The sequence below is a fragment of the Saccostrea cucullata genome, unplaced genomic scaffold (assembly GCF_032062105.1).
Source record: "Saccostrea cucullata isolate Sc308-1 unplaced genomic scaffold, CSIRO_AGI_Scuc_v1 ctg1519, whole genome shotgun sequence".
Classification (NCBI taxonomy): domain Eukaryota; kingdom Metazoa; phylum Mollusca; class Bivalvia; order Ostreida; family Ostreidae; genus Saccostrea; species Saccostrea cuccullata.
This window is the reverse complement of record NW_026921153.1, coordinates 9434-81522: the sequence shown is the minus strand read 5'-3', so window position 1 is coordinate 81522 and position 72089 is coordinate 9434. Positions and strand designations below refer to the sequence as shown.

At 32.6% G+C, this 72089-nt stretch overlaps 1 protein-coding gene and 1 pseudogene across 1 annotated transcript; both read right to left on the bottom strand.

The window, feature by feature from the left end:
- Positions 1–32751: 32751 nt before the first annotated feature.
- On the bottom strand, positions 32752–46023 carry LOC134259298 (ras-related protein Rab-43-like). The gene is made up of 5 exons (XM_062741899.1): positions 45734–46023; positions 43731–43914; positions 40160–40305; positions 33539–33604; positions 32752–33476 (listed from the first exon to the last, which is right to left on the bottom strand). Exons 1-5 carry the CDS (start codon positions 45929–45931, stop codon positions 33432–33434), a joined length of 639 nt encoding a protein of 212 aa, XP_062597883.1. The 5' UTR covers positions 45932–46023; the 3' UTR covers positions 32752–33431.
- Positions 46024–65776: 19753 nt separating this feature from the next.
- On the bottom strand, positions 65777–69668 carry LOC134259289 (uncharacterized; annotated as a pseudogene).
- Between the last annotated feature and the right edge of the window lie 2421 nt (positions 69669–72089).

Below are 72089 nucleotides of genomic sequence, written 5' to 3'. Positions count from 1 at the left end.
ATTAAATACGGTATGTCTTAATCAAATTATCTTTATTGCTCTTTAGATAGTGGCATAAGACTTCACACTGGCTAGTTTTCCTTTTTAATATATCCCTGTCATCAACTAATTGATGAAAATAACTTTTAATCATTATGTAACATTTTCTTTAGTTTTACTTATTACATACCTGTATATCAATTTTTCAAACAGATTCATTGTTTCATATATTATGAGTGTACTTGGTTTATTTAATATTTTTTTTCTTTAACTCTGAACTGACCAATATAAGATCTGATTAACTAAAGCAATTACTAGGTTTTTTCCTTTAAATGATATTTAAGCTAATTTTCTAGACCATCTAGACAATAGATCGACCTTGAGATGATAAATTAGACTAGACTTGTAGTGTCTTCTGACCAGTGTAATTTTATTTTGCAAATAAGATATTATATAATATTTAAATATCAGGAGACAATTTACGATTATAAAAAATAGAAATAAACTATGTAAAAAAACTAAAAGAATTTGTCTTGATACGAATAGCACATAGCAATGTCTGCTTAAGTACATTTGAACACAGTACACGAACAAGCTTAACTTCTGGACATTAATTTAAGGTATATTATAATCCCCTATCTCCATTTCGATACCTAGATATCAATATAGAAATCCTCTCTTGACATCAATATGTAAAATGTCAAACTTTATTACTTTTTCACATGGAATCTATTATTTAAAAAAATTCAAATGACGAAGTGTAAATTTTCATTATTATCTTATTATCACATTTTAATTGTAAACAGTTTAATAAAATGTACTTTAGGGTATAATTAAATTACAAATAAGGGTTTGCATGAACAATAAAATGTTACCTTAGGAGCATTAACTATGAAGATAAAGAACAGAAATCAAGGGCAAAAAAATGGGAACAGAGTGTCATGGAGGAGCGAACATACCCCGTCGACCAGTCACGCCCGCCGTGTGTACTTGTCATGACCGTCCGTCAAACAAAAATACAAACTGCTAGTAATATTTAAGTGAGTTGTAAGGAAAGAGACTTGTTAGAGCATTTACTTGAACTACTATGCGTCTTTGTTTGCTTGAAAGGATTTTTATGTATTTGCATGAGGTATTTAATACATAGGAAATTCTAAATGAAGTACAATTTCATGGATGGAAATATTAAATATATTTTAAAATTCAACTGATATACTAGCTTGAAAAGTTCCCTGCTTAGAAAAGGTCTATGATTACATGTACTACCATTGCTACAATCATTGCAGCATAATAAAACTTTATATAGGATATAAATCACTTCAAATGAAAGACTTTCAACCATATTCATAAACAGACATAGATTATTTTTGCAACTTTCATATTATTGGTAAAAAGGTATTATGTTTACTAAACAATTACTTGTGTTTTTAGCTCCTGTATTATTTGTGCTTTTTTTCTCTCTCAAGTTCTAGGTTGTTACACTTATAATGACTTGATTAAAAAATAAAAATGCCATTTTATTTTTTTTTTGACACATTTCATTCAATTAGATAGTTAATTGTTTTCTATGTTAAATATACCGTCTACCTCCTCAATACACCCACTTATGGCGGGTGTATGGTTTTGTTTTATTTTGTATAACTTATACATTTGTACCAATCTAAAAATGACTTTCAATATGTACCTGCCTTTGACGTGTACCGATGATATGCAAACCTAAATTCAATGAAAGTGTTTACAATACAAGGCTTTAATCAGATGATCACAAAAGCAATAGAAGGTAATTCTTGCTCGTAGTACAAATTTCTGTTGTGTCACTTTGTAAATATTTGAACAACCACATGGATGATTTGCATTCGAAATATTGGTCAATAAGTACAACATCAATATCATTGATAATTAAGCATCGGTCACCAAAAGTTATTTTAGCCATTTATTCTATTTTTGAAATGTGGATGTAATTAAACTAAGTATTGGATAGTCAATATGGACCGTATTTTGTAGGTATAACAGTATTTCTATCAAATTTTATTACCTTAAATATTGTACAAAAAACAAGACGTATCCAGAGTTAATTTTATGACAAATATTATGATTTTTTTCGTCAGCTACCCTAAATTATGAAGTCATATTGAAAGATACGCAGCGAGCGCTCTACTCACTGAGCTGCCGTAAACTGCTATATATTTGTTAAGAGTTGTAATTCTGAAGATTAAATGTTTAACTCGTGCTTTGATATCAGAATTTTATGAAAAGATAGAACACAGTGACAAAGTGAAAGTTCATAAAGGATATCAGGACAATCAACAATAATTATAATGATGAGAATAAAATAAGAATAATTAAATCACAAAAAAGAGGTTTCAAACTTAGCCATGATAATAGATAATTTCTAACATTTGAGTTTTTTTCCATACATTTCAAGAGGAAATTGCATTGCGCAATTAGTCTGATATTTAGAAAAAAGAAATTCGACTTTTTTCCCTTAAAATTAATATATATGGTAATTTTGACTTGATTGGGGTGAGGTAACAAAAATATTGAGAAAATTATGGCGATTCTTCGAGGATATTAACTATAAAAATCATTATAAAGAATTACATTAGTTAATTTGCAGTCTGAAATAAATTGATTAATGACATACCCTTTGACCCTATCACGTGACCAATGAGACCTAGAAACATTTTTCTTTCCGCTATCTGCGGAAATAAAGTAAGGATGTGTGTTAAACATAAATTTTATCGAAAATTATTGTTCTAGATTTCTGGAAGTGTTAATTAATCAATGTGTTCTATTTTCAAAAACTCGTTAAGAAGCTAAGAGGCTTTGTGGAGCAGTATATTAAAGTTTATATAATGACATTAAAAGTAAAATATAATCTATCATTGGGTGATTATAGCTGACTTTTTTCTAACCTATTGTTGAGCTTTTAATTTCATAATGAATTTGACAACGGAACGCTCCATCGACCTGATTGATATACTGTAAACGTGGTTATATTGACGAGTTGAAAAATTGACGATTTAACTTTGTGAATTCAAAGATACATACCTCTTGATCCAATATTTCGTCAAAATTCACACTCGTCAATTTTCTTAAACAAAAAATCGTCAAAATTTCCACGTCCACAGTATATGACTCAGAATGGATCCAGAGGATACTTACTCCCCCTAGCCAGATGGGGATGCTTAAAATTCCAAAGAACCTTTGGACAATTTGAAATCACAAATTTAACTAAAATCAACAGTCGAGCAGTAGTATAAATCAGATGGGGATGATTAAAAAATCCAAAAAACCTTTGGACAATCTGAAATCACAATTTTACCAAAATCAACATTATAACTTTTCAACTTTATGTAAAACCATTCCCCACGATAAATTAAAGTCAAGGATTTTTGATACCATTGAAATCTGCTTTTGGAATGAAAAACGGAACTCGGAATTTTATTTAATTACCTTGTCATTGGTCATTTGCAAAATTATTTTGTTGGAAACATACTGATTCTACACACAAGTAATCTGAATTTGACATCAAAAAGATTTTAGTTTCTCATTGACAGTATGAATTCTCTTTATAGAGACCATGTCTTTTAACAATCCAATTTGAATTCCGACAGGTGCAAATTGCGCCATTGTATACACACTGAGTTGTGGATGGATTTTAAACATTATTTCCCGATCATGTTAAGGTTTACATGGCCAGCGTAACCGGTTGGCAGGGATAATCTTATTTCAATCAAAGTCAACAAATACAATTTATCATAGTGAATCAAATGACTAAGGTTTTTCATACTAATTGTTAGTTCATTGTTTACACTAAATTCACGACGGATTTTCCGTTCATTCCCAATCATGACAAGGAGCACACGGCGGGTGTTCCCGGTCGGAAGGGATTGCTCACTCCTCCGTGACACCTAATCCCACCTCCGACGTTTTAGAGGTCCGTGTTTGCTCTGCTTCTATTTTGTATTGATTTATGGACTTTGAGATTGAATACTGTTTGTTGTTTGTTATCTCCATAGGTTTCATGTATACCCCGTGTGCAAGTGATGAAGGCATATTGCTGCACGAGTAAAGGAAGTTGACGATTGAAAAAAATAAAGTCATCAGGTTTTTCATTAGTCTTGGCTTTAAGATTACCATTAATGTCTTTTTCAAGTAAAATACTACTAGTATCCAAATATGAAACCGATGTGTCAGAAGCGGTAATATCTTTTATCTCAATCTCAACAGGATATATCGTATCGACATAAGAATGGAAATAACCATTGTCCCCCTCCTTTAAAAAACAAATTTTGATGGGGAAAAATCTGCAATTTATGCTAAGTAATTTTTGCATATTTTGCTCCGAATGCTGCAAGAATTTTTTCATTTACAATCTGCTCTAACACCCTGGTAAAGTATTTTTTTTTTGTCTAAGAGCATACAAAAGTAATATAATTTTGAATTTAAATTATCTTGAAAAATTCATCAGTAGGTAAGGTGTGTTGTGTATATCCTTAATTGTCAATAATAATTGTCTTAATATTTTTATCCTTAATATCAATTATTATATCTAAAAGTCAAAGGTCACAGCAATGGTTTCTTTTCACGTACAAGAGTTTGGACAAATTTTGCCTTATATGGAAAAAACGTATGGAGATAACGAACAGAATTCAAGATCAAAAGTCCATAAAATAATACAAAATAGGAGCAGACCAAACAAGGACCTTCCGAACATCAGAGGTGGGATCAGGTAACATGGAGGAGTGAACATTCCCTGCCGATCGGCCAGACCGTGTGCTCCATGTAATGATTGGGAAATAGGTCTGCTAATGTCTGGGCACAATTGGTAATGTCTTTTTTTTAATCATAAAAAGCATATGCATGTATATCGATCTTGATACATATGTCTGACAAAAAAGTAGGGGATTTCAACATTGAAAAAATGATTGGAAAATGTTTCTTTTGCTAAATACCAAATATGCCACCAAAAATAATTTGCTATGTCTCAATTTTTATGTTTCAATGAACATTTGATCTTCTTGATTGTTTGTTTATTCATTGTTTTCATTATCATTTAATTTTGTATAAAGCTTTTTTAAAAAACAGAAAGAAAGAGATGATCAATAAGTAAGAATTAACATTTGATGTTAATTTTCTTAAGCTTTACATAGAAATTTGAAGAATATGGTTACTCCCATAAAATATGAATGATAGACGAATGTTATATAAATATATACGTATTTATAGCTTTATATAACGGCACATATTGCATAAATAAATAAAAAAAAAAATACATTTAAAGAGTTTTTGAAGACATGAATCTAGTATATTTGAAAGGGAAAAAATCGAATGTGAGAAATACACTTTAAATTTCCTGTCAATTTAAATGAAGCTTAAATAAAATAACATAATATACAATCGTAAGGTGTTTTACAATATGCGTTTTATAAGTTTTTATATTTCAATATACTATTGTAGGTTTACAAAAAAGAACACAAATATTATTTTTACTTACACTTACTTTGTACATAATTCTGTTTTACCATATTTTACAAATTTGTTTTAATGTTGGAACGGCCTTCTAAAAGTTTCTTAATACCAGAAGGACTTTACCTCTTTGCACTTTTATGTATACTTTTATATAAGTAGCCAATATATCGGATGTGAGGTTTTTATCTACATGGCATGTACAGAGCCCTGTCAACACGACATGTGTTATCAAGCATTCATTTTGACGTTTCCGTAACGCACCTTCATCTCTCTTAATTATGAATTCTGACACTTTATTAATTAAAATACTACTATAAATCAGATTACATGTTTTTAGCTGGGTTTCAACTTATACACATTACAAATACTTAAATAAGGATAAACTTCATTTCACCTTTTTTTGCAAAAAAATAATATTTAAATCTTTTAATTTCTTAAAACATAAGACCGTTATCAAAGAAAATTAACTTATAAACTATATAAACCCCCTGGTGTGTAGATTGAATGTAAGTCGCTGAAATGGTATTTACTCTTTCCTGAGTGCTAATAAAAATAATTAATTAAATGCCTCGCTAAAATAGGTGTTTACAAGAATCTTGTAAAGGTTTAGAGCTTAGATCAAAAAGGGCAGAATCTCTGTACAAATTAAGTCATTTAATTTCTTAATAATATGTGTAAATGGACAGTCTGTTGTTTTATTCATGATACGTACCACGTATTATTGGACAAATATAGGATTCTATCATTTTTTATAAAGAATTTAATGTTACGTGTGTGCACCTGTAAAACAAAAGAAATTATAAGGCAATCTAAAAAATGTTCTTAAACATTTTACATATTTAAAAAAATCACATTGTCAAATGATAAACTAGATTTAAGAAATTCTAAGACAAATAAATTTGAGATTTTGCTACGTATATAATTTTGACTTTTTTACATAAATAAATTCCTAAAATGAATAAATCGTAGGCTTCCTAAGGTGCTTAAATATACGACTTTGGTTTTTTTTTCTGTATACAGTTTCAAACACATGTTTTGCCCTTATTAATAAATATTATAAATTTTCCATTTAAAATCATATTTGAATATAAATCTATTAGAAACATGACCGATTTCTTAAAAAGTGTATTATGTGTTTAAAATTCCTTTTGTCCATTTCCAGTGATTTTCATTCTTTTTTATCTTTCATATTCCTTTTCATTCATTTTGGTCTTTTTAAACTATTTAATTTTCTTTTTGAACATACACGTTAGAAATGTTTAAATTCTTAAGTTCCATTATAAAATGATCACAAAAAATGAGTTTCTAAAAATATCTCTATTTGATTAATTCGGATGTAGTACTCAAGGCACAGGGCATATCAACTTTAGAACTTTTTTTCCACTATGAATTGTTCTGAATGTTTTTTTTTCCGTAAACAAGAGGAAAAAGATATTTTTCTAAATGTAAATTAGCGAAGTTTTCTTTAGATTTACTTTGCATGGTTGCTTGACTGTTTTTCATTCTTGGGATTTCCAAGCACGTGAAAAAAAAATTGTGAAATGATTCATATTATCATGTGTTTTGTATCATATTTTTCCAATAAAATAATTCGCTCGTTGTGGTTTCCTAAGAAGAGCAAGTGTCAACAATATTAAACCTGTTGCACTAAAATTGAAATGGAAACAAGTATTAAAAAGTCTTTTTTTATTTTCATAGTAATTATTTATATGAAATAAGTAAAGTGAACAATGTAAAACGAAAAAAAGACAAATCTGTCATCAGGGCCTAAAATAGGGAAGCCCGGGTATTCCAGGGTTGGGATTAGGTGTCTTATCGACATGTCACCCCCAACATGATCCGTATGTATTGATTGGATAAACAGAGTACACCATCTTATTTATAGTCAATGTCATTTAAGTCATTTGAATTGCTTCTGCAGATTACAAAAATATTTTATGTCCGTTTATACAGGATTTTACCACCAAGCTCGATTTAAATTAACAAGTTGTGTTTTCACATTTGACATACTTTGAGCTTTTATTAAGCTCGGAGCATCCATATACTTTTTTCTCTGCTTGAATATTTATATAAGGTAAAACTTTTATCGTTGAATAATATGTTTATGTCAAATTTGAATTAACAGATTTACTTTTTGTTAATCATATGGCAATGAGAGTTTAACACAAAATAAATTAGTTTTGTTTGTATTCTAGCCCCTGATTGGTTAATATCCTAAAGTAACATAAAACTATTTCTGTATAACCTGATTTGGTATTTGGACACACCTCCTGACAACCAGTTGAATCATCTGTATCCATGCCATCCTCTCATTTCCAGTCCTTGGGATTCGTGGAAGATTCAAGATTTAATTAATGTACCTTTAACTCCAAACAGAACTCGATCTTACCACATGTAAGCAAACATCATGGCTGCTAGCTCTATATGTTTCAGTGATTACCTCCCCTTTCCTCCCGACACTCCCGTTACTACAGTTGTTTTTAAATGAGCGGCACATTTGAACTAATGAATAACAACGAAATTTTACCCCAAAGTTGTTGAATGATTTTAAAATTAAATTAAAAGAAATAAATCTAATTCTTGCCCAAACCATTCGAGTATTACATGGTTTCGGTCAGTTAACGCTTTACGAGGAGTGATCAAAAAGTTCGCGAACAAATAATTTCCATAAAACAAATAAAATTAGGTTTAAGTGTTCATTACTTTTCAAAGTAGCACTCTCTGGTTTTAATGCATATCTGCTGCCGTTCTGCCCATGCGCTAATCACGTGATCCAGGCGGTCACGTGACATGCTCTGAAGTATTCTGTTCATGGATGCTAAAATATTTTTCCGAGTCTTATATACTGACACACAAAAGAAACGCAACAAGCCGTAATCTACAAATTTTGAATTTTTTGTCGTATGATTTTCAAAAATGAATACAGTAAGGCTAAACTCACCTTTCAAAACATCGGAGATTTGATAAAAAAAAAAAGTTAAATGATTATCTTTTAACTTTAGAAAGTAACATATGACTGTTATAACACCCCCTTCCCAGTCATTCAATTAAAACGTGCAATACTGCCCTACACAACAATCGCAGCTTAATTTCTACGATACAGTAGGTTCATCAATATCGAGATCTGATTGAAGGAATAATTCTTTGCCATTTTTAAATGCCTGTTTTTCAGATGATTAGGTCGAATTTTCTCTAACCTAGCGCAGTGTAGTAACCTTGGACTTCTAGTCCAAGTACTGTCATTAATGCTCATGAACAGTTACCAACCCTTAAAACTCCAAAATATTGTCAATTGTTTTGTTAATTAAACATGCAATTTTTTATTTCTGTTAAGCAGACTCAAACTTGACTTCCGGTAATGATATGAAAGTCGTTCAACCGTTAAATTACCGATATTAACAAAATTGAAGATATCCATACTTTTTAGAAATGAAATTCGTTACTATATATAATTATTTCCCCCTAAAGTAAGGTGTTGCGTTTCTTTTGCGTGTCAGTATATTTCATACCATGCAAGTTGATTTTTATAACAAGAACAGTCCATTTGTAAGAAATAACCAAATTTCGGAAATAGGATGGTTGAATAAGGATATCCTTTTCTAGAAAGAACACGGTGACCATCGCAACCCGAGTCCTCTGTCTTAGGAACGTCGTTTGTCCAATATGGTTATAGTTGTAGGGCCCTTCTTTTTATGATGTTCGATTTGTTAAAAGTCTAAATTCAAAGATATTTTAGGGATTTAATAATAATATTACTGTAAAAATATTCAACCATTTTTCTAGCTGTAACTTCGCAATATTTTATAACAAATTACCTGACATAATACACATCTATTCCCAAGCATACTTTCGCTGGACAACAAAACAAACCCAATTTTTAAAAATGCCCCCCCCCCCCCCCTTCACATAAACAATCAATCCAATTTATGATTGAACGTCTGGAAAGTCTTTTGTCTTCATAAACCTTGTACAAATTAATTTAAGATATTTCAAAGGATTTTCTAAGTTATACGTTATACGTTACAGCCGTCCGTTGCTCGAGTAAGACAACTTAGTTTACGACCGTTAAATCAGCATTAACGGTCGCAAATACCAAATTAGAAGATAGTTATTTTCTAAGTTTAAATAAATATAATTATACGAAAACTATTCCTAATCTCACGGATAGGTGCCAAACTAACCCATATCGCTCGAAAAGTGTGTAACGAATATAACCTAGCTAGATATCTTGGGTTGGTGCAAGACTAACCCTAATCACTCGGATTGTGTATGAGGATCGACGTACCCTTAATCTCTCGAGTTGGTGCGAAGCAAGGACTAAACCCTATCAGTCGAGTGGTATGCGAGAACTAATCCTAATATCTTTGGAAGATGCAAGCAATAAGCATAAGCAATAAAATTGATTGCGAGGACGAATTCAGAAATGATGGATTTTGAATGCAGGACAGCGGCGTCAATGATTGACGTTTAAATATTGTGACGTCATAAACGTTACTTGTTTCGCGCAGACCATCGGGGTTTGGTGTTACACTCGGACTTTGGAGTCTTACATACCGGGGGTATATCAACGCCGAGTCGGCAATATTTCAGCCATATTTCGGCGATATCGAAATAGAGAAATAAATATTATAAGAAGGAAAAACATATATATTTAATGTTGGTGATAAAGGTGATTGCTCGGAAAGCGTATTAGTGCTACATGTAAGTAATTTGTTTTAAATTTGGAATTTTGAGCTTTAAAGTTGGTTTTTCCAACTGTAATCCGATTTTTATATCAATGAAACATACGGAGATAACGAACAGGCAAGTCCATAAAACAATACAAAGTGGAGCAGAGTATATAAACATAGACCTCGAAAACATCAGAGATGGGATCAGGTGCCATGGAGGAAATGAACAAGGCCAACTTTTATCTTAGTTGTTTTTACACATTGAAAAGTCGTAATTCTAACTTTAATCTTTGTTTTTTCAAGTTTGAAATTGATAATTCTATATTAAATATTTATGAGATTGGGGCCCCATCAATATTTTAATTGTTTCAGTTGTCTGAAACGTTCTTCAAATATAAATATTCCCGTCAGTATGTAGTTATAAAACTTTTTATTGCATAACATGATTATAAAATTCTAACATATATGTATCTTTTTTATTGAAGTATAGTTTGAATACCATGCATGATTGAAGTTTAAACTTATACATAAGCAAGGAAATAAGCATGTTGGATCATGAACACATTACTAATTCTGATAACATGACATTTTAAGTCACGTCCTAGTGACATTTGACCTTGTTATAAAAAAATAGTATTAAAATAATTATGTCGCACCGAAACAAAATTCGATATTTACATATTTCATTAATATGGCTTCCAATGTCAGGGAAACAAACGAAAGCTCATTAAAAAATATCACACATTCAAATCTTTAAAACAACAAATATTCAATGGAATATCCACTGCATTCTACTAATTAAGCAAATGAATATCCAATGGAATAATCACTGTGTTCTACCAATCAGTCTAAAAAATGAATCTCCATTAGAAAAATAACAATTTACCAGTTAAACAATGAATATCCAATGGAGTAACAACTGCATTCTACCAACAATGAATATCCAATGGAGTAACAGCTGCATTCTACCAACAATGAATATCCAATGGAGTAACAACTGCATTCTACCAACAATGAATATCCAATGGAGTAACAACTGCATTCTACCAACAATGAATATCCAATGGAGTAACAACTGCATTCTACCAACAATGAATATCCAATGGAGTAACAGCTGCATTCTACCAACAATGAATATCCAGTGGAGTAACAACTGCATTCTACCAACAATGAATATCCAGTGGAGTAACAACTGCATTCTACCAACAATGAATATCCAGTGGAGTAACAACTGCATTCTACCAACAATGAATATCCAGTGGAGTAACAACTGCATTCTACCAACAATGAATATCCAATGGAGTAACAACTGCATTCTACCAACAATGAATATCCAATAGAGTAACAACTGCATTCTACCAACAGTGAATATCCAATGGAGTAACAACTGCATTCTACCAACAATGAATATCCAATGGAGTAACAACTGCATTCTACCAACAATGAATATCCAATGGAGTAACAGCTGCATTCTACCAACAATGAATATCCAATGGAGTAACAACGGCATTCTACCAACAATGAATATCCAATGGAGTAACAACGGCATTCTACCAACGTGTTTTCTACCGAGAAAATGGAATCTGTTGCAGAGACTCTGATGGAGAGATTGAACCAATTTCTTTGTAACAGTTTTTCTTGGATGTGAATTAATTCTCTAGTGGCAGTCTGAAACGTACGTTGGTGCTAATGGAGTAAGAATAACCATATTTCAGAACTTATACTGTGTTATTTGAATTCGATCCGTTTTAAATTCGCTCACTTATGAATAGGGCGACAGGGACGAAAATAGGGAGATTTCCTTGTAAACAGTATTATTTAGGTTCAGTAATAAAATGTTTGTTCTGTTCATTTTGTGTCATATATTTGGAAGAAGGATATGGAGATAACGAACAGTATTCAATATCAAAGTCCATAAACGATACAAAATAGGAACAAAGCAAACACGGACCTCCGAAACATCAGAGGTGGGATCAGGTGCCATGGAGGAGTGAGCATCCCCCGCCGTGTGCTACATGTCATGATCGGGAAATAACGGAAAAAATCCGTCGTCAATTCAGTGTATAAATAATGAACTAACAATTTGTATGAAAAACGTCAATTGACTCAATGATAAATTGTATTTGCTGACAAGGTCATTGTATCGACCATAGAACTTACGAAATGATGATTTTCAACGATACTGCTGATATCCTAGTTTCATCAACATGTCTTCAATAATTAACCTCGTTTTAGAAATTGTTCATACTTAGAGCATGCTGTTGCGTATCGAATCAACTGAGATATATATACTCCGTATGCAGTCATCATGTTTATCATATAGATTGGTTGATAGATTATCAATAACATCTTTTTCAAGTAAAATATTCAAGTATGAAACAGATGTATCAGACTCCGTGATATCTTTTATCTCAAGCTCGCCAGGATATATCGTATCGACGTAGGAATGGAAATTACCATTGTTAATTGACAATACGTCGTCGATATATGTAAGTGTCGAGTTGAAGGCCACAACAAGTTTTTTCTTCTTTTCACACATAAGATTTTGCACAAATTCTGCTTCATATGAATATAAAAATAGGTCTGCTTCTAACGGAGCGCAATTGGTACCCATGGGAATTCCAACAGATTGTTAAAATACCTGGTCTCCAAAAACCACATAGATATTGTCATTCAGATACTCAAGCATCTCTTTGATGTCAACTTCAGAGTACTTGTGTGTGCAATCAGAATGTGTTTTAACAAAATAATTTTGCAAATGAACAATGACCAAGAAAGTAAATTTACAAGTTCCATTTTTATTGAAAGCAGCTGTCAATAATATCAAAAAGCCTGGACTTTAATTTGTCGTGGTTAATGGTTGTGTATATTGTTCAAAAGTCGTATTTTTTTAAGCTGTTGGTTTTGGTAAAAATCTTGTGATTTCAAGTTGTCCAAAATTTCTTTGGAATTTTTGAGTATCCATTGATTCACACCACTTCTTGAATATATTTTTGCACAGTACTATTGAAGTTTTTCCTTCACTACTGTCAACATCTTAGTGAGGCTTGGTTGTACATTTACTGGAACCCGCAATGTATCTTTTCACGGATTTTTATGAAGTTTCGGAATCCAATATATATATAGGGTAGTTCAAATTCATTTTGGCTCTGTGGAATATTAAAGATATTCAAAACTGACATATGATTTTGAAGAATTTCTTCCATAGAAAGGGAAGTATGAGTATAAGTAGGATTACCACTTGTAGAATTAAATCCAAGTTCTTCTAAAATACAATTCATATAATGAGCCTTACAAATGAAGATAATGTTGTTACCTACTTCGTCGGCAGGGACCAGTGCGTACTGATCATGTAATCTAATTCTGTTTTCACTTCTGGATTACTGAACACAGAAGGATAGATGGTTTTCATATTGCCCCCAAATCTTTTAATACGCGACTTTAACATGGATCTGATACATTTAATCCATTCTGACAAGGTGTCAACGTTTTCTTTTCATATCTGGCTTATCGTCTTGCGAAATTGTCAACAGAATGCATAATATTTATGAAATTCCGACACTATTTGAAGGATTGGGGTTCCTTATATTTAGGACCTTTTAAAATAAGTGATCTAAGGTCCTCATTATTAACTATATTTACTTCCCCTATAATAACGTGTCCTGCAGGACTATATTCCTGCAGGACTATAGTTAAAGGGCGAAGAAGAACATGAACACGATGGAGGATTATGTTTCAGATACTCGGTATCCAGGCCATATAAATTTTTTTTTGTAATTGAAAAGTTTGGAAGCAATTGTCGATGTATATTTGTAGGAAATACAAGGTGTAGTCTTTAACTTGAAATATGGTGGAATACAAGACTGAACCCTTTTGTGATTAAGAATATTACTTATATTAACCGCGTCAATTCCTTTATTGGCCTATTGAAGTTTAAGGAAAAAACGGATAGTTTTAGTTGCATTTTCTTTTGTAAAACTTGCGGATTTAAAAAGCCTATGATTTGCAATATCCATAATCTCAGAACCGAGCCTATATGCTGGCATGGTGGCCATAAAACTTAGACGAGCTCCCTTTTGATCTCAGTCTCACTTTTTCCAAAGGAATATAAGGTGGAAAAGTGAGACTGAGATCAAAAAGTGAGCTCGTCTAAGTTTTATGGCCACCAGGCCTGGTGTTGAGGAATCAAACATTGGACTCGTCTTGGCCTTTTCAAGAAGACTAAGTTTCAAAGGGACAGAGTAAAGTTTGGTGCGAACATGATGTAGACCTAACTGTTGATTTACATTAGGTAGTAATGAATCAAAAGAGACGTCGTGTATTGCAGGTTTATTGTACGACGATGCCCATGACTACGCTTACGTCTCTGTGTATGGTTAAAAGTCCCATCACATTTACATTATAATGATTAACTGCGGAATGGAAAGATTTCCAACACTATCGACATTGTCATTACATCCATAGGAAAGGCTGTCTCCAGTTTTCTAATCCAAAATTCTTCTTGTTGTCTACGGAAAGGTGTACCCAGCGACTGACTACCCGGTATTTGTGCGGTAATAATTCTTTTCGAGAATAATGAACTGTCTCAGCTCAACAATTAATTCAAAGAATAGAAACCACCGGTAGGACAAACACATACATCTGAAGCATCAGAGGTTGGATCAGATGCCTTGGATAATTAAGCATCTGCTCAGATTTGTCGCACCTTCCGTGTGTCTTTGTCGTGATTGGAAAATAACGGGAAAATCTGTAGATAATTCAGTTTGTATATATTTTTTTCTAATAACAATGCATATGAAAAGGTCTATCATGCAGCGTTTGACTTTAACATGAACTGTGTTTGACATCTTAATATTTCATTATCTTGACCACTTTTTTATAAGGAACAAGTTCAATTTTTTCTTCTGTATATAATCATGTCACTCAAAAAATCAACGGATAAACATTCTCGTGTTGTTCTAAACAATTTCTTCCGCAGATATATCATATGATTTAATGAATATTAGCCAAAAATACCAAACTTCCACAGGATGGTTATGCTTGCGAACTGACGTACAATGTATGTAGTTGTAAAGCATGTTTAAACCGAATCAGATTTTGACTTGTTACGCAGAAACGTAGGGATATTTAAAAAACAAATACATGTATTAGTAGACGTTAACATTGTATTGAAATATCTTTAAGGGTTAATGAAAAACTCTTAAATTTTATTTTCTCAGCATGTATGAGGTATAAGATACAAACAAGTACTTTCATTGACATTATAGTTATCATTATCAAAATTAATTTTTAGAAACTTTGAAATATATCGAAAATATGATTTATTGAATGTTCTAATGTTAATGTTTACATGTGTTTTATAAGAAAGTAAAATGCTGTTTATGTTAACATTTAATTTATAGAAATATTCTTGAATTTATGTTACAATTGTTTAATTATGGTAATAATATAAATATGTATGGCGAATAATTGCCGATAAATATATTATCATAGAATGCTTGCACATATATAGAAAGAAATAACTGAAATCTTGATTTTCAATTGCAGCCTGTAGATTGTTTTCGCTGCAATAATCTAGATAAGAATAATTTTTAGACAGTCAGATCGCCACAAAATTTGCAACAGTAAATATGAAATGTAAGAAGAAGGTATGCTTTCCATACAAATTTTGCCCTGTGATTTTCTAAAAAATGAAACTGGTGTAAAAGTTGAAAACTTTAAATAATTGAAATTTAATGCAAAAAACAAAAAATCACACAAGTCATTTTTCTCACATGTGTTTTTAAATGCTAATTATGACGTCATAAACATGTGCACTTTCCCGTATTTTCTTAAAAAGTTGCAGAAGACACCAATTTTCATCTTTCAGATAGATCTTGAGAAATGTGATTTGTTATTGAATTTTGCACAAAATATCAAAAAATTAACGTGGGCGACGGCTCTGAACACTGTTTTCTAAAGGAAAATCACCCATGAAATGAGCCATTTTGAGGCTTCTTCTGTTGAAAATAGAGAAATGCTTCACACTAATGACGTCATATTTGCAGAATGGTAAACCTTCATGCCATATACTTTCCTGATTTATCAGAGTCATTTATTTAACTAATATTTAACCTAGTTTCAAAACTTTTTGATGGCATTACATTTTTAGGGCACAATAAAGCTAAAACCAAACCTTCTTTTTTTATTTTTTTTATTCCTTTTCATGTATTCTCGTATATCTAATGATGTTTTTGCTAAATATTACATGTATCTTCTTTATTTCTTAAAAATCACGAACCCTTTTTTTAAATCAATAAACCCTGCTCAGAACGCAGTCCAACATACTATTTCATAACCAATTGATGACAATAACGCGAGTCAAATCCCCACATTGTCCCACTAAACGTGGAGGATATAAATACGAGTCTTTCTGTCCGTCTGTAGTTCTATCTTTCTGTATTGTTTTCGTTTCCATGCGATATCTTAAAAAGCCTTTGTGCGTTTGTAATGAAATATCTCCCTATGGTCTAAGAAAGATCTCTCTTGATTTTGGGGTCAAAGGGTCAATGGCGTAAATTCGTACATTCTGTGAGTGTGTAAATAAAACTTTAATTTCAGGGCGATATCCTTAAATGCTTTTGAGTTTTTTTTTAGTTGAATTTTATACAATAAATCTCCACGGGATTAGGTGTCAAGGATTAGGAAACATCCCTTGTTTAATTAAACTTGACTTAAATGTCTATAACTTGAAAAGAAGTTGAAGACATGTGTATTCATGAATGAATCCGCATATCATACACTCAGATTATCTGATATCAAATTTATATATTTTGAAAAATGTTTCAAATCGAACTGATTGTCATGGTAACTCAATCGACGGAACGTTCCCTCTGTGACAGGAAAGCTGTGAGTTCGAACCTCGATAAATGTGGATAATAACTGTATACCAAAACGCCTGATGCTTTAAACAGAAAGTTGTGATTTTATCCGATGAAATCCCCAAAACCGAAACTTCATTCTTTCAATAGGTTCGAGCACAATAAAAAAAAAACCTCAATGCTCAATGGTTCTGAGTGTCAACATTCATAATATTTTTAGAGAAACCAACATCTAAAGAATTTTAAAATTGCATTTATGAGTATTATTATAGAGAGAAATTTATTTAATTTCCTTTAAGGGAAATGATTTGAAAATGACATTGAGAAACTGGCAGAGTACATATTTATAAAAATTAAAAAGGAGACAAATGCCTTTAAATCGTTAGGCTGACAACTCGAAATATTTCCATAAAAATTAGTAAAAAATTCAAAATAATTGAATAAAACTATATGGAGACATCTTCATGATCTTTTTAAGGATAAAATCCAGTGAAAAAGTTAAACTAAATTTAGGGATATTATTTATTATTATCCTTGAACCAATTGACAATGCTGAGTCTAGATGATCAATTCTTATTACTCAGCAAAATTTATGTTCATTTAAAGAGTTATTCTTAGATAATCTATACTTCATGAAAAGCTTAATAAGGAAAATAATATAAATAAATTTTCTTTGTGTATTTCATATGATTAAAAAACAGCACCAATCATTTTACACATTTTATTTATCCCTTATTTTAATCATTTTTGTAATTGTTTATATATAAGCTTGAACGTTCCTATTGACATGTATATACGTAGGCAAACTAAATATCTCATAAATATTCCATAATCCTTTACAGTACTCATGTTGAATTGTATCTGGAAGTCTAGAATATAAATTTCATAACTTGATGTTAATTAAATAATTATCATTTTGAACTACATATTATGTAATTGAAATTTCAATTAAGAGCAAAAGTTGAACAAACAAAATTAAAATTATAAAATAAAAAAATTATTCAATCTGCATTGTGAAGAAAAAAAGGAAAATTGAGTTCGTTGCATTATTTGTGGACCTTTTTGATATTCACCGTATAATTTTTAATTAAGTTATATGAGTGAGATAAATAACGTATTTGTATATTTAAAATGTAATATTTATTAACATATGCAGGGAAATGGACATTTGACAGTATTAATATATGTAATTTATTGACTAGAGTTTTCTTCTTGTTTATTAAAAAATATCGAAGATAATTTCTCTACTCAATGTTGCAATGTTTTGATAATGAATTTAAAATATTGTTTAGGGGATTTTGATCTTGGAAATTGTTCCATCTATGAGAAACACACTTTTTAAAAATATCTAAATGTCTCTAATCTAAATAGTTTTTAAGGGGGCCGACTTGGTTTTTCTTGAGTTAAAAACTACAATAGAGAAGCTCTTTGATTTATACCATATATAACTTACATCGACTTCAGTGCACTTGCGAAGTTTGGGGAAACTCAACCGCCAAGGTAATTTTATTGAGGGACCATCTCAAAATGCAGGTACAGATATATTTACTATAGGATTATATGGGACCAGTTTTTCTCACTTTAAAGCAAATCATACAAATACTACTCAAGACGTTTTGCTCAAACTATAATATATTCGTAGAATGAGTAATACTATAATGTAAAGTATATGTAAGAACCGAACCACACAATTCTACTGCCTTGTTTTTATAGAGTACTACGAAATATGACGCATACAAAGAATTTATATAAAAATTAAAAAAAAATATGACGAAAAGATTATCAAATTTCTATGTTTTAAATTTCAAGAGCATATACAGGGTGTTTCATAATATATGTTACATTTTGAGACCTAATTATTTTTCTTACCTGTCATACTTCTATTACAAACTTTATATCATTTTAAACATTGAATCCTGCATTTTTGTTCCATGTGAAAAAGTCAAGGAAATCGTGGTCTTGAAATGATTAAATGTGCTATAAACGTTGATGTCATAATTTGGATATTTCTCGAGATTGACTTGACTAATCCACTCAGTGCTGAATTGTAAGAATTGTAAAGCTGTTTTTATTTTCAGATTATGTCGCTAATATTCATTCTATTCATTTACTAGTTCATGAAATAAAATTTCCAAAATAAAATAGAAGCTTTCTAGGATGCTTATCAGAAGGGTAGTAACAAGGGTAAAGGACAGGGACAGACAGTATGCGATAAATGACACAGTATTTCAGAAAGCCAGAAGTCATTAAGAAGCGGAGATGTTATTGGTGAAGTCGAGGCTCTTAGTGTAGCAAACTTCTGAGAAAAGTGTCTGATAGATATTTTCAGAAATTTATTCTGGCAATATCAGCATTTTCAGCATATAATGAACTTTAAAATATGATTTGAATTAATCAGTATACAAATTATCAATAATTAATGCAAGGAAAGAGTTTGACCTCTTCATTTGACAATCTCAATTTTGGGGCTCTTTTCTGAGGGGTTCTTAAGGAAAGGGTCTTCAATCCTAGACCACAGATATTGAATGAGCTTAGAAAGAACATGAACCTTAATTCAAATGAGGAGTGTCTAAGCAAAAATGTGACAAGGTTTTATACAAATTTCAAGAAACAACATCATTTGTTGTTGAATAAATGGAGATCATTTATAACATGTAATGCGAACTTTTGACATTGTGAAATTCAACGTAGCAAAAATGGCGCAACTTGGAAATTTCGCTAATTTTCATTAATGTTTAAGATTATGTTCAGTGTTTAATATTTTAGTTGGTAATTGTACATTATGAATCTCATGGATAATGTGCATCAATGTGATAAAAAGACTTATCTGAATCTTTTTCTTTTGTCTGTCAAATTGGAGATTCAAAATGTAATATATATTATGAAACAACCTGTATTTATTACTTTTTCTTTTTTAACATTTTAAATTACTGTTTCTTTCAGAGAGGCACAATATTTAACGTCAAAAACACACGATAACGACGACAATCTACCTATCACTTAAAAACTGTTTTAAAAATCAGTTATTTAAAATTGTTATTAATTTTTCAACCCGTAATTTCTTAATTTTGTTTAGTTTTATTCATAAAGAGAAAAAAAAAAAGTGTCTTTAAAACAATTTATACGCTTCATTTTACTTAGATGAGCGAAATATTGCGCAATGTAAACCACAGTCGGCCTCCTTAAATTGCTTTTTTCTGATTGCATACACCATTTGCGAAATGTATGTTTAGTGTCTTCCTAATAATACAATTTATCAGTAAAACACTATAGCGTGTAGACAATTTATTCATATTTAGAAGATCAACAATCTTTCGGATTAATATTTCTAAATTTATTTTCGAAGAACTTGCTATCGCTACTTTTCATACTAATAGTTAGTCCATTATTTACACACTGAATTAACGACGGATTTTTTTCGATATATTTCCCGATCATGAAAAGGTGCACACGGCGAGTCTAATGCTCACTTCTCCATGGCACCTGATCCCACCTCTGATGTTTCGGAGATCCTTGTTTGCTATTATCCTATTTGTATTTTTTTATTGACGTTTGGGATTGAATACTGTTTCGTTATCTCCATTTTTTCACTGAGTAATGACTATCGATAATTATACTTCAATTTCAAAGTTAAGATAGTAAGCGAAGTCATTTTCTAGCACCAGTTTTAGTTTGTTTATAAATATACATACGCGCTGTAGTTCACATTTTTAACCACATCTCATTTTAGGGAGAAGGTAATTTGAAATTTATTATCAAAACAAAATTTACCCGTTAGTCTATATAAAAGGTAGATTTCAATAATTAAAAAATAAACGAGAATGATTTCTCGTGTCGCCAACATGATTTTTTCGCTTAGAAGTAATTATCTCTTTTTGCTCAAAGTACATATCACGCCGTCAAAAACATACAATATATATGTTAATTACCCAGGCAAGCATTTACCTTTCGCAATTCTGAAGATGTTTTAAATTAATTAATGATTTGAGGCATTCTAGAAAAGTAGGTGAAAGGTAAAACAGCCTTTAATTTAAAGTATTTTTTTCTTAGAACGCGATTGTTAGATTACCATGCTACTTAAAACTACAAATCAGTTTTCTAAGACTACACAATCAACTTTTGATATTTTGAGATGCCATCTTTGACAACCAAGCGGTAGACCTATGTGTTTCTTGCATAACATGTACAATGTAGCATTGCTAATCACATATATTATAATTTGAAAAATACCCAGACGAAATATTTTCCCTAAACTTGGCATACATACTGAAGTCATTGCAATTACATAAATTATAAAATTAAAGTTTCTCTATTGAAGCTTTCACACAATAAAACTTCCGATCGGCTCCCTAAACATTTGACTTGTTTTAAACTTGTTACAAACTGTTTATATTTATTATTTCATATTCATTGTAAGGCAATCATTAACACTCTGAATTTTTCCGTAATTTCCCAATCATCACAAAGAGCATACGGTAGGTGTGACCGATCGGTAACGTACGGCAACTTTTATGGCACCTAATCCCACCTCTGATGTTTTGGAAGTCCGTGTTTGGTCTGCTTCAAAATTTGTACTGTTAAATGGACGTTTTAGCTTGAATACTGTTCGTTATCACAATGCATTTCATAAGTATAGTGTACATATATAATAAAAAGAGTATGGAAATGCAATAGTTTGTAAGTTTCTTATATCGCTTTTGCAATGAAAAAATTTAAAGCGGCAATACGGCTGCAAATCGTGTGCTTTTTCATTCACATTTACCCAATATATCATTAAGGAATAAAGTAAAAAGTTGAAGTAAGCAGTTTGAGAAAAATAAATATTCTCTCCTCATACAAAATTAACGTAATTAGAACCTGCCGGAAAATCAAGGGTCGTACAACTTAGCTCTGTTTACTAGTACCACGTGAATTCTAAAATGGCACGTGCATACAATGTAGGGTTTACAGTTATAATGAAATATTAGGTAAAAGCAATTCTCAGAATCAAATTATCATAACTATCCGGTAAATTAATAATAGTTAACGTTTTAGTCTGCATTCAGATGAATTTAACATGATTAAGTACAAATGTTGACGTTTTGTGTATTGGGGTGCAGGAAAGGAAAATCCACCAAATCATACGTCATCGCGGCAAAATGTCAAACATAATACCTTTCTGTAGTTCCAATAAAATTTGCACTTCAAATGGCAATAATTTTTATAAGTCATAAGTGCATTTGTATGTTGAGTTTACACTGATTTTTTTTCTTTAAAAGCCATGGAGATACGAGAACTGATAGCATGTATCAACAAACCTGTAGGGTAGAACCTTCGCGAGCCCCACATGAGTGTCGCCGAGATCCCGTTTCTTCTTCATCCAATGATTATATTCATTTCCCAACTAAATTTTTGTCAGGAAAGTTGCTTTTAAATTTCAAGCCCTATTTTTGGTTTTGTTTTTCGTTTTGGTCGACTTTGTCAATGTAGCAGGCCTACCGGGCTTCCGCATGCTGTTTTTTTTTTTTTTTTGAAAACTACGCATGCGTGTATAGCATGGAATTTGGAACCTCGAACACGTTGCGATGTATCTATTTATGTACCATAAATAATTATTAATTTTAATGAAATGGGTACCCTAATGAAATAATTAGAATTATTTACTTATGAAACTTGTAATTTTCTGAAAGTGTATACATTTATGATTATGAAAAAAATTCCAAATCCTGTACGAAAATTTTAACAAGTCTGTTTTTGAAGAGATGCGTCGCACTGTCACTTTGAAGATAAATAACAGTGATCGATTTTTAAATATCCACAAATAATACCAATTCAAATCCAAAGTCGTGTTTATGTTTGTTTTCAATTCTCTATATCCGTATTGGGGTATGTCTTTTAACCACAAGGAACCACAAGGAACCACAAGGAACCCCAAGGAACCACAAGGACACCACAAGGAACCCCAAGGACACCACAGGAACCACAAGGACATCTTATTTAATTATTATGAGTCTAATTGTGGTTTATATGTGCATTTTTTAGTCATATGAGTCACACAGGTGACCTATTTCAATATGTTATTGTCCGACGTTGTGCTTCCTGCCCATCTGTTTCCTAATCTTTTGAACCATTTCAGCTTCTTTTTAGCTCTACTGGTCAGAGACCAGAAGAGCTTATGCGATAATAAGGTATCCATCGTCCGTCCATCCGTCTGTCTAGCTGTCTGTCTGTCTAGCTGTCCGTCTGTTTGTCTGTCTGTAAACAATTTTTCAAAACGCTACTCCTCCTACAGTTTTGGTCTGATTTCAATATAACTTGGCTCACAAGTAGACTACATTAAGATACTTAAAATAGTATATCGGTTTTTGATTTCGATGAACGGTGTTGCCATGGTTACTAAAAATTGAATTTTCTGTGAAATTCTTTTAAAACTCTACTCCTCCTACAGTTTTGATCTGATTTCAATATAACTTGGCACACAAGTAGACTACACTATGATACATAAAACGGTGCATCGGTTTTTGATTTCGATGAATGGTGTTGCCATGGTTACTAAAAATAGAATTTTCTGTAAAATTTGTTTAAAACGCTACTCCTACAGTTTTGGTCTTTTGAACCATATTTCAGCTTCTTTTTTTGAACAGCTTATCCAATTTCAACCAATTTTGGCACAAAGCATCTACAAGTAAAGGGGAGCAAAATTTTCAGATTTCGAAATCTCTTACCCCTAGGGCCTTAGGTGTGGGACCAAAACCATCAACATTAATGGAATTATTAGAATATTCATGGTTTCGCCATGAAAGCGGTCGTTGTTAAAGTACGCCGATAACGATATTATTTTGATGATCTCTGCTTTAAACAGTGCAAAGTTTGCTGAAAAAAATAATTATACGGTATAAATTGTGAACGTTCCATCAACAATAATACCATAAACAATGAACATATTCAAGAATTCATTTTACTTATTATCGGCAATATATCACGACGATCGACCCAGTATGTTTTTTTTTTCAATATCGAACGTGCAGATTTACATTCATATACAAATATTTGTCTTTATTTCATAACTGCACATTTTGTTTTAGCGAAATTGTACATTAAAAAAAATTACTTGAATTACTTGAAGTATTTTCAATCAGAAATATGTTTTTATATACATGTACATGTAATAATAAGAATAGAAACGCTAAACGGTATTTCTAAGAACGGTAACTCTACTTCTTGTTTTCTAAAAGATGAGAAATTCAATTCATCGCCAAATTCGTTATACCGCCATGATTTCTAAATTACAAAAGGTGGCGGTTTATCGAGAATTAACTGCATAGGTAAGGGTGTGTGTAATTGAGCATCATTGAGCTTTGAAATAATTAATACAATTTGAAATTTGACAAGGGCATTTGTTTGATAATATTATTTCCTGTGGAAAATAGGGAAGATACCATAAATAATGCAGAAAAGAAAAAACTTTTTCATTAGTACACCTTCACAATGTTATACCTGAGAAGGGGGAATGGTCCTAGTAGTACTAATGTTATTTACCTGGAGACCCCTAATACTCAAGATGTCAAAAATCCGTATACACGTTGCATTATACAGGAAGTCTAACTTTGGCATTTATTGTCTTGTTGGCTAGCCTTACTTTTCAAATGAATTGGGTTAAAACAAATTATAAATAACTCCATACTGTATAATTGATTAATTTTATATTGTATTTAATTCATTGAAACTTATAATTATACTTAGGAGGGAAGGTAGGTCAGCATGTTGGTTTGTCAGTTATTTAAAGAACAATGGCTAAAACTAGTCTGACATTAAATATAAGTTTTATGGTAGATAATCCCTAGAAATATTAGAGTCATGAAGTAACCTTAATATTAGAAATTATACATCAAGATTAGATTGCACAAGTTAATATTCTTTGCAACAATTAAGGTACAATATCCCTCTGATGAGAGAGATAACAGTCTGCATGTATGAAGACATTTTTCCATGAGATTCAATGGATTTTCTTGTCAGAATGTCAGAGTTTTAAAATGAGGGCCATTTTTATAGTTAACACAAATGAATCTTTTTTTTTTACTTTCTATATATATATTGCCAATATTTTTATTAATTATAGATCCACAGTATAATAATAGTTTACCTAAAACATTTATTCTAGGGATGTCGATTTTACTCGGACAGCTAGGTCAAATAGTCAGATGCTTTAGTCGAACAATAGGTGAATATTCATTTAATCATTAATTTTTTTTTATATCATTTTCAGTGTTTCTCTTTCACTGACTAGTTTACAATATTTAATCTAGTACGTTATCACCATTAATATACAATGAATTTCTGAGTTGTTAACATGTATGTAGTACAATAAAACTGTACATCAATATGTACCCAGTGTATCTAATTTCAAAATTAATATACACATGTATTAGCTGCACATTTTATCTAAATGCAGGATATCAAACGCACGTATTTGTACTTTCTTTACATAACGGTAGAACATGACACTACCCCATAATTGAAGCCAATTTCTACGTGTCTACGGATAAGTTCCTTTAAACTGCGAAAATTGAGACATTTCTATCTCTTAATGATACAATTAAGGCAATGTAACAAAATTTCATTCTAATTTTTCTTAGCATAATACATACAAATATATTTCCAAGAATTCAAATTTTTTATCATTTGATCCGTTTTCGAAATTTCCAACTAGATTGGGCCTCGTTAATTAAGTAATTAATTGTTTCAGAAATTTCAGATGCAGAATTGTTTATTAAACATTTTATTAATATTTTTTTCACTTAAAATATTTTCAAGGGCAATAATGGAAAAATAGCTCTTCTTGATAGATGCATATATTATATACAAGCACAAAGAAATGTTTCATTATGTTTTCTTATCAGATTTAGATAGGTATAACATGAAACATTATTTTCATACACACATCATACTTTAAATCTCATTGTGAGATTTCTAATTTAAGGAATAACAGTCTAGTTATGCATAAATTATCCCATGTTTCCCACTACCTTTGATTATATTGTGAAATAGAATTGCAGATTTACTTGTGTGCCAAGTTATATTGTAATCAGATCAAAACTGTAGGAGGAGTAGAGTTTTAAAGGAATGTCGTAGAAACTTCTATTTTTAGTAACAATGGCAACACCGTTCATCGAAATCAAAAACCGATATACTATTTTAAGTATCTTAATGTAGTCTACTTGTGTGCCAAGTTATATTGAAATCAGACCAAAACTGTAGGAGGAGTAGCGTTTTGAAAAATTGTTTACAGACAGACAGACAGACGGACAGCTAGACAGACATACAGCTAGACAGACGGACGGACGGACGATGGATACCTTATTATCGCATAAGCTCTTCTGGTCTCTGACCAGTAGAGCTAAAAAGAAGCTGAAATGGTTCAAAAGATTAGGAAACAGATGGGCAGGAAGCACAACGTCGGACAATAACATATTGAAATAGGTCACCTGTGTGACTCGTATGACTAAAAAATGCACATATAAACCACAATTAGACTCATAATAATTAAATAAGATGTCCTTGTGGTTCCTGTGGTGTCCTTGGGGTTCCTTGTGGTTCCTTGTGGTTAAAAGACATACCCTCCGTATTGTATTGCAAGTTACATCAACACTTCAGTTCAGCGATACATAACATTCTTATAACTGTAACAAGAGGTCCATGGGCTAAATCACTCACTGTGCACATTGGCTAGGAAATAAAAGCAGAAATCACTTCAGTATTAAGAAGTGTAAATGGAGGGGGGAATTTTAAACTACCAACTACCTGATGATCCTTCCATACAATAAATGCCTTTGCTGTTTTTGAGCAGATGATTTTTTTCCTATTTATTCATTTGACCACCCCCCCCCCTATTGTGGCTCAGTCCTACCCTTGGGAGCCCACATTTGAACCAGTATGACTTTGTACAACCTGATGATGACTCCATATCAATGTGATTAAACATGGCTTTTCTGTTCTTGGGAAAATATTTCCTTGATATTTTAGGCAAAACTTTGAACCCCAATTGTGGCCCACCCTACCCTACCCCAACTTCTCATTCATGAGTCCAACAAACTTGAATCAACACTTCTTGAGGATATTTACATAAAGGTATGACCAATCATGGCTTTGTGATTCTTAAAACATAGGTAATCAAAGATTATGAAGTTCACCTCGACGAATGTTATCAGTTTAAGTAATGCAAATCTCATGTCATATTTTTTCCTCAACGGTTTGTATTTATTCTGACAACATTATTCAAGCAATTTCTGTTTAAACAGATCTTAAAGTTCTTTGGAGATTGACCTGTTCCAAAAACTTTAAAATGGTCACTCGTTTGGAAAATGTAGGTCAGATCAAGCATCCGAAGCAAGTTTCGATTTTCCATCCTTAGATGCATCATCGATCCAAGTTTGGCCCAGTTAGGGCTTATAGTTTATTAGGAATAACCTGGTCACTCATCTGGAAAATGTAGGTCAGATCCAGCATAATCTGTACAAAATTGAATCTACACTACCTGATGATGCTTCTACATGAGTTTCATCTTTCCTGGCCCAATGGTTCTGTAAAAGATTGTAAAAGATTTTCCCTAAATATTCCTATGTAAACCTGTGATTGGCCATTGTGGCCCCATCCTACCCCCGAGGGTCATGATTTGAACAAAATTGAATTTACACTACGTGAGGATGCTTCCACATGAGTTCCATCTTTCCTGGCCCAATGGTTCTACAGAAGATTTTTAAAAGATGTCATTAATTTTTCATTTATTCATAATTATCTCCCCTTGGAAAAGGGCTTGGACCTTCATTTGAACAAATTTGAATTCCATTAACCCAAGGGTACTTTGTTGCAAGTTTGATTGAAATTGGCCCAATGGTTCTTGAGAAGAATATGAAAATGTGAAATGTTTACGACGACGACGACAACGACAGACAACGGACAAAACCTTTGTCAGTTTTTTTTTTTTTTTTTTTTTTGGTTTCAAACATATCATCTATCAAGGTGAAAACCCTCAATATAACAGTTGCAAGAAAACTATAAACGAATTTTCCAAGGACAATATCAAATAAAAAAAGCAAAGAAAAAAATAATCAAATGATATATATAAAAATTAAAGTATGACAATATCTGAAATGAAACATATGGACATACGAACAGTATTCGAGATCAAAAGTCCATAAAACAATACAAAAAAGGAGCAGAGCAAACACAGACCTCCAAAACATCAGAGGTGTGATCAGGTGCCATGGAGGAGTGAGCATCCCCTGCTAATAAGTCACATCCGCTGTGTGCTCATTGTCATGATCGGGAAATAACGGTAAAATCCGTCGTCAATTCAGTGTAAAAATAATGGATTAATAATTAGTATGAAAAATGTCAGTCAGCATTTGACTCAATGATAAATTGTATTTTCGCTGACAAGGTCATTGTGTCGACCATAGAATTTTCGAAATGATGACTTGATAAGACAGCTGAAATTCTTGTTTTCATCAACTTGTTTGTCAATAATATACCTAGCTTTAGAAATTGTTCATACGTAGAGCATCTCTTGCGTATTGAATCAACTGAGATATATAATCTCCGTATGCAGGTGGTGAAGGTATATTGCTGCATAAATAAGGGAAGTTGACGATAGAAAAGTTAAAGTACGAGGGTCGTTAGAAAAGTTCGCGGACACATTGAATTACGGAAAATCTATTGTGTACTGTGAAGTATGACCTATATCTGAAGAAATTCCTACATTTTGTTTATTGGTATGTAAAAAATCAGGTCCATATGATAAAATCTTGAAAATTTACAATGATTTTTACTCTGAGCTTATGGGATTCACGGAGCAATCACTTGACGTAAGGCGACGTAACAACCAGATTTCAACCCGTTAAGCTTTGTCGCAGTTCTATAAATCTTTAGATTTTTCTGATCTTTTTTCTACTTTAAAACTGAATATCTATATCAAGACATGTTACTTTTCTTCTACAATGTCTTTTGTACTGATTCGGATATTATTGAGATCTTAAAAAAAAGTTTATGCAGTTAATCAGTTAATCGATCAGGTATGGAAACTATGCAAAACCATATAAGCGCAACGCAACGTCCATGCGATACGGGGGTATTGAAGTATCGCTGGAGTTAATCTTTCAAAATGTCAATCCTTCCATTTTTTTTAAGCTACAACCATATGAATACTTGTTCTTTGCAGGAGTAGGAAATTTCCGACAGCATCTTGAACATTTTAATCTCTTTTTAGACATTTTCAAGTCTGCATACATAATTTTTACGTAGTGCAGTGCTCCATGACGCTCAATGACGTTCCGATTTTTGGCTGTGTTTTTACGCAATGATCATATACAAACGGCTATAAAACAGTCATATACCCTCCAATTTAGTTCAAAATTTCTCCCAGTGACGTTTCATGAATACTGTAGCGGCAGGTAAAATATCATAAATCTCTTTGCGCTTCAATTGTGCAATTTTTAATTTTAATAAAGAGTCTTTGTGATGTAAACGTGCCAAAATGTAGCATGCTCCGTGAAGCAAGTTTTATCAAACTAAAAAAGCTGTATATTTTTTAATAATCACCGGAGAGCAACAATTTCTTGTATATTTATTGGAAAAAATGTAAAGATTCTATCTGGAAAGTTTGACCGGTTTCGTGGAAATAGCGCGCTCACAATTGAACTTGTCCGCGAACTTTTCTAACACCCCTCGTAATCATGTTCATCATATAGATCGGTTGTTAAATTACCATTTACGTTTTTTCAAGTTATCCAAATATGAAACAGATGTGTCAGATTCTGAAAAGAATGAAAAAAAAACATATAAATTAGTGTATCGTTCAATATTTATTATGAAAAAAAACTTTATAATTTACAAATACTTTAAACTAATTAATGAACTAAACACTTACAACGCAACCTTTATTTGGTTACTTGATTTAGCCATTCATTTATAACGAACAATAGAGAAAGCGCAAAAACTGCATCATAACAAATGAATTTTGCCAATTGATAACACTGTTATACTGAAATTTTCATCATTTTATATACATAATATTATATACATAATAAATCAAATCTGATTTTAAGAACACAGACATAAAACAAAACATCTTTATGAAAGTTATTTAAAGGTCCTACAGAAAATTTGAATTTCCATCTTATTTTTCCCCATTTTAATGTATCAAAATTGTATTCTTGTGAATAACAATTTAAAAAACCGAAATATACAAAACAACACAATATCGTTAAAATGTTGTTAAGTTTTACAGAAAACACTCATAAATGTCAAGTAAAAATGATGGACAATTTTGTATGTAAATCACTTCTACTTAAAATGTTAAACATTTAATATGGAATATAGTTACATTATGCTCAACAGCAGATAAACTAATTAAAAAATGATAAAAAGGCAATAATTCACTCAAATAACTGGCGTTACTTAATAGCTTTAAGCTTTGATGTGTATAGCTTATAAATCAAGTTAACATGAATGAACCTACGAATTTCTAATGTATACAATAAATCTATGTCCTTTCCTTCCTTAGTCCATCCAAAAATACATAATGTCTGAATAAAGAAAAATATATTAATTATGCTAAATAATACTCTGTATTACTCCTAAGCACTATGATTGAGTCTATTTTAACTATATTTGTCAAATAAATCCTTATAAAGAATCACAGGTAGATCTCTTAAGGTCAAACGAAACGTTCCTTAATAACAAATAAATTTCCCAAGAATTTGTCATTTAAGAATTCTAGCTTTAATTAACAGGTTTCCTGACATGTACCCACACACACAAAAAAAAAAAAATCAAAAGAACTTACCAAAAAATATTATTGAAAAGCATTATATGGTCAACATTTTGGTGCTTGTAAAAGACATTTTGAACAGTATTCAAATAAGAACATAAAAGATAATGATAATAATATTAATTTATTAAAATGATATATATATGAAATATAAAAACATATTTGAGGGAGATATCCCCAGACCTTAAGAGCAAAACCATATTACAGCCAATTTAAAAAAATGCCTCTAGACAGACTGGTAAAAACTAACCCGACTCCAAAATTTATTAATTCTCCAAGATAATTTTTAAAATCCATTCCAGATTTTTTTTCTCCCTTTCGTAACTATTTTTTAAAAGTAATGATATCTTTATTTTATAAGATTATAAAAAAGTAGCATGGATGTTGAAAATTTGTGGTAAATTTTTTCATCTCCTACCTACCACCCTAATCATTTTATCTTGAGCCATGAAATGGGGTACAAAACAAATTGTAAAAAGTGGTCTAAAGAGGAGGTAACCGGTAAAAGGTAAACAGAAAAATCAACAATACCATAAATACAAAGTACATATACAAAAGGAAGAATTTCTGTTTTAACAAAACTGTTATTTATTTTTTTTTTTTTACAAAACACATATAAAGACTCACCCTAATCATTATATAATTATTTTAATCATTTCACACTTGAGAATTTTTATTTTTTGAAAATCCATTGCCTGTCCACATATGACATACACCAGGATTCATATTTTTAGTTTGTGATATTTCCTTCTATTAGTTAAAAGAAAATATTTGTATGATTCTTCACAATTTTCAGAAATCTTGGATTTAGAAACATTGAAAATGTGTTAACATATGACACATCATAAACATAAATGTTTAAAAAAAAAAAGGACTAGAGTGCAAGGACATTATTTAAAGAAATTAACATTCTAGAAAATACATTTCAATGCAAGGAAAAATTACTTTAAAAGCATTTTATTTTCAATGTTCTTAAAATCAGCAGCAAACAATGGGGAAAAAAGCTAGCAATAGAATGCGGTATTATATGATTTTAAATTTACCAGGTAAAGCAACTTTTAATTCACAATTTCAGGTATATAATTAACAAGTCTAAAATAAATTTTGAAATGCAAAATTAATTTTCATGACAATGACATATGCATTCAAAGTATATTTTATTTAAACCCCTGAGTTGTAAAGGCAACTTTAGAGATCAATTCCAAATTTTGAGTACTGTTTTGATTTTTTGATACATAATGTAGTTAACATATTTACAAAATACTTTTTCTGTTTTTAAACTTCAAATCATGGCTAAGGTCTTAAAAAATGTAACAGATGTTTTTTTCTTTGACAAAATACCTTTTTTTCTCCTAAGAATTGGAAAATGTAATAGACTTTTTAGTAATATTTCAATAAAAAAACAAATATACAACACATTCAAATGAGAAATTTCAGACTACCTTGGTGCTAAAAGTGTAGTATAAATATACCAAGCCATGTGAATTTTAATAGGAGGAACAAAATGACAAAAAATTAGTAATATCACTAATATTTTTACCATAGTAAAAATGTTATTTAACATAGCCTTTATTTATTGTTATTGGTGATTTTTATAAAAAAAAATCAAACAAAAAAAAACCAAACAAATAATGATATCTAATCATTTTCAAAGAAAAAATTGGTTTGTATCATCTGTCCTTAATTCAGTCTGCAGCTGTAGCTTTCTGTTTTTCATTATGGTTATTTAGTGATTTTTGTTAAGAGCAAAATGTTTGTAGCGTTGTTAATCTCAAATAATTAGTTTCATCAGTTCATTTTTACACATTGCTTGACATTTAAAATTAACTTATTATATAAACAGTATAGTTTAGTAAAATGAATACAATGAACATGGTCAATCAAGGTCAATTTGTTACTTTGTCTTCCAGAAATTTTTTTATCACACATCAACATTATAAATGAAATTTAGCATAAATTTTATAAGAGAAAATATTGCACATTTTAAACAGTTTTCCTATTAACTACAACCAGTTTTACAAAAAAAATAGGTGATGTACCCTTCTAAATTTTAAAAAGAAATAACTTTTATGTACAATAAGGGTGAAAAAAAACAGAGCAAAATCCAAAAACACAATGACTGACAACAAATTACAATTAACACAACAAAAGATATGATAAAATTATTATATGTACATGTATTAATATTATTAATTTCTTAAATAGAATAAGAATAACTTATCCAGCTGTATTCCTGATAAATACAATAATTCTTATCTACATTCCATAGACCAGATACATAGCACTGGGTAAAGCACCTATTTTATATAGTACAACATTCTCAAAATGTTAACAATTCAAATGTTAACATCTTGTTTATTACTTTACCAGAAATTGTAGATTTTTATAAATCAGATATAGACTTTCTAAGAAGAAGAAATTCAATTGTTTTCAATGGAATCAAAGGAATGGAATGCATTACCAGTATATCCAAATTGACAGCAATGTTCACAAAAATTACAGACTGATTTTGCCTTAAAGGATCCTGGTTTTCTTTGACACAATCTTGACTATTTTATATTAACATGTAAACAGCCTGCAGGAGCCTGTCCCACTAATCAGCAACCAGACAGACAGACAGACAGACAGACAGACAGACATTTAACTGCCACAGCAGCTGAAACCCCCACCCACTGTCCTAGAGTTAACAGTCAGACAGACATCTAACTGCCACAGCAGCTAAACCCCCCACCCACTGTCCGAGAGTTCAGCTGAATCTTAGTTGAGGAGGAGTTCTCTATAGAAGAATCTCCACCATACTTCTTCTTTAGTTCCTGAAAATACAATCAAACATTTATCGAAACTGTCAAAATTCATTAAGGCAGTACTTACAAAACCATTAACCCTTTATCTATTTACTAAGTAATCTGTTTTTAATGCGATGAATAAAAACAATGTTGAGGCATCTCAAATAATTATTATCTTGGATAAAATTTAATACAAGTACACGGTTGAAATTATGCAAATTTTCAATTTTAATGCTTTTACAATATTTTTATTAGGAATGTCAAAATCGTCAGTAATTGATATTCGAACATTCGATAGGAGTATTCAAATATATTCGAATATTCAATAAAATAAATACATCTAGATTTTTAAAAATAATTATATATTTTCATTCTCCTGTCAAGCAGTATAGGTTTTATGCCATTATTTTGGAATAAGAACTCATGTAGAGTTTTATAAATGCACCGCAAATATTTTTTTTCTAATTACCAATTATATGAAGAGTATATACATCCAAAATGTAAGGATTTTTAGGGGAAAATTCAAGAGATTTTTTAGTATGTTCCAGATTAATTGATTGTCTTACTAAAGTATACAATGATAACTCCTACAAATATACCAAGCAAAACAAATATCTTACAGAGAAATATTAAAAGCATTTAATTTTGGCTAATCAATTTCCTGATAATGATTTTTAATGATATTTGTATCATGGCTGAGGTGTTTCTTCTTTGAAGTAAAGTGTTCAACTAGAATAAAGTGCAGCTGTACTTCATCCACAGATGAAGAGTTTTTGACCCTGACACAGCATTTTCGTGAATGCGACAGCTCTCGAATATGTCAAATGATCATAGGGTATAATTTTTTTTGTTATTTTCGAATAACACCTGAATTTTCCTTCTTCAACTTTGATTTTTTCTTTTTTGATATCCAAAGGTTTTCTTGTGAATTTCATCAACAATCCGTATTTACATTAAGCTGGGATGCTGCAATCCGACGTCCTTTCTTATGAACACACACACGTAAAATGTATATATTAAAAATACTGGCCGGAAGGAGAGATTATCCATGCAGTCACCTGACACAAAATCATGCATGAAAATTTGTGACATGATGTTTGATTGGCCATGATACAAGAAAGTTATTGAATATTTTTTATGGTGTATCCTGATTTATTTGGATGAAGGGTGGAGACTCATGCTTCGCACCCATCACTGCCCTTCGTCCAAATAAATCAGGATACACCATAATAAATATACAATAACTATTACTTATATAAACAAGGGATCCATGTGTTTACTGTAAAACTGTGTCCTTACAACAATACAAGCTAATTGTAAGTACTGTGTCTTTTAATTTTGTACAAACTTGATTCAGTTTCTAATAAAACATGCCAAGTTTTTCTCTCTTTTAAATGCTTATACACTTTGAAACAAATATTCGAATCTTAAATTTATATTCAAATATCAACTCATCGAATGAATATTCGAATATTTGTTGACGTCCATAATTTTTATACATTGTGAAATGGATAGTTTTACATGTACTGATGTACAGTGGTTAGTTTTATGATTTTTATTCATTTGGCAAAATAGTAATTTTTACATATCACACATCTCAAACAATTCTCTTATTTTTGCTTCATCTCAATTGTTTATTGGTGAAACAAGTAAAAATAAAGCTAATTTTAAGAGCATGTTGTTTTCTGTAAATGCAAGATCAAACCAATTTGTTTTCTTTATTTTAACATGCTCAAAATACTGGAAAACTCCAGTAGAATGTACATAATTTATATGAAATAGCATTTTTACTTATCTCTATGTTATTTCTGCCGCATAATACTTATTTTTTGTGTAAAGTATTTCTTTAAATATTACCATCATAATGGTTACAAGGAAGATTTATCAAAAAAACAGCTACGTTTTTTTTATGTTCGTATGAATATAATTATAATTGTTATATAAAGGTTCAATAAGTAATATCCATTGGCACTTTTCCAAGAAAACAATTATCTACGCAAGTTTTGTTATGGAATTAATATTTAATTATTACAAAATTAGTAAACATTGAATTTTAGAAAAGCACATTTAAATCCTTATTTCTTAAAAAAAAAATTTACATGTTTGATAGAAATTTTATTTGTTTTATATGAATGTTTAAATTAATCACTGAAATAAATTTCTTGTGCAATTGAGATTTTAATTCTCAATAAAAATTTCAATATTTATAAAAAAATGAATCAAATAAAAAAATCATTATATCAAGTTCCAAAACAGCAAATACACATAAAATATTGCATGCAAGACATACTAACAAGTTAAAGAGAGTTGACAATAGTGTGAAATTATGACAGCTGAGCATCCATGCATGAGAGAGCGATTCTTTTATGTCTAAAATGAATGAATGTCTAAAATTCAAATTGCAGATAGCAAAATTAACCTAAACTTATTTCCTTTTGTATAAAGAAGTTTTATTTCCATTAAAAGTGAATTATGATGGGAAAGTTTCCTCTTGATAAAGTGGAATGTTCCATCAAATCAGGAAACTAAAGTTGATATCACAACAGACTGCAGAATGTCTGTCCTAAATCAGTGTCATTGGTGTAAGAAAAATCAGGTGAGCAGTGTTCACTCAGTCATGGACATCTGTCAGACTGATGATCCAGGCAGCGCAGGCAGATCAAGGTCTGTTTTACACAGGACTAAGGAAATAATACCTAAAACTTTAACTGATTGTCAACATTTTCAAAATTAGTGATTCTGTTTAAAATTGCTGGACCAGGTGTAAAATACCTTACTACATTCCTTAACAAAAAGATTAAAATCATTTTCAATATTATGTTAATAAGAAAGTTATATATACAGAATTTATTTTTGGTACTAGCTGTAAGTTCTTTTGTAAAACCGGCCCTGGAATTACAATTTTCTGACTTGATTATTGCAGGAACTGGATGTTTATGAAATCAACAACTGATTCAGCTTTTATCTTCTTATGTAAAATTTTTCTTCACAACTTTGTTATCTAAGGTTCTACCTTGTCCTGTTAAATCACATACTTTCGTTGGGTCAAATTTTTGTGGTTTGAGTAAAAACCTCTTGGTTCATGGGGATTTGAATTCGTGGATTTGAATTCGTGGATGAAGAATTGTTGAGTAGTTATGTATGTAACATTTTACATTCCGTGATGGACATGAATTCCTGGGTCTCTTCACACCTCGAAAACAATGAAAATTAAACCCCCATAAAAATTTGTGTGATTTCACGGTATAATTATATAAATTTTTGCATAATTTTTTCTGATCTTTTCCTCTTTTAGTTCAAATCATACCTATTATTTTGTGAATTTATTTTCCTATTAATTAAAATTTTTCCTCAAAAGTATAATTTTTTGTAATTGTTTCCTATTCCAGTTCAAATCTTACATCTAACCTTTAGAGGTTTGTAGGCAATTAATTACTATTTCTTACTCTTGTCAATGCAATATGCCAAGATTTTGATGTAAGGTCAAAAAATAATATGATTCTACAACATTTTGATTTTTCAAGAATCTTTTTTTTTGGATAAAGGAGATGATATGCATGTAAGACTGCCCTCTTAAAGAAAATACACCTGATCCCGAAAAAAATCATCATAATTCTCCTTAAACCCAAATTCTGTAAAATTTTGCAAGCTGAACGCTAAAAGTATTGGCATTCCAATTAAGCATTGAATTCATATTTTTGGCTGTCTTCAGTCCTATAACACACCTGGCCGTTCCGACAAATTGAATACCGCGCGTTAGCGCGGTATGATAAATTTGTCGGCACGGCCAGGTGTGTTATAGGACCGAAGACAGCCAAAAATATGAATTCAATGCTTATATTTACATTCTCTAATTTTCCTGCTTCAAAATTACTGATTTTGTTAATCTTGAATGTGAATTTAGCGCCTTTCAAAACTGACGTGGTTAATAGATGTAAGAGCCGTTTGTGACGTCAAATGACGTTAAATGACGTTGCAAATTTAAATTACGCAAACAAACATTGCGAGAAAAAAAAATGACAAATTAATTCATAACGCATGTTACATTATTTTTTAAGTTAATTTTTCAGGATTATAGTTTTTCATTAAATTGAAATAAGACATTTTACATTTTGGTGTTCCCAGAGTATTGAAAATGCATATAGTTCCTACTGTGTATTCTAATGCGCGGTGACAAGGTTTTGCGCGTGTTATAGAAATTTGAATGTTGTAGATTTCTAATGGATTTCATAAGGATCATTACACTGAATGTAAATATTTTAAATTTGAATTGTTTAAGAATCATAATCACTGCAGAAAAATGTGACAAGTTAACCAAGAGATGCTGAGTTGTAAACCAAGAGTTAACATCAGAGAAATTTTACCCATTTTTTTTCCTATTGTAATGGGGATTGGGTATGTAGGTACGGTAGCTCAGTGGTAAAGAACTCTTGCCTTTAGTGAAAAGTTGCATGTTTGAGTCCTAGTCTAGCCAACATTTTCACCCGCTTATTATATTTGACACCCATGATTTCAAATATACAGCCACCATCCCCCAAAATTACTGTTAATTTGATGTTTTTGCCTTTCAATGTGTTCCCTAGCTAACAAAAAAAAATGAAAAAAGAATTGTGATACTGTCATTGGAAGAATTTTTTTAACATTGTAATAATTCATTTGTAATATGTGCAATGTCATAATTTTTCAACCAAAAAAAAATCATCCTTTCATACTCAAATTACATTAAAGGCATAAATAGGCAATCTATTAAAAAAAAACTAGAGGTACTGTGAGCAATGAGCTCACTAAATGATACCCCCGCCTCCCATAATGTCCATGTGTTGCTATATATTGTTTTACAGTAATGTGTAAAGAGGAATAACTTGTCCTATCAAATGTTATCCAGAAGCTTCTATATGTGACGTCATAGGTAAACATATAATGGCAATGTCCATGTTTTGCTATGGGAAACCTAAAATACGTGTCGAATAAAAAAGTAAAATAGGAGGTGCACAATGGCAATATGTAATAAAGATTCTGTGAAAGTTTCATTAAATTTCATTCAATAGTATAAGAGGAGTTGCGGATAAGAGATAAAGCGTAACAGACGGATGGACGTACAGACGGACATACGGAAATCCCGATTACTATATACACTCCCACTTTTCAAGCGGGGGGCATAAAAATCTGCTTCTTTTTCTAACAATGGATTGAACTAAAATTGTAATTCCATGAAATGATGACTTGTTGCTGTACAGTGTACACTGCTGTAAGTACGTTTACATAATTTAAAAGATTAGGGAAAATTATAATTTTCACCCATGTTAGTTTATACTCCAAATCTTCAAGAACTAAAACCAAAATTTTTTTTTCACAATGCAGTTGGACTATCTGGATTGTCCTTAAAGGATAAATTATAAAGTGCTCTATACTTTTGTAAATCGGGACTATAAGTACATGATATGTGAGGTATATTCTTAACCAATCAATTAGAGGCTTTCAAAATTACTCTCAAATAATAAATTGTATTATAACAAGAGGCCCATGGGCCACGTCGCTCACCTGAGCACATGGGCTAGCTAAAAAACACAAATCGACTCAGTTTTGAAAAGTTTACTTGTTGGGGGAGGCAGGATTTGAATTTTTCTATTACTTTAGAATGTAACTATATCAATAAAGCAAACAAGTATAACTTTGCCATACTGGAAAAGATTTTTAAGGATTTTTCCAACCTATCACTTGATCTCCCATTGTGACCCCTCACTAACACCCTCCCCCTCACCAGGATATCTGATTCTGGAGAGAAGATTTTCAAAGATTTTACCTACATATTCCTATGTAAAACTTTGATCAACCATTGTGGCCCCACCCTATCCTCTGGGTCATGATTTGAACAAACTTGATTTTACACTACCTGAGGATGCTTCCACGTAAGTTTCATCTTTCCTGGTCCAGTGTTTCTGGAAAAGATTTTTTTCCTACATATTCCTAGGTAAAACTTTGTTCAGCCATTATGGCCCTGTCCTATCCCCGGGGGTCATGATTTGGACAAACTTGAATCTACACTACCTGAGGATGATTCCACATGTGTTTCATCTTTTCTAGTCCAGTGGTTCTGGAGAAGAAGATTTTTAAAGATTTTTCCTATATATTCCTAAATAAAAATTTGATCAGCCATTATCGCCCCGCCCAATCCCCTGGGGTATTGATTTGATCACCTGAGGATTCTTCTACATGAGTTTCATTTTTCCTGGCCCAGTGGTTCTGGAGAAGAAGATTTAATAAGAAGCCCTTAATTTTTCATTAATTCATAATTATCTCCCCTTGGAAGAGGGCTTGGCCCTTCATTTGAACAAACTTTACCCAAGGATACTTTGTGGCAAGTTTGGTTGAAATTGGCTAGTGGTTCTTGAGAAGAAGATGAAAATGTGAAAAGTTTACGACAACAACAACAACAACAACAACAACAACGTACAAATTTTGATCAGAAAAGCTGAGGTGAGCCAATAATACCTACATTACCTATTCAGCATATCAGCTATTCAGCACATCAGCTAACGTCAACTTTGCCATTTCTTTGGCATTTGTGTCTGTAAAGTTTACCTTTGCCATTTCTGTAAACAGTTCTTCTATATTAGTGTTCTCTTTGGCACTTGTTTCTATGGCGTCGATCATGCCGTGATGTTGAGCAAAGGCCTTCGCTTCCGACAAATTCACTTCTCGCAGATGTTCCATGTCTTTTTTGTTTCCTGTTAAAAAGAAAAAAAATCGTCATTTGGAATGAAATAGGTGACGATGATTAACAGTGGACGATCTCAAATCTATAAACAATTTATACAAAACTGTAAATGTAAATCTGTAAAAGGTTAATAATTCCAATCTTAATTTTATTTATTGATTCCCTGTGTTTTGATTGGACGAAAACAAATTCAAGAAAAAGTTTACACATCGATGAATTCTTCAATTAGAACTACTTTAAGTAGTCCGTTTTAGCTAAATTATGATTACAAGAAACTTGAAATAAAAATGAATGAAAGAATGAATGAATGATCGAATGAATGAATGAAAAGGAGATAAACAGGACTGACAGACGGGAATATTATGTTTATGTCGCTGTCGGATCACGAGTGTGAATTTTAAAAAATCCCTGATCATGCTGTCATTTTCTCGACGTTCCATATCAGCTCAGCTGGTAGGCCTATCGTTGTGATAGGGAAAAGAAACGTACCTTCTTGCCTTTTTAGCATTTCATATGTTTACATCCTACAATCCCATATTCTCCCCAAATCTTTGACCGAACCAGAGCAAATCGAGGACGTCGTCGGTCTGCATCTTTCGTTATGACGTTGTTGTTTTAAAAATGTCAACATGGCCATGGTCAAGGACGAATTATTCTGGAGAATACGCGTATTTACGATATTTGTTGACTTAAACAACATTCAATGAGTTTTTTTAAGCTTATTTATTGATTGTTTTGACAATTTAAGATGGATTTTATCGATATTCATCTTGTATACGTTTCTTTGCGACATAAAGTATTCCTACGCCGTACAAAATAACGGATTGTATGGCGGCCTCAAAGGGAAATAATTTTAATGATTTAAAAAATTCGTAATTGGAATTATAAGAATTAAACGTTTTTTTCCTTTATCCATGTGTAAACTCTGCCTTTTTATCACAAACTTTACATAAAAGTGCTTCGCACTTTTATTCAGTTTGTGAGTAAAAAGGCAGAGTTTAAAAAAATTAAAAAAAAAATTTATAATAAATGTCTAGAGTCATTGTAAATTAAGGTGTAATATTCCTCTGATAAGAGAGATAACTTTCTGCAATTTTGTCAAAATTCATTGAATTTCATGTAAAAATGTCTGCAGAAAATTCTGTCCAGGCTTAAAATCCAAGCAATTTCAGGAAGAATTTCAAAGATATGTCATTATTTAAAAGGCTTTTCCTCCATATTATGTCTCTCATTGCAATAATTAAAAAAAAATTTCAACATTAATTTTTATGATTTTAAAGTGATTATATAAAATTCCTTTCTTTACTTGGAGTCATGCCTTGAACTAATTTCACTTTAAGAAATTGAATTATATAAGTTATAAAAATGAATTGTTTTACATAAGTATGTTCCATAAAAGAAAACTTTCTCTGCCTTCAAGTTCAAAGGTTCAATTCATTCTTCTTCAGAAGAGAAAATTTTATGCTATCAGCACCCACTCTCATACTAATAAATGTCAAACCAAAAGATTACAAGATTATTTTGGTAGAATAATGATATAACAGTGTGATACGAAGTCCTACATTTATTTCAAAATATCGAGACTACATCAGCCAGTACATATAGGGTATAAAACTGATGCGGTACTTAATTAACACCTCCGGTTCTCCCGAGATTTAATGACCACTGGTAACATTTTTTGACATTAAAGAATTTTATTAATATGAGCCTGACCTGACAGTTTCTGTGTAAATCCATACAGTACATAAAAACATGGCATTTTAATATCAGAACAATATTAATATTAAGATATGATATGAAACCAATTATACATGTCTTTAGAATAAAAATTTTCAGTTTCGTGTTTTAAGGTGGAATTTAATTCTTAAATGTCAAGGAATAGCAGGTGCTGAAATATCAGTTATGAAATTGACATCCAAATTTTTCATAACAAAGTACATTATATAAATACTGCACGCAGCTGAGTGTAACGTTGATAATTTTTAAAAACCCTTGTCCATGACTGTGTGGAAGATATGTACACAAGGTTCACTATAAATATATCTATCTAAGGAATGATGCTTATTTCAACTTATGTTATCCGATATAACATAACTTGGGGCAGTTTACGCTTTATAAACCGTGAAGCGGTTTATAAGAAAGCGTAAACTGCCCCAAGTTTTGTTATATCGGATAACATAAGTTGAAATAAGCTTCATTTCTTATAATTTAATTTCAGTGTAGACAATGAGACAACATTTCCTCCGGAAAAGGGCTTCAAATTGAGCATTATTTTAAAATAATGTCAAGCGGAGTAATATGTTTTTGACGTAACTCATTGTGACGTAGGCAAGTTATGTTATACGAAATGGATAAAACCGTTTAACCAATCAAATGACGTGTTACAACTTAACTTAAATTATATATAAATATATCTATTTGCATAAAACATTCAGTATAATATAATAAATATTGACTGTGGTTGAGTGAAATTTTCACCCCAAGGTGCAGCAGAGGTTGAAATTTTTTTTTGTTTTTGAAATTATCTCCTAAAGATTGAAAAGATATGAATATAATAAATATGAAAAAATAACATTGTGGTAATTTATATATTTTTCAAAAGAAAAAAGTAACTTGAGAACAAAGATCATTAACTCTTACAACTGATATAACTCCCTCATTACTTGGAAAGTTATGTCCCCCTTAGTAAAACATGTTATACTAGTGTATGAATTTAAAGGATAAATGATAGATTTGAGATTCTTTTTCAGACACTTATCCTACCTACCTAACTTCTGTTAAAGAATCGGATCAATATCAAACAAAATATGATTGATTGATTGTATGCTGTTTTACGTCCAAATCAAGAATTTTTCACCCATGCATGTAGAGACGTCACCATACTCTTATAATGCTGAAGGGCTTTAATTTAGACCTATGCTTGGCACTCAGGGCCATTAAGCAGTGAGGGATCTTTATCATGCCAATGCCTACCATGACAGGAGACACCAGTCCTTAAGGTCTCATCAGAAGGACCTGCATACTTCAAGTGCCGATCGCAAAGGATCAAACAGTTGCTACCCATTTTTTATCTACTTAGGTCAATTGCAGCTGAGATTCCAACTCAAGACCTCCAGGCCTGGGGGCCATAAAACTTGGACAAGCTCACTATTGATCTCAGTCTTACTTTTACTAAAGGAATATATAGTGGATTAGTGAGACTGAGATTAAAAGTGAGCTCGTCTAAGTTTTATGTCCCCCTGGGCCTGATCATTAAGCAAAGGCTCTACCAACTTGTCAAACAAAATATGAAGGTATTAATGTGTAACTCTATCTAAAATAATGAGCATGTTTGGTCTTTATGAGTTCTTCCTTTGCTGCAAATCTCAAGAACTGTTTTGGTAGTATCCACATATGGTACACACGGTACTCACTACAATGTTACATAGTACTCACCAATGATACACTGTACAATGTTAGGTCCTGCATATCTCTTTACATCTTCAATCCACCGCGGCACACTCTCAAATGAAGCCTTCTTTGTGATGTCATAAGCTATAATTACACCATTGGCACTGCGGTAGTAACTCTGAGTGATGGTTCGAAACCTCTCCTGTCCTGCTGTATCCCAAATTTGGAGCTAAAATTATGGAATTGTATATTCAGACCCTGTTTGTTATACACTACACCACATGTTTACATTTACTCTCCCATCGTGTTCCCTTTAGCTATTGATCACATTTAGGCTTCCGTAACCTCCCATCCATCCTACACTGAATTGAATATGCTCAACATGTTCGAGGTATTGGCAGTTCAGTGAGAAAAATATAACAGTCAGATAAGTCTGACTTCTTCTATTTCAGATCTAGAGGAGGGGCCCCTGGAATTGAAGTTTTATAATGGACTTTAGATGGAACACCCCCCCCCCCTCCTCCCAAACCCCTTGAGATAGGTTTTGCACATTTGGAAGATAAGTTTCTATTTTTTTCCCCAGAAATTTCTGGGTTGAATTTTTTTTAATGGGGTTGACCCACCCCCTAAAAAACCCCTCAGATCTCCTTTGAATGATAATTGGGGTACGTGTTCCAAGTATCAACATGGCAGAATAGTTTTAAGCAGTCAAAAAACTCTCGTATAGTGAGTTCATCTTTGTCTTGTATGGATACATTCTTAAGGTGGAAGGTATTATTCAATCCAAAACAATTTGTTCTTATTAACTAGTGGTCATTTTCAGTGCTACTTTGAGCACTTTCCCTATTTTTTTTATATTACTTGAAGTGTTTTAAAACTTTTCTGCTAAGTATAAGATATATCTATATGGTAGCCATTGAGGATCTTTCCAAAGAAAGGTAATTTGCTATAATAGCTAAGTTATATTAAATGTAACTATATGCTTTTACATGTAATCACAAATTTCTGTGTGGGTTCAATTTTCGAGGTATGAAGAGACCCATGAATTTATGTCCACCACAAAATGTAAAATGTTAAATACAGAATGAACTACTTAACGATTCTTCATCCACAAAATAAAACCTTCAAAAACCATGAGTCTTTCATTAAGCTATGAAAATTTCACCCACGAAAATATGTGATTTTACAGTATCAAGGGACTACACATGTACTAGTGTGTACATATATTCATGTAGGTCCATGCCTGTACTCATGTCCAGCACAATACCCTGATAAAGGTATATAGCTTTATCAAGGTATTACAAATATCATTGTGATGCAGTGATCATTTTCAACTTTGAACTCATGTACCTTATTTTATGTACAGTAAATACAAAAAAATTCTTAAAAAATTAAATTTAAAAGTCAAATTATGAGTTGTGGTCAGTGTGTTCACTCGTGCATGAAAAGTACTCAGGTATCAAAAAGACAGCTAGCATAAAAGAATGTCTCCTCACACGACATGCTTTTATATCGATTTCTTTGTGTTCGAGTACTTTACATGCACGAGTCAATTTACAGACAACAACTCAGACCTCAACTTTCAGTCTTTGTTTTGTTTTTTTTTTTTTTTTTTTTTTTTTTTTTTGCATATTCATTACATAAAATACCTTGATCAAGGTATTTGTTATACCTTGATCAAGCTATATAGCTTTATCAAACCATATACCTTTATCAGGGTATTGTCCTGGACCTGGTACTAGAATATTCTGGGGATTTTCGACCAGGGTACAAACTTTATTTTCCAATCACCCTGTATGTTATGAAAAAACAACTCCCTCAAAGACAAACTTGTATGAACATTCAGTTTAGTCAGCAGGTAGATGAGGAAGACGTAAGTGATACTGTAGACATTACAGCCAGCTGACAGATAAAGGACCCAAAATAATGCTACTGATGATGTCTGATTTTTTTTTCTGTGACCATTATGTTCAACACAGATTCTTAAAGAAAACAAGTAAAAAGCAGATATATACAATATGTATGTTGTTTCATGTTTGTTCCGATACCTTTATCAGCTTTCCGTCTATCTGTAAAGTTTTCATGGTGAAGTCGACCCCAATCGTCGAGCCATGTTTCTCCACGTATGTCCCTGATTTGAACCTCTGGACCACGCACGTCTTCCCGACCCCCGCATCCCCTATCAACACAATCTTGAATAAATAGTCAAACGTGTCGTCTGAATCTGCTCCTGGATACGGTCCCATTTGGTCAGCTGACGGCACTCAATGAGATCATCTGTGTCGTGTTTTTGTTGTGAAAAGAAAAGCGGAAGTGCACACTCACAGTGCCCCCGATCGGATTGCCTCTACACATTCCTGCACAAGCAACGGCAATATGCGAGGCAATCCGATAGCGAGTGTCATTTGATATCCTGCAGACAAACTTTCGAATTTTATTTGTCGTGTCTTGCATTATAAGTTTAACATTCATATATAAATTTAATAGCTAGATAATTTATGACAGAATAATATTGGATTCAATAAATAAAAATTATCGCTCAGTTTCGTAAATGGTTTAAGCAATTATGTGGCGGATCCAACCGCTGACAGATAAGTCGGACCATAACAATGTCGGACTATAACAAACTCGGACCAAACCGAAGTTGGACTATAACAAACTCGGACTATCGTGTATATATATATATATATATATATATATATATATATATATATATATATATATATATATATATATATATATATGTGTGTGTGTAGTAATAACAGATCCCTGTGTTGAATATGAAATTAATTTGTATTTTGTTAGATATATTAAGTTGAAGACTATAGATATGTATGTTTTACCAATTAAAACAATTTTAAAAGACTTTTTTTCTTATTTTTTATCCATTTTACAATTTAAAGTATAAGTTGTAGAATACGCCTGCTGAGAAAATGTATGTACCTGTCATGTTATTTTCCTAATTTTTTTTATTAAATATATTAGTAGATAAATTACTTTAAAAGAATATTTGGATGCAAAAAAGTAACTTAATTTACCCCCCCCCCCTTCCCCCCAACCAACCAACAATCAATCTTACGTCTCGGTAAATATTAAATTATTTATCATCATTGTATTTTTCTTTACATTTACTTACTGGTTTAGTAAATTTAAAATCGAAAATGAAATCAATTATTCATTATATTTTTTAACTTAAAAACATTAACTACATCATCTATGAAAATAATAGTCCAAATCTTCTTACAGAGGAAAGGTATAGTCTAGTAAGAGTAATGATCTCTTTTAATATTACTGCAGACTTATAAGATAAGATTAATAGATGCGTTAAATAATATTTTTTCTCATTTTTTATTATTTATTTGTCTACTAAATACTATATAAAAATAAATATATTAAATAAAATCAATATAATTAAAAAAAAATAACCAGGCGTTTAAATTTTCTCGACAGGCATTCTCAACGACATAGGAAATCTGTAAAAGCAATACACACTAAAAATTGTGCTCTCAAAATTGCTTTCGTCTGGTTATACGTATCTAAATGGCCTATATAAAACTCATGTATCTCTGTAACGAAAGAAATTTATTTGGTGTTTAAAAATAGTAAATAGCAAGGCGGGCGTGTAGATTTTCTCTGCAGGTGTTTATAACTGTTAACCATAGAAAGTGCAAAATATTTTTTTTGGTTCAAATATTTGAAAAATATATAACTTAATTAATTAGTAAACATAATTATATTAAATATAGTAAATTTAATCTATGGTCCGAGTTTGTTATGGTCCGGCTTTGTGTAGTCCGAGTTTGTTATAGTCCGAGTTTGTTATAGTCCGACATTGTTTTGGTCCGACCTATCAGTAAATCGATCCAACGAGTATCTTTTGGGCAGAAGGATAAAACGTACGCTCAACTAGGACCTCAGGTCCCCCGCAAATAGTTCGCCATTTTGCGTAGTAATAAAACATTTAAGGAACTCTTCAGGCATTAAAGGCACAAAAGTAAAATCATCGATATCAATACGGAGACCTCAGGTCACCTTATATATTAATTGAATTTTATATGGTAGACAGTTTTCTTTGTCTTACTCCAAAATAATAATATTATTTTATAACTTCATACAGATCTTCTTCTAATATATTAGCAGAAACGTTTAGTAATTAGGGGGACCAGAGGTAACTTTATATTATACTGTCCATCAGAAGGGAGACCAGTGGTCACCTTACCCTATTGTTATATTGTACATCATTAGAGGGATCATAGGTCATCTTTCATTTTAATTTAATAGGGGGCCAAAGGTAACCTATAATTTCACTTCATAAGGGGGACCTGAGGTGACCTTATATTGTACATCAGTAGGGGGACCAGAGGTCACCTTATATTGTACATAAGTAGGGGGACCAGAGGACACCTTATATTGTACATCAGTAGGGGGACAAGAGGTCACCTTATATTGAACATCAATAAGGAGACCAGAGGTCACCTTATACATGCATTGTACATCAGTACGGGGACTAGAAGACACCTTATATTGAACATCAAATAGGAGACCAGAAGTCACCTTATACATGTATTTTACATCAGTAGGGGGACCAGAGGACACCTTATATTGTACATCAGTAGGGGGACCAGAGGAAACCTTATACTGTACATCAGTAGGGGGACCAGAGGAAACCTTATATTGTTCATCATTAGGGTAACCAGAGGAAACCTTATATTGTACATCAATAAAGAGAACAGAGATCACTTTATATTGTACATCGGTAGGGGGACTAGAGGTCACCTTATATTTTACATCAGTAGGGGGACCACAGGACACCTTATATTGTGCATCAGTACGGGGACCAGTGGTCACCTTATATTTTAAAGTACATCAATAAGGAGACCAGAAGTCACCTTATATTGTACATCAGTAGGTGGACCAGATGTCATCTTATATTGTAAATCAATAGGGGGACCAGGGGACATCTTATATTGAACATCAATAAGGAGACCAGAAGTCACCTATATTGTACATCAGTAGGGGGACCAGAGGACACCTTACATTGAACATCAGTAGGGGGACTAGAGGTCACCATATATTGTACATCAGTAGGGGACTAGAGGTTACCTTATATTGTATATCATTTTGGGGACGAGAGGACACCTTATATTGTACATCAGTAGGGGGACCAGAGGTCACCTTGCATTGTACATCAGTAGGGGGACCAGAGGAAACCTTATATTATACATCAATAAAGAGAACAGAGATCACTTTATATTGTACATCGGTAGGGGGACGAGAGGTCACCTTATATTTTACATCAGTGGGGGGGGGGGGACCAGAGGACACCTTATATTGAACATCAGTAGGGGACTAGAGGTCACCTTATATTGAACATCAATAAGGAGACCACAGGTTACCTTATACATGTATTGTGCATCAGTAGGGGGACCAGAGGTAACCTTATATTGTACATCAGAAGGGACATTAGAGGACACCTTATATTGAACATCAATAAGAAGACCAGAGGACACCTTATATTGTACATCAGTAGGGTGCCAAATGTAACCTTTAATTGCACATCATAAGTGGAACCTGAGGGCACGTTATATTATACATCAGTTGGGGGACCAGAGGTCACCTTACATTGAACATCAATAAGGAGACCAGAGGTCACATTATACGAGGGCTGTTCAATAAATAATGTCCTCGGGTCTTGGAAAAAAACAAAAGACGCTTTTCAATAATTTAGTCATAATGATTTAACCTAATATTATCTTTTAATTAAAACACATGTCCGTTACATTTTTTATCCAATTAATTTCTGATTGTTTTTAGAACTCATTTTGGGTATGACCTTTTGTATCTGTATTATGGCAGATCCTATGACTTCCTGGACTTGTTCATTTTTTTCTGAAAGGTTTTTTCAAGTTTGGAAAACGAAACAAGTCAAAGGTGAAAGATCTAGCGATTATTGTTAATGTGAAAGAACACTAACTTTCTGTTTATCCCCAAGATTTTTCTACTCTTCATGGCGTGCGGGTTTGGACGCTCTCATGAAAAAATCTAATATAGTGGATTTTTGATTCTCATCAACCTTTTGATTTTTTTTTGCAAAAAATTACTTTCTAGATTCCTCCAGCATTTAAACTGCCTCCTCGAATACGAATATAAACAACAAAACCACTAATATTTAAGAAAATTGCATATAAATCTGTATTTGTGCTCTTGCAATTCTCTGCTCTTCTCAGACCTTTGCTGTTTTTGTCAAGTACATTTACTTATTGTAAATTTTGTTTTGAGGGTTTTAAGCAAAAGATTGAAGTTTCATTATCTGTTTGAAATTCAAACAAAAGTGAATAACTACAGTTACTCATATTTTAAATAATTGTTTAGATATTCTTACACGCATTCGTTTTCACTCATTTTAAAAAAAAAAATTAGGTGACTTTTGAGTACTAAGCTTTTTTTAACTGTCAAACTTTTCTTTAAAACAGTGTGAACTACTCCCGAAATGATGTCTATCAAATTTGCTTTGTGTCGTATAGTCAATCATACACCATCAGTGATTATTTGTTGAAACTTGGCAAACAGTACATTAGTTGTTAAATTTTTTGTTTGCAAGGACGGTTTCCATTTTTTGATGCCATTATATAATTTTTATCATTGAAATCCACCTGCTCAATTGTCTATAAACTATAAATCAGACATTGGTTGATATAAATTTTATATATTTCAGTGAATATTTCTTTAGGATTCTTAACAACTTCTGCAGCAGCTGTAATAAAGCGTTTAATTTTACTCTAGTTTACTTATTCTTTACCATTCATTTTTAATGCGATTTCTTGAATAGCCCTTGTTTTCCAGCTTCTCACAATGAAACTATGTGATGAAAAGTGGTCACATAAACTGTTTTAAATTCATTAAAGTTCAATAATAAGAGAAAGTCAAGCTTAATGCCATATGATATCAATATTGTATGTCATAGAGTTCAGGACATTATTTATTGTTATATATTTATTATTAACAGTAGGGGGACAAGAGGTCACTTTATATTGTACATCAATAAAACTAATGATCACACTATTTTGAACAACAATGAAGAAACCGGAAGACACGTTATATTTTACATCAATAAGACCAGAGGTCACTTTATATTGTAAGTCAACAGGGAGACCAGAAGACACCTTATATTTTACATAAATATTGAGTCCAATGGACTCCTTATTTGGTCACCTGAATCAACTCTTGTGACTTATTGCTCTCTGTTTTTTTTTTCTTGCGTTGTGCGCTGTGCATTGTGCGTTAGCATTCGAACATTTTCAGCTTTTCTCTGCAATCCCTCAACCATTTACTACCAATTTTGGCATAAAGCATCTATGGATGAAGGGAATTTTTTTTAAATCATGGTGCCTGTCCTCCACTTCCTAAGGCAAGAAACTGCTACAATTGATGAAATCTTTAAAATCTTCTCTACTCATTGACATCAAGCCGTCTAACTGTTGGCATAATTATTATAAGCATTGACTCCTCTACCAAAATTGTGAAATTCATTGTCCCAGGGTCAGGGGCCCTGGGAATAGGACAGGGCTATAAAAATTTATATCGTGAAATGCATTTATTCTTTGAAAATCTTTTCCTTTGCCCCTGGATATTAAACAAACTAACTACATGCATAGATATGATGAGGAAATATATTCTCTCCAAAGTTTTGAAATTCGTGACCCAAAGGTCAGAGGTTCTGGTGTTACGGTGGGGCTATGTATATTGTAATGTTAAAATCCAGTAATTCTTTAAAAAATCTTCCTCTCTGCACCTGGATATCAATTAAACAACTACATATAGTTATGATAAGCAAGCGCGCCTCTTCCAGAATTATAAATTTCAAGGCCCCTTGCTCAAGGGTACCATTGAGGGTGGGGGCTCTAATTAAATACTGTAATTGAATTACTGCTTTGAAATTTGTTCTTTGGTATAAACCAATTTTTTATGAACAAGTGTGCCTCTTCAAAAATTGTGAAATGTATGACCGCAGGATGTTTTTGTGATCAATGGCACTCATTATTGCTGATTATTAGTCATTATTTGAAATGCTCTTTTTGTTCCCCAACGCTCTATTTAGGTATTAAGTAGCCAAACTAAGCATGCTAAATATATTATTATGATGAGCAATGGTGCTTTTTTTTTCAAAATTGCGAATGTCATGGCTTCTGGTTCAAAGCGCGAACCACATTCAATTGTTTTAAAGTTTTTACATGATGTTCAGATGACCTATAAGAGAACCCCTAGTATCCCGTTAATATGCATTTTATCTGTAACCTCTGGTCCGCCCTCATTTTCTTTTTAGATGTCTCTTGGTTATGACGGGTCTAGAATCGTTGATGCCTTATCTCTGCATTCATATAAATTTTATTTTATGTCTGGTTTCCTTGAAAATGTACAACAAAGGGAACCACTAGTCTCATATTTATGTACAATACAAGGTGACTTCTGCTCCCCTTTGTGCTGTAAAATGTAAGGTGACCTTAGGTCCCCATAATGATCTACAACATAGGGTGACCTCTACGCCCTAATTGATGTATAAGGTGACCTCTGTTCCCCTTTTGATGTACAATACAATCTGACGTCTGGTCTTATACAATATAAGGTGACCTCTGGTCCCCTTTCTTTTGTACAGTATAAAGTTGCCCTTAATTCTCATTTATGAAATAAAATATAACGTGATCTTTGATCAACATATGGATGTACAATATTAGTTTACCTCTGGTCCATCTAGTGACGAACGTAAAACTGACCTGAAGGCTATGTCCCCCTACTGATGTACAATATAAGTGACCTCTGGTCCTCCTAATGATGTACAATATAAGATAACCTCTAGCCCCCTACTTATGTAAAGCTCAATATAGGTGTTAAAAAATGCCCCTGGTCCCCCTACTGATGTACAATATAAGGTTCCTCTGGTCCCCCCACTGATTTGAAGTGCAATATAAGGTTTCCTCTGGTCCCCCCTACTGATGTTCAACATAAAATTCCTCTGGTCCCCCTAATTATGTACAATATAAGGTGACCTCTGGTCCCCCTACTGATGTCCCCTACTGATGTACGATATAAGGTGACCCCCGGGCCCCCTATTAATGTACAATATTAGGTGACTACTGGTCCCCCTACTGATGTACAATATAAGGTGTACTCTGGTTCCCCTACTGATGTACAATATAAGGTGACCACTGGTCCCCCTATGTACAATATAAGGGACCCCTGGTCCCCTTACTGATGTACAATATAAGGTGACTTCTGGTCCCCCTACTGATGTACAATACAATATGACCCCTGGTACCCCTACTGATGTACAATATAAGGTGTCTCCTGGTCCCCCTACTAATGTACAATATAAGGTGACCTCAGTCCCCCTACCAATGCAAGGTGACCTTGGTCCCCCTACTGTGTACAATATAAGGTGACCTCTGGTCCCCCAACTGATGTACGATGTGATCCCTTCCCCCTACTGATGTACAATATAAGGTATCCTCTGGTCTCCCTACTGATGTACAATACAATGGGACCCCTGGTACCCCTACTGATGTACAATATAAGGTGACAATAGAAGGTGATCTCTGGTCCCCCTACTGATATACAATATAAGGTGTCCTCTGACTCCTACTGAAGTACAATATAAGATGACCTCTGGTCCCCCTACTGATGTACAATATAGCTTTCTCCCTACTGATGTACAATATAAGGTGTCCTCTGGTCTCCCTACTGATGTCCCTTACTGATGTACAAAATAAGATGTGCTCTGGTCCCAATGCTGATGTACGATAGAAGGTGTGCTCTGGTCCCACTACTGATGTACAATTTAAGGTGACCCCTGGTCCCCCTTCTGATGTATAATACTAGTATAAAATAACCTCTTGTTCACCTTCTGATGTAAAGTGCAATATAAGGTGTCCTTTGGTCCCCCTACTGATGTACAATATAAGGTGACACACTGGTTCCCCTACTAATGTACAATATAAGATAATCTCTAGTTCGCCTACTGATGAAATGTGCAATATAAGGTGCCCTGGTTCCTCTACTGATGTGCAATATAAGATGACCTCTGGTCCTCCTAATTATGTACAATATAAGGTGACCTCTGCTCCCCCTACAAGTGTACAACATAGGGTACAGGTCCCCCTACTGATGTTCAATGTAAGGTGACCTCTGGTAAACTTATGGTCTATAATATAAGGTGACCTCTGGTAAACCTATGATGTATAATATAAGGTGACATCTGATTTTTTTAAATATAAGATGAACTCTGGTCCCCCTATTGATGCACAATATATGTCCTTTGGTGCTCCTAACACAATTTAAAATGACTTCTGGTCCCCCTACAGAACAATATAAGGTGTCCTCTGGTCCTCCTACTGAAGTAAAAAGCCCCCTAGATATATACACCCCCTACTGATTTAAATATAAGATTCTGTTTCAATAAAAGGTGTTGGTGCTCCTACTAAAGTACAATTTATCATGACCTCTGGTCCCCCTACTGATGTACAATATAGGTGTCCTCTGATCCTCCTACTGAAGTACAATATAAGATGACCTCTGGTCCCCTACTGATGTCCCCTACTGATGTACAATACAATGTGACCTCTGGTCCCGCTAGATGTACAATTTAAGGTGTCTGGTCCCCCTACTGATGTACAATATAAGGTGACCTCTGGTCCCCCTACTTATGTATATTATAAGATGACCCCTGGTTCCCCTACTGATGTACAATTTAAGGTGACCTCTGGTCCCCCTGCTGAACAATATAAGGTGACCCCTGGTCCCCTTACTGATGTACAATAAATATGACTACTTATGTACAATATAAGATGACCACTGGTTCCCCTACTGATGTTCAATTTAAGGTGACCTCTCCCCCTACTGATGTACAATATAAGGTGACCCCTGGTCCACTTACTGATGTACAATTTAAGGTACCCTCTGGTCCTCCTACTGATATACAATATAAGGTGACCTCTGGTCTCCCTACTGTTTTTGTTCAATTTATGGTGACCTATGGTCAACTTATGATGTATAATATAAGCCTCTCGTTCCCCTACATGTGCAATATAAGATGACATCTGCCCCCTATTGATGTACATTATAATGTGACACACTGGTCCCCCTTCTGATGTACAATATAAGATAATATCTGGTCCTCCTACTGATGAAAAGTGCAATATACGGTGTCCCCTGGTCCCTCTACTGATGTACCTCTGGTCCCCCTATGATATGAATTGTTGTTCTCCTTCAGATTGTTCCAAAGTCAAGTAATCTATACATTCAAGCTCTAATGGGTGAAGACGTTAGGATGTTTATTAGTAGTACTCTCTAATTTGGAAGTTTTGTTTCGCCCATCTTCCATAGTGTGAATATCATTCTTCTTAATCTTTTCCATATAGTAAAATCTGTCTCTAAGCAATGATAAGGTTTTATCTTTCCCTTGATGTCCTATGCCATTGTTGTTAAGCTTGTAGAATAGTTGGAATCAAAGTGCTTGGAAAAACTAAAACGTCTTCTTTATTAACTCTGCACTGTATATCAAGTATCATCTGTAAATGGTGAAATTATCTGTTCAAAAGTGTGTCTCCTTTTTCAGGCTTCTACTGTTTAGGACCATAGGTATATCCATCCAGTAACATAAGGGCTCATCTTGAAGTTGTGCTTTCTTCTAGCCTATCAAGTCTGTTTTCATTTTAAAAGATCAATTTCGTCCACATCCTGGGTAATATATAGTGCAATAGTTACGGATTCAGAATATGGCACTGCAGTGGTGCTGCAAATGGCAAGAACTATATCACTATTGACTGAGGATTTCTTAGACTGTATAATATATATATATATATATCTTATGTGTGTGTGTGTGTGTTGTCAATCCACTACTAGCTTAGCTGATAACTCTCTTTACCCCTTGCTGATGTTGACCAGACCAAATCCTGATCCGTAAAGTTAATTATGGGTGATTGAAAAGTTGTATACTTTTTTTAATCGATATTTATTTTTCTAAGCCTACATGCAGCTGCGTTGTCATGCAAAAGATATATACTTTGGTCACCGAATTTTGGACTTCCTTTGCAGGAAATCTGTTCAATCTCCTTTGTGCAATTTGAAGATAAAACTTATTATTGCTAGTCCAGATAAGATGTCCTTCTGTCCCCCTTTTACAATTTAAACCTAATGATGTATATTATAAAGTTGCCTTTGGTCCCCCTACTGATGTAAAATATATGATGACCTCTGGCCCCCTTACTTATGTACAATATAAGATGACCTCTGCTACCCCTACTGATGTCCCCTACTGATGTACAATATAAGGTGACCTCTGGTCCCCCTACTATAGCTAATGTACAATATAAGGTTGCCTCTATGATGTACAATATAAGGTGACTCCTGGTCCCCCTACTTGTACAAATAAGGTGACCTCTGGTCCCCCTAATGTAACTGTTGTCCCTACTGATGTACAATATAAGGTGTCTTCTGGCCCCCCTACTTATGTAGAATTTAAGGTGCCCTCTGGTCCCCCTACTGATGTAGAGTATAAGGTGACCTCTGGTCCCCCTACTGATGTCCCCTTCTGGTCAACCTAATGATGTTTTATATAAGGTGACACACTGGTTCCCCTACTGCTGTACAATATTAGGTGTCGTCTGGTCTTCCTAAATGTATTAAATATACAATTTATGTCCTCTGGTCCCCCTATCATTGTATTTTTCTTGACCTACATTTATGTCTTACTGATGTACAATTTAAAATGAAAATGGTCAATTATGTACATTATATTTTTTAACTTCCAAACATTACTACATGTCTTCTGGTCACCCTACATATGAAAATAAGGTGCTCTCTGGTCCCCCTACTGATGTACAGTACAAGGTGCCCTCTGGTCCCCCTACTGATGTCCTCTCTTTTAATGATGTACTAATGTACAGTATAAGGTGATTATCAACCTAATGATGTATTATATAATGTGACACACTGGTCCCCTACTGATGTAAATATTAGGTTTCCTCTGGTCCTCCTACTGATGTACAATATTGTCCTCTGGTCCCCCTACTGATGTACAAATTAAGGTGTCCTGGTCCCCCTACTTATGTACAATATAAGGTGGCCTCTGTATCCCCATAATGTAGAACAGAAGATATGGCCTTATTAACTTTTTGTTACCTCTGGTATCAGCATAAAGATTATGGGAACAAGCGGAAGTCTTATATTAATCAAAAAATTTCATACTTCACAAGTTATAGTATATGAATGAGACAAAGGTAATCTTATGTTGTACATTGTTACATGTGGCTGAAAGTTGTAAGTAGGTAATAATTTAAAATTATGGTATGTGTAGAATTATTTTTTACACCTCTCCAAAAAGCAGTTGAGACACTAATTTTTTGAAAATTGGAAAAAAAAGTGCACAATTTCTCCGAGTTCTCTGAATGTATGTAATTGGAATTTGGAGGATTGGTCAACTTCCTTGTCTTTAAATACAGTATATGTATCCCAAAAAGAAATAACAATTGGTGTATTTTTAAATTTTTATTTCTTTTTTTTTAATGTAGTTCATGAATTTTAATTTGATGTGTTAATTCCAGGGAAAATAGTAATAAAAACTTCGAAATACAGGGGGTACATCTTCTTTGTAAAATAAATAAAATCAGAGGTTTACTAAAAATGTTAAAGTGATGAGGTTTTCTCATAAGGAAGAAGAAGTTTAATTTAACAAATAATTATTCCATTATGTTAAAGGATCCCGAGTGAAATTAAAAGGTAAGGGTGGTAAGGGAAAACATTTTTTTTTACTATCAGGTTCAGAGGTTGGGCACTGTGTTATATAATATATAACCTTACATGGAATAAAATCATAGGGGAGACTACAGGTCACCTAACGTAATCCATAAATGTTAAATTATATATCATATATCGTACAAAATTGCAGTTAATGTTGCTCAGCACCCACCCTCCATTGTTATCTGTCTTTCTAATACCCATCAGATGGTTATTCCTTTTAAAAAGTTGTTTGTTTTACACTGTAAAGGCTTCACAGTATTTTGTATTCTATTTCACTTTACGTATGCAACGCACTACATTTTGTAGCGGAGTAAACAGGCCCGATAGTGTGAACTGAGCAGGGGACTAAGGTCCTAGTTCAGCGTACATTTTATCCAACTGCATCTTTTGGTCCATAAAAGACATACCTTTGCATGCTTATTTTCATGATTATAACATGTTTTAGAGTACATACCGTTAAAAATTCAATAACCAATATTTAACATAGATACGTACAATCTTATATTTTATTTAGTTGTGCACAAAAAAAAAAAAAAAAAAAAAAAAAAAACCGTCAGATTTAGATTAAAATTCGTAACGAAAATAAAAAAAATATTAAAGTTTTATAAGATTATTTTTGACAATTTTCTCGGGAAAATCATAAACAAAATGATGTAAAATATGCCTACGTCTTTCAGAAAAAAATCACAAAATACCGTAAAGTCTTAATATCAATTCTCAAAATCTAAAGATTGGAATTTTATCTATAAGGTTAACAAAAACACATACTTTATTATGGCTGACGAAATAAATTTTACATAACAGCCTTTTAATTGAACATGTATTCCCCCATTTTGGGGATATCATTTTTTAACTTTCATGATTTGCAAAATTTAGCCACATAATTTATATAATCCTTTAAAAGCTTACCCAAGGCTTTGGCTAAAAGTTCAAGTCCATATGAATACTGGGATTGCTTTAAATATAGATGCTTTAAAAATAAAAATGGAACTCGTAAATTAACTTACCTTGTTCGTGGTCATTTGCAAAATTATCTTGTTGAAAACATTTAGATTTAACACACAAGTACTCTGAAGATGTCATAAAAATGATTGACAATATCTATGTGGTTCTTGCAGAACAGATCTTCCAACAGTCTATTGGAATTCCCATGGGTACCAATTGTGCACCTTAATTAGCAGACATATTTTTTTATTCATATGAAGCAGAATTTGTCCAAAATCTTATGCGTGATAAGAAGAAAACATTAGCTGAAGAACTATAGCTCTCCGAAAAAATATATTGACAGACCGGAGAGCTACAGTGCCACCCATTGTTAAAAACAGTATATATTTTGCGCACAAATATTTGCGCTTGGTTCTGGATTAATTCTTCCAAATTCTGAAATCAATTAATTGCAAAAAAGCTAAATTTAAAAAATACTTACTTTTATATCAAGTACTCTCGGAGTTGACATCTGCAGAAAGCGCGTAAGACCGAATTATCTTGCAAACAAAAATGGCAGGAGAAATGGACTAAACTTTTTATTATCTCAATTTAAGGGCCAGGAGGGCTATTACCAAAAATATAAGGAATGTTTTGTTGTGGAAACAGTGAAAGAATATGTTAAGATCACACGGTTAGTAATATCACAGGAGTCTGAAGTTTTTATTGTAAAAAAAAAATAAATAAAAAAAAAATAACAATCCGGAAAAAAATTCCTACCCTTAACTAATTTTTTTTTTTTTTTACAATAAAAACTTCAGACTCCTGTGGTAATATATTGAGATAACAATTTGAAAACCAGGGAGAAATAAATAGAGAAACAGCGCACTTTTTGTGCACAATAAATATAGTTTTTTTTTTCAATGGGTGGCACTGCAGCTCTCCGGTCTGTCAATATATTTTTCGGAGAGCTACAGTTCCGCAGCTAAGACAACACTTGCTGTGGCCTTCAACTCGACATTTAGATATATCGTCGACGTATTGTCAAGAAACAATGGTTATTCCCATTCTTATGTCGATACGACTTATCCCGGTGAGCTTGAGATAAAAGATACCACAGAATCTGACACATCTGTTTTTATATTAGGATATTTTACTTAAAAAGACGTTAATGGAAATCTAACAACCAAACTATGATAAACGTGGTGACTTGACCTTTTCAATCGTCAACTCCGCTTACTTATGCAGCAATATACCTTCATCACCTGCATACGTGGTACTAGTATATATCTCTCAGTTGATTCGATACACAAGGGAATGCTCTACATATGTACAAACAAGGTAAAGTATTGACAAATAAGTTGATGAAACTAGAACTGTCCAATAGGGACAAATACCTGGTATCAACGCTGTGTTTTTCAGAGAAGGTGCCAATTCACAAATATTTTATGGATGAAAGAGGTGTTAACAACTTTATCAAAATAAAAAAAATTAGAGTGGAAATATAATTGCTCATTATATTTTTTAATGAATGAATCTAATTAAGATGAAACTATATCAAATCTATAGCTAATACACTGTAATTCCAATGTAACAGTTTTATTATTTCAATGAATAAAATGAATTGCAACTAATTGTCATGACACTCTGCAAATTCATTGCTGAAAAAAAAATCATATTACACAAAATCTAATTAATCTTTATATCTTAATTTATATAACAATTTTTTTAAATAAAAAGCTGGTCATCCAGTAATGAAGTGCTTTGACAGACAATAAATTACAGTGAAAAGAATTAGAGAAAAGAGATCTCTATTATAATTCTTTTTTTTCTCAAATTCCCAGGAGATATACTAGTAGGTAACACATGCACATGCTTGATCAGAGATGCCTTCACAACTTCCCACATCAACAACCTCATTAATTTATTTTTAACTGGATGCATGTCCACTTATTACTCCTAAAGGACAAATGGATTCATACTATATCTTCTGTGTAATGTTGAAAACTGTTTTTAACACATGATGGTGTTTCTTTTTCTTTTTAGTTTTAATGATTAGTTTTAAGCCGTAGTTCACATTTTTGTACATATGTACAAATTCACAAAAATGAACTAAACCTAGTTTCACAATTGATAAACTAGGTTTATCGACTGTAAACTATAGTTTACAAACCATAAATTATAGTTAACGATTCGTTAAGTATAGTTTTCATCTGTAAAACTATATTTAACGCTTGTTAACTATAGTTTACGAATGCTAATCTAAGTTTATCTGTCTGTAATAAAACGTTAACAATAGATTTTGTTGATAAACATAGATTCACGTCTGTAAACTATAATTTACGATCGTTAACTATAGTTAAGAGTTGTAAACCATAGTTTACAAATCGTGAAACTGTATTTATCAGATAATCTATGTTTTGCGATCGCAAATGATTGTTTTTGGTCTTAAGTATAGTTTACAGTTGTGAAACATAGATTATCGCGTTAACTATGGTTTACAAACGTAAAATATAGATCCGTTTTTAAAAAGAAGGTCCGGAAACTATATAGTTTACAACGGCAAATAATTATTATTTGGTCCAGCATAGTTTTTTAAACTAATTCGATTAGCTAATTTTTGTGAAAATTTGGCCTTCATGAAATTGGCATTAAAGTAGTTTCACAATTGATAAAATGGCGGACATCAAATTTTTCTAATTTTCTCTAATTGTTTAAAAATTCAGAAGTATGAGTTTATCTTACTCTGTAATAAAACTATATTAGTAAAATGTTAACATTATTAGTTTAACTCAGAAAATTTAGCCGTTTTTTCTGTAATAAAACGTTAACAATAGATTTTGTTGATAAACATAGATTCCTTTGTAAGGATTTTACATCGCAAATATATACACTGCAGATTTGTAAACCATAGTTTACATCGTGAAACTGTATTTATCAATTGAATAATGGTGCATGTTTTAAAGTCAAAATGGCGATTCAAAATCGGTGTGATATTCCTTTTTTTCAAATTATTTCTTAGATGTAAAATATAGATTAAGGATTTGTGAATATTTTATTGAGCGATGTACAACTAGGTAAAATTCCGATAAACCTAATTTGATCACTTTAAATCGGAAAATTTTTGTCGTTTAAATTTAAAATGTGTTATTTAGCTCAAAATGGCATATGTTCTAATGACGTGTTATACACCTTTTGTAAATACCCAAAAATGCTTAATTCTGATTTGTTTTGCAGAAAATAAAATAACACCTGTAAAATACATGACATAATTATCAAATAAAGTTGAAAATTAAGGTGCATATTTTCATAATGACTTAGGATTTTTAAAAACTGGATCTTTTGTTTAAATACTTCTATTATTAAGTTCAATATTTGAGGACAATGCAATTTATTATGATCAACATGTATCTGCTTGCCATTTAAAAAGTTAGCCCATAATCATGATAATTTACATGTATACAGAATTGAAGACTGATTTTTCCGTTATTTCCCGACCATGAAAAGGAGCACACGGCGGGTATGACCGGTTGTCGGGGGATGTATCAGTTGTTGGACCTTTTCCCACCTGTGATATGTTGCAGGTCCGTGTTTGAAAAAATTTTGTATTGTTCATATGGAATTTTAGTGCAATATAACATTATCTATTATTTTTAAAATGATGAACCTAAACCTTCAGCAATTAGATTGCTAGTAATTGTTACATCATATATAATATATTATAATATCCAAACATAAACATATTTATTAAGAATTATCGGTATAATATACGTAAACGTAATTTTTTTTGATTGTCCAGCTCTGATTCTGTGTAATACGCTGCCTTTGCATTTTGTTATTCTCATCAAAAATTCAATACACACAAATATTTCATGATGTGACATCAAACTCCTCCACCAATTTTGTATTGAACAGTGTATATATGGCATTAAAAAAAAATTAAATTTAAAAATCTGAAAGAAGGAAATGTTTGTGTTCAATCTTCTTTGGATACAACTTTACACTATCCTAACATATGCAGTGTTATTTCATATACGTTGTAAAGTTCTTGGAGTGTTCAAGAAAATTTTGTTGTCAAGAGAAGTGTTGATAGATCGAAGTCAAAATGATCATGCCTATTGTCGTAAGCTTGTAAGTGATACAAATCCCGCCAATCTGCAGAAAACAGGCAAATTGCATAATTTTACAAGATTATCACCAAAATATGCACACAATGTGATTCCAGATGATGAAGTTTGAGATCTCAATAATGACCTGCAACAAAAAGAAAACAAATCTATACGCGGTCACTAAATAAAGAGCTACATCTGAATATCATTTTAAAAAGTGCAAAATTACAGATGAAAAAAGGGTTTAGAGTAGTCGGTATGTCCGTCCGTCTTTTACGCTTTTGGGTACTAAGCTTAAAGCGGTGTTATCAACCACCCGAATGAAATTTGATAAACTTTCACAGAACCTTTATTACATATTGCCAGTGTATAAACGTCTTTCCTTTAACTGCAGTGCAAATTCTGATTTTTTTTCAATTTGCAAAACATGTTATATACAGATTCAAAGGTATTCATATGGGTAACCAGTTTCTTATTCAATTTTTTTTTATTTTGCATTTTTTAAAAAGAATAAATATAAAAATAAATAAATATTTTTCCTTATATTATATCTTGTATATTGTTTAACGCCGATGGCTATTTTTCAGCCATGTTTCGGCGGACTATCAGTTTAAATAATCGGTTTTTGGAGGATTTTGGTTTCTCTAGGGCCTGTAAAGTTTCTTTTCTTCCAGAGAAAAGATCTTTTACGTGCCAAGTGGGTTGTCATCCTTGACACAGGGCACCGTTTTACTTGACTGTTGAAAATACCAAAATTCCACAGAGTGAAACATATAAAATAAAGCTGGAATAGAAGTGTTAGGGGATAATACTAAGTCTTATAAGTGCTAAAAAGCTAGAACAAAGTAGTCGATGAAACCACACGAATTTCCCCAGTTATATTTGATGGTGTGCTGAGGGATGTTGATAGAAATAGTTGATAAAGACTGGATTCAGGAGTGATTTTAGGTGGACTGGGGCTCAAGCTTTGGAACACGGTCAAATGAGGGGGAAAATTTTAGCAAACTCTGTGAGTTATGTTTTATATTTCCAGAAAAACATGAATCTTTTCTGATATTTTTTGTTTGTTCATATCTAATGGAATATTCAATATACTATCATTATATATAAAAAAAAACTGTAAATTTTCAAAATTAAGCAGTTATCAGTTATTTGGAAGAATTAAATTCGAGTGAATATGCGTCATTTGGAGTTTTGAGCTAATAAACACATTTAAATTTAAACTTGACACATTTTCCATTTTAAAGTGTTCATAAAAAATGTTCATTGAATTTTACATTAGTTAATTATACTCGCTCAAAAGATATCGAAATCCTTTCTCAGGGGCTATGCTAAAAGACATTAAGAAATATTTGAAAAAAATCAATATCCTAATTTGAATCGCCATTTTGACTTTAAACTTACAGCTGCACCATCATTCAATTGTAGAAAGATGTATAGGAAAAAATACAAATCTGCAGTGTATGGATATTTGCAAATGTAAAATCCTGAACAAATAAAAATAAAGAAACAAATAGGCAAATAAATCAGAGAAAATGTCGAATTAAGTGTAAAAACGGCTAAATTTTCTGAGTTAAACTAATAATGTTAGCATTTTATTATATTTCTTATAGTTTTATTACTCTCAGAGAGATAATAACTCATTACCCCTCCATTTTTAACGACATTAAGAGAAAATTAAAAAAATTTGGATGTCCGCCATTTTGACCTCTTCAAATACCATTTTCATGAAGGCCAGCATATTTTTTCGGATTCAGCATACTCGAATTAGGTTAAAAAACTATGCTGGACCAAATAATAATTACTTGCCGTTAGAAGTATTTTAAAATGTTATAAATCATGGACCAGATAAAACGTAAAATATAGATTAACGTTGTTAACTATAGTTAACAGCCGTAAACTATATAGTTTACAACCGATAAACCTAGTTTATCGATTGTAAAAATGATTAGCTCATTTTTGTGAATTTGGCGTGTTAAACATACAGCATTATTAGTTTCACAATTGATAAACTAGGATTATCGACTGTTTTTACTTTTTACAATTTTTTCTATAGTTAGCAATTCGTTAACTATAGTTTTCATGTGTAAAACTATGTTTAACAGTTGTTAACTATAGTTTACGAATGCTACTCTAAGCTAATTTGTCTGTAATAAAACGTTAACAATAGATTCTGTTGATAAACATAGATTCACGTCTGCGCGCACGTTTAACACGTGAAATATAGTTAAGAGTTGTAAACCATAGTTTACAATCGTGAAACTTTTTATCAGATAATCTATGTTTTGCAATCGCAAATGATTATTTTCGGTGTGAAGTATAGTTTACGATTGTTTACAGATGTAAAATATAGATTAACGTTGTTAACTATAGTTTACAGTCCGTAAACTATAGTTTACAACCGATAAACCTAATTTATCGACTGTGAAATTATGTTTGGCGTGCCATACATATGTTTAGATTCTATGTCTCAAACCTTGTACATAAACCAAAAATGACCAAGTCAATAAAAATTAAAATAACACCTGTAAAATACAGACAAATTATCAAATGTGCTACCAGGTGCACACCTTCATAATAACTTTATATGCTGTGCACCTGGTCTCTTTAATTTAGGGTGAAATTTCGTAAGTTCAATGGTCGATACAATGCAATTTATTACTGAGTCAAATGCTGACTGCTGATGCCTTTCAGTTAGCCCATAATCATGATAATTTACATGTATACAGAATTGAAGACTGATTTTTCCGTTATTTCCCGACCATGAAAAGGAGCACACGGCGGGTATGACCGGTTGTCGGGGGATGTTCACTCCTCCCAGTGGCGGATTTTTTAGGGCGGGCGCACCCGGCGCGCGCCCCCCCTTGAAAATTGTCAAAGTTAACGTAAATCACAGTTTCGTCTACAAAATGTTAATATGTATACTATTTTAACAAAATCATTTTTACCCTACAAAATCTCTAGAATCCAGACCTTCCGGGGGCTTTGCCCTTGACCCCCACCAGGGCTTTGCCCTGGACCACTGGGGGGCCTACATGGCGGCCCCCAGACCCCTTGCCTACTTTATTTCGGCGCCCCCCCTAACTTCAAACCCTGGATCCGCGCCTGCCTCCATTGCACCTTTTCCCACCTGTGATATGTTGCAGGTCCGTGTTTGCTCTGCTCCAATTTTGTATTGTTTTATGGAATTTTGTGCTTGAATACTGATCATTATCTACTTATATTTCATACATTCTGAAGTCTAAACCTTCAACAAATAACGCAAGATTGTCAGACATGTATATATACTGTACTTTCAAAATCATTTATTCAAAATTCTTATGAAATGAAAACGTAATGATGTACATGTCATGAGTATGTGTAATACGCTGCCTGGCTAATTGAGTTATACAATGAATTTCAATACACACAAAAAAGATGCTGACATCAAACTTTTACAATGTCCGCACAGGTCATTATATGGCACTTTAAATATAGGATCCCTGCTTTAAAACTGTTAAGAAAAACAAAAGACGTCATCTTCTTTGGAATCTACAGAAACATATGCATGTTATTTCATATACGTGTGGTAAAGATCGGAATGAAAGGGCATTTTCAACCAATGGTTGCGATGCAGACGCAGATCAAAATGATCATGCACGTGTCGTAGGCGCGGTCAATTACAAATCCCGCCAATGAGCGTGCAGAAAACAGGCAATGTGATATGTCAATCAAGATTATCACCATGGAGATTAAGATGCCCCTCACAACGGCATCCAGGCAAGATCCAGATCTCAATAATGGACTGCAACAGAAAGTTATCTAATTATAGTCAGTCATCTTAGTATGCAAACTCATCTGAATATCATTGTAAATAATGCAAAATTACAGATGAAAAAATGGGTTTATAGATTTATTTACAACTATATAAAATTAAAGCGGTGTTATCAACCACCCGGTATCAGAATACTTCAAATACCGTCTTCTAAGTACAAGTGTATAAACGTTTTCCTTTAACTGCAGTGCAAATTCTGATTTTTTTTAATTTGCTCCCATGTTATATACAGATTGGAAAGTTTATCTTAACCAATGTCTTATTCATTTTTTTTTAATTTGCATTTTTTAAAAGAATAAATATAAAAATAAATACTAATATCTTCTTATATCATATCTTCTTATGTGAAAACATACATGCATATGATTGCTAAAAGTCCAGACTATTTATAGAACTGATTTTTTTTACTCGATTACTGTAATAAATATATTATGTTTATTTTTAATTCAACTGAATAGATAATTTTAATTCCTCAGTACCTCTGCGTCGTACTTATTTAATTGATAATATATATTACAAGCACTCTTTAAACTAGTGCTAATTGTAACGGGGACCGTTACAGATGTTCCCCAAACGCTCCCCAACTCCCTTTTATAGTCATATTCCCTGTAAGCGTAATTAAATAAGACAAACTCTATGCAATTGAGACTTTAACAACGTTTACCAAAAAGTGTACTATGTTCATTCAAATTTTATCATTGCACACTTACACATGTTAATGCATGTGCGTAATGACCATATCATATTGTCTACACGATCTATATATTTTGATATGCTAAATATCAAATTATTTAATCCAAAAGTATAAAAAAAAAAAAACGCTCACTCAAGTGTATTTTTTATTTTACCCATTTCACGTGCACGCACGTGCATACATGAGTATGGTGACCATACCTTCTTGTAGAAGTCCATTACACATCTATCTATGTTCTAAATCTCACCCCATTTGGTTGAAAACCAAGGGAGTTATAGCTATTTAAAGTTTCAGCCAATCAGATTGCAGCGCACGTACACGCACATGTATGCATGTGCATGGTGACCATACCTTCTTGTAGAAGTCTATTATATATATCTATGCTCTAAATCCCATCTTGTTTGGTTGAAAATCAAGGGAGTTATAGCTGTTTTAAGTTTCAGCCAATCAGATTGCAGCGCAAGTACACGCACGTGTATGCATGTGCATGGTGACCATACCCTCTTGTAGAAGTCCATTATATGAATCTATGTTCCAAAACCCACCTGTTTTGTTGAAAACCAAGTGAGTTATAACTATTTGAAGTTTCAGCCAATCAGATTGCAGAAAACGTGCATGCACGTGCTTTCATGATAATTGCTATATATCATGTTGTAGGATATCGTAATGCATGGCTATGTTCAAAATTTCAAAGGATTTCGTCAAAAAACAAGAAAGATATTAGACTAGTTTCAGCCAATCAGAGCAAAGCGCACGTGCATGCGCGTGAGATCTTGCTATTTTGACCATGTCATCTTGTCTATACTACTAATATATCCTTACATTATGAGTTTCAAAGCATTTCATCAAAAAATAGAAAAGTTAAGTCAATATACCTTATATTGACCATTTAACGTGTTGCACGTGCTCGCTCTTGCAAGCACGTGCGCGCAAAATGACCTTCGTTCGGCAAATCTACATAACATCCCTAGTGACCCTAAAAAGGTTTTACCTAAGTCGGATGTGTAGTTTACAAGATCACTCAAAGACAAAATTTTCCCAGGAATAATAATAATAATAATAATAATAATAATAAGAAACAGAGTACAAACAAACAAATATGTTCCCCAACTTCGTTTGGGGAACATAATAAAGGAGATAGATTTAGCTCCTAGGGCCCAAAGTTTGAAATTCTTACCCAAGGAAAATTAATGCAGGAAGCACAGGAGGCCATTGGTGAGAACGAGTGTATTACATGGCCCTTTCGCCCACGTTGGCTTGGATCTCCGGCTCTGTCTTACCAGGGTAGGCGGTCTTCATCCAGGCATTGCCGAAAACCCGGGGTGGTACCACACGGCCCCCAGGATTTCAGAGCAAATCATCCCCACAATAGCTCCGTACACCATGGTCTTCAGAAAAATCCAGGCACTGATATTCAAGCTGTTAAAAGGTTATGGGTCTAAAATATTTAGCATCAAACCTGTGTTTATATTTTATATATTCATTACATAATTGGAACATTGTGTATAGATTATACCAGTAATAATGTCAAACTTTAGGACTTATGTAAAAAAAAAATTGACAAAAAATTCTAGGCTTATCAGTTAACTGGAAGAGCTACACCATGTACATGCCAATTGGATCATATCAGGACTTTCCTTTCTTGACACAGCTTCTTCTTAATGTATAAAAAATGTCAGATTTTTCACATGATTTTCGCAAAAAGTTCGATTCCTTGCACAGGGGCTTGCTCCCGGCGTATAATAATTATTTATTAAAAAATATATACCCTAATAATAAAGGGGCTTGCTCAAAATGGCGATAATAATTATTTATTAAAAAATCATATACCGTAATAATAAAAACTGTAGTTTTATCATTATGGTATATGATTTTTTAATAAATAATTAATAAATTATTATACGCCGGGAGCAAGCCCCTGTGTAGTTTTATTATTACGGTATATGATTTTTTAATAAATAATTATTATACGCCAGGAGCAAGCCCCTGTGATTTCTTGAAAGAGAGAAATTGCAAACGTGAACCCCTCCCTCCTCCCACATAATTAAATCTTTTTGTATCCCTTTTTTACTTTCAAATACTATCAAGTAGAGTACATGTACGTTCCGCTGTGCCATAATTTTCAAGCGGTATACGTAGAGTGTATACTAGTACTGATCTGATATGTGCGTGGCCTATTGATAAAATGTTATAAACTGCATGCTTGACCGAGATATTGCTACCAAGGAAAACTTTATGTAGTAAGTTCAGCGAAGAACCTGGCTACTTTAGGTAGAGCTTCTGTTTCCTTGCTTTGTAAAAATATCACATGCTTTTGTAACATACAGCATTATTATTATTAATATATATACACAGTACATCCTTTGTCCTGCATTCGACTTGTATAAAGCAAGTGACATACTTATATAATTTTCCCGCGCTTTTAAAACCAATGTTCTGAAACATGTGAAACTTGACTAAAAATCGCGATACCAAAGAATATTAAATATACAATTTATGTCGGAGTTTTAAAACCTATTTCTTGTGTAGATATTATAGGAAGACTTAAATTAATTGTTACCTGTTATCGGTGAGAATCTGAGCCCGTGACAGACTGGTGTGTACACCCCTCAACCGTCGTCACTGGAATGTAAACATTGACGCGCGGAGGGAAATTCCTCTCTAGCCCACGGCTGTTACGAGGCGGATCATAAGACTTGTATACAATACGGGCGCGGAACAGGCGCATCCATGGATCGTTTGACTGATTTATAAAACAGTATAATTCACATACCTTTGTTGACAATGACAAATGTAATAAATTTAATAAAACAATACAAATGAAAATCATATTTATAAATTAAAATCATAAACATTCCCCAACGAAATGAACTTCAGAATATGCATAATGAAGATTAATGAAGTAAAATCGGTCTGTAGCACTAAAAACTTGTTTGAATGATGTGTTTGCATACCATGTTTATTTCCATTCTATATCATTCTATTGTTTTAAATAAAGGGACAAAACGTAAATTCCCTATCAATTGTCCTCGCTGAAAATCGGAGATTTAATTTCGTCTGTGGATCCGTCCGTCTATCTAACTGTCTGTAGTTATGTCTGTCTGTATAACGTTTAAATTCGTTTCCACACGATATTTCAAGAAGGCTTCGAGCTTTTGCAATGAAATTTACCCAATTACTCCCTATATATTTCCATTTCTAATTTTTCTCTCTGTGATAACTCTTTGAAAGTTAGCGGAGTTAATTTCTTGATAATTCTACCAGAATGTAAATTAGGCAGGTCAATAGGTCAGGAGCTAAGGAGGCCTAATATGCATGCAAATCTCGTGCGCATCTGTCTCTGAGTCTGACGCTAAGGAGGCCAAATATGCATGTAAATCTCGTGCGGCTGCTGTTGTGTTTGACGTCAGTGGGCGAGGACTATTGAAATTGGGATGGGAATCCTCGTGTAATTTAAATCTATGTCTGCATTTTTAAAGTCTAAATCTACAATTTTATTTCACAATGAAATGGAAATATAAGGAATCACTGTCTAGTTAGTATAGTATGCCAGGGACATGAACGATACTGGGAAACATGGGATAATTTATGCATAACGGGCAAATTATACCATGTTTCCCACTATCGTTGATGCCCTGGCATACTATACTAACTAGACTGATTCCTAAAATATATGGCATATGCAAGATCCCTTTTGATTTTGAGGCCAAAAGGTCACAGGTCAAGGTCATAATCTCAAAGATCTTGACTGTTTTTAACAATTTTGGTTCTGCGCGATATCTCGAAAAGCCTTTTGTGATGACATTTTCTACCACAACTCACACGTACCAGTAGTCAGTATACGCATGTACCAGTAGTCAGTACACAAATGTACCAGTAGTCAGTATACACATGTACCAGTAGTCAGTATACACATGTACCAGTAGACAGTATACACATGTACAAGTAGACAGTATACACATGTACCAGTAGTCAATATACACATGTACAAGTAGACAGTATACACATGTACCAGTAGACAGTATACACATGTACCAGTAGACAGTATACACATGTACCAGTAGTCAGCATACACATGTACAAGTAGACAGTATACACACATACCAGTAGTCAGTATACACAGGTACCAGTAGACAGTATACACATGTACCAGTAGTCAGCATACACATGTACCAGTAGACAGTATACACATGTACCAGTAGTCAGTATACACATGTACAAGTAGACAGTATACACACATACCAGTAGTCAGTATACACATGTACCAGTAGACAGTATACATATGTACCAGTAGACAGTATACACATGTACCAGTAGACAGTATACACATGTACCAGTAGACAGTATACACATGTACCAGTTGTCACCATACACATGTACCAGTAGTCAGCATACACATGTACCAGTAATCAATATACACATGTACCAGTAGTCAGTACACAAATGTACCAGTAGTCAGTATACACATGTACAAGTAGACAGTATACACATGTACCAGTAGTCAATATACACATGTACAAGTAGTCAGCATACACATGTACAAGTAGTCAGTATACACATGTACCAGTAGTCAGCATACACATGTACAAGTAGACAGTATACACATGTACAAGTAGTCAGTATACACATGTACAAGTAGTCAGTATACACATGTACTAGTAGTCAGTATACACATGTACAAGTAGTCAGTATACACATGTACCAGTAGTCAATATACACATGTAACAGTAGTCAGTACACACGTGTACCAGTAGTCAGTATACACATGTACCAGTAGTCAGCATACACATGTACCAGTAGTCAGTATACACATGTACCAGTAGTCAATATACACATGTACCAGTAGACAGTATACACATGTACCAGTAGACAGTATACACGTGTACAAGTAGTCAGTATACACATGTACCAGTAGTCAGCATACACATGTACCAGTAGTCAGTATACACATGTACCAGTAGACAGTATACACATGTACCAGTAGTCAGCATACACATGTACCAGTAGTCAGTATACACATGTACCAGTAGACAGTATACACGTGTACCAGTAGTCAGCATACATATGTACCA

Bases quoted from the DNA above. Each gene is read 5' to 3' on its own strand.
- LOC134259298 (XM_062741899.1), bottom strand. From the start codon at position 45,931: ATGGGACCGTATCCAGGAGCAGATTCAGACGACACGTTTGACTATTTA. The intron at 40,306-43,730 runs GTGAGTACTATG...TCTTTTTAACAG, and splicing joins CATTGTACAGTGTATCATTG to GAAACAAAAAAGACATGGAA. The intron at 33,477-33,538 runs AACTCTCGGACA...TGTCTGACTGTT, and splicing joins CCTCAACTAAGATTCAGCTG to AACTCTAGGACAGTGGGTGG.